Raw genomic sequence first — 72,089 nt, 5'->3', positions numbered from 1 at the left:
TCCCCCACTGGCAGGGCTGGTCCAGTGGACAGTCGGTGACGGAGATGGAGTGGAGTGGATGATTGTGTATGATTGTTTGAGTTATATTGGTTACTGTGTTGTTGGTTATGTAAATTATGTAAATAGTACTGACCCTGTTTATTGTTTTAAAACCTGCGGTGATCCATTCGGGGATGGTGAGCAGATATTGAGCGGGTATGAGTTGAGTACTGGGATAGCTGGGATGTGCCACGGTCTGATGATAGAAGTCTTCCGCTATAGCTAGTAGTTTTCATAAACATTTCAGTTAGATCAGTCGATAGTCAGTTTGAGAACATGTATTCATACTTTTGGTTTGGGTTTTGAGATTGTAACCTTTCACTAAAGTATTTCTATTTAAACGTTGTTTCATTATTGTTTATTTGATTATCATTGCCTCGGGTAACCGAGATGGTAACATCCTTATACCTGGGTGGTCCTGGTAAGGCACTTGGAGTATGGGGGTGTTACAGATAAGACCGCGAAACAATATTTCCATCTCAATGTCAATTTCAAAATCAAAATATTATTCAATAGCCATTGTCACTCTGGACCGTAAAGGACAATATGGCACAACGGCTCCATAACTCAATACCAGTAGCTAATCTGTGTTAGTGATTTTGATCACATTACATTTAAGTATATTCGGGTTTCTTATGTCAAATCGGTTTGAGCTCGTAATGGATATAATGTGAGTCGGAAATACGAACTGTATGCTCATATAATCGTATATCGAGTTCATGTATGTAATGGATAAGGGACACTATAAAAGTGTTGCCGTAGTATATTATGTACCTTATCGGGGTTATATACTTGGGGTCAAGTATATCTTATACTTAGCGAAAACTGAAAAGCAAAAATTGTGAATTAAAAGATTTATTCACATCCCCGATCGGGGTAACATGGCCCCGACATGGGTTATATTGCTCTCTCTGTTTTCGCGCGTGAAAGCAACATATTCGGCGGTTGTCATTGGCTTTCATTGGTTGGTAATATATTAACCGACATTCTTATCCCCTTTTTTGTCAGAATGTGTGTGAATTTCATTCACTAACACACACACACACACATACACACACACACACACACACACAACACACACACACACACACACACACACACACACACACACACACACACACACACACACACACACACACACACACACACACACACACACACACATAGAATGTCAGAGAAATAAGTTTGCTCTGTACATTTGCATATTTCGTTTTTTGACAAATACAAAGTAAAACCAAACTCTCTTATTGTTCTATGTTCTTTGCTCTTTGCCTTAAGACAAAGGAATCGTCTTATCCTACCGAGATTTCGTGATACCCAAAGGCTATAGAGTCGAAATATTCTAAGGGAAGTGTGTTCAACACGATTCGATTGGGTTTAATATACCGTCTTATATTGTTTTCATTTCTTTTTAGAGCCTTTGTTTGTATTAGTTACTTGTTTGTAATCTTTTATAATACAAAAATTACAACATTCTTAGAGTATTTTCTGCATTTGGAAATGGATTTGATCAAGGATATAACTACCAAGTTTGGAAAGTTGGAGAAATTCGAGGGTGTCGATATCCGTCGTTGGCAAAAGAAGATGCATGCACTTCCTTCTCACTGCTTTGAAGGTTGTGTATGTGTTGAGTACTCCTCAGGGGCGTCTTAAAACAAATGGAGGCCCAGTGCGACACAGAAAAATGAGACCCTAAATATGAATGCACAAGTCTATTATAGTTCGATGTTTGTATTGAATTTCATTAATATAAGCTTGTAATCCGGTGACTAAAAGCAGAAGCCCGGTTCCCACGCCCGTGGTCACACGTGGCCTTAGACATCCCTGGTACTCCTATGCCGGAGATTGTGAGGGATGAAACTCTTGCGGAAATTCAACGAAAGAGAAGCAAGTGGGAGAATGATGACTACATTTGTCGTGGTCACATCTTGAATGGTATGTCCGACTCTCTTTTTGACATTTATCAAAATGTTGAGTCCGTTAAAGATTTATGGGATCAACTTAAGTTTAAATATATGAATGAGGATGCTTCTAGTAAGAAGTTCCTTGTTGGAAATTTCATGAATTATAAAATGGTTGATTCTAGACCGGTAATGGAACAATATAATGAATTGCTCCGGATTTTAGGGCAATTTGCACAACATAAGATGGAGATGGATGAATCTATCTTGGTGTCTAGTATAATAGACAAATTGCCTCCCTCTTGGAAGGATTTTAAACATATGCTTAAACACAGAAAGGAAGAGTTGAGTCTTGTTCAACTTGGTAGTCACTTGCGCATAGAGGAATCTCTAAGGGTGCAAGATGGTGGTAAAGGAAAAGGTAAGGATGTCATGGGATCCTCTTCCGTCAATATGATGGAAAGGGAGAGGGTTTCAAGAACAAATTTAAGGGGAAGAAACGCCCTTTTAACAACACCAATGACGAGTCTAACAAGACACCGAAAGGTGCTTGTTGGATTTGTGGAAAGACCGGGCATTTGAAAGCAAATTGCAAGGTTGGAAAGCACAAAAAGAAAAAGGGTGCAAGTACTAGCCAAGGAGGACAAGGGTCTAATGACCAAGGTCCACCCACTAATCAAGGTCATATTTTAGACATTGGTTTTAATTGGGTTGTGAATTATGTACCATTAATTTCTGAGGCATTTTATGTGCAGGATGATGTAGTGGCATGGTAGATAGACTCGGGAGCAACCAATCATGTTTGCAAGGATCGACATTGGTTCAAGGATTATGAACTAGTGAAGGATGGATCCATTCTATTTATGGGCAACGAGTCTACCGCTCCTATTGTTGGTCGTGGCATGGTGGTGTTGGAATTTAGTTCCGGAAATGTTGTAAAATTTAATAATGTATTACATGTTCCCGGAATTAGAAAGAACCTTGTATCCGGTAGTTGTTTAAGTAAACTTGGTTATAAATAAGTGTATGAATCTAATAAGTATGTTTTATCTAAACATGGTGTATTTATTGGATTTGGTTATTATTGTAATAGAATGTTTATGTTGAATGTTGTTCCAAATGTAAGTTCCATATTTATTGCCTCCTCTATGAATAATATTTCATATCTTTGGCATGTGAGACTAGGACATGTACATTATAAAAGATTGGAAACTATGTCTAAAGATGGTCTAATTCCATCATTTAACATGAACATAAATAAGTGTAATACTTGTATGTTGACAAAAATCACAAGGCAATCATTTGGTAATGTGTCATCTCACATGTGCTTGAACTTATTCATAGTGATTTATGTGATTTTCGCAATTATCCGTCTTTAGGTGGTAAAAAATATGTAGTGACTTTTATTGATGATTTTAGTCTGTTTTGTTACATATATTTACTTCACTCTAAAGATGAGGCAATTGATAAGTTTAAGGTCTTTAAAAATGAAGTGGAATTGCAACAATCGGTTTTGATTAAAAGGTTGCGTTCCGATAGAGGTGGTGAATATTATGATCCATTTTACTTTGAGTCAAGTGGTATTATCATGAAGTATCTCCTCCCTTTACACCACAATTAAATGGTGTAGCGGAAAGGAAAAATAGAGTCCTAAAAGAAATGGTTAATTCCATGTTGTCTTACTCGGGTTTGAGTGACGGATTTTGGGGTGAAGCCATGTTGACGGCTTGCTATTAATTAAATAAGATTCCTAACAAAAGGAATAAAGACACTCCATATGAACTTTGGTACAAAAAGAAACCAAGCTTGAATTATCTTTGAGTTTGGGGTCGTCGGGCTGTTGTAAGACTACCCGATCCCAAGATTAAAACCTTGGGGGAAAGGGGCATCGATTGTATATTCATTGGATATGCTGCGCATTCAAAAGCTTATAGGTTCTATGTAATTGAACCTAATGATTCTGTTTCGGTTCACTGTAATTTAGTCAAGGGATACGATATTTGATGAGAGTCGTTTCTCATCAATGCCGAAGCCAAAAGATCTTGTACCTAGTTCCAGTAGAGCTATTGAGGGAAGTGACAATGTCACAACTCAAAAAGCAACGCCTGAAATTCGTAGGAGTAAGAGAAAAAGGATTGCTAAATCCTTTGGTCCCGATTTTCATACCTATTTGGTTGAAGGTTCAAGGAATGGATGTGAAAACTATTATCCATATTGTTTTCACATTGATGAGGACCCTAAGACATTTGATGAGGCAATGAGGTCTCATGACTCTGCTTTTTGGAAAGAGGCAGTGAATGATGAAATGGATTCCATAATGGGCAATAACACTTGGGTGCTTGCGGATTTACCTCGTGTTTGTAAACCATTAGGTTGCAAGTGGATATTCAAAAATAAGATGAAAGTTGATGGTTCTATCGACAAGTTTAAAGCTAGATTGGTTATTCAAGGCTTTAGACAAAAGGAAGGGGTTGATTATTTCGATACCTATGCTCCCATAGCTCGCATTACTACTATTAGATTGTTGATTGCACTTGCTGCAATTAATAATCTAGTAATCCATCAAATGGATGTCAATACGGCGTTCTTGAATGGTGAACTTAAAGAGGAGGTGTATATGAAACAACCGGAAGGATTTATTATGCCCGGTAATGAGCATAAGGTTTGTAAATTAATTAAATCATTGTATGGACTTAAACAAGCTCCCAAACAATGGCATCACAAGTTTGATGAGGTTGTTCTATCTAATGGGTTTGGTACCGACCAAAGTCAAGCAGACCTTACTAAGGCCTTTTTGTCATCAAGTTTTGCCATGAAAGACATGGGTGAGGCAGATGCGATACTTGGTATAAAGATCAAGCATGAGAACAAGGGATTCTCTTTGACACAATCTCATTACATTGAGAAAGTGCTAAAGAAATTCAATCATGGAAATTGTTCTCCGGTTAACACTCCAATGGATCCTAGTGTTAAGCTTATGTCTAATAAAGGTGAAGCTATTTCACGACTTGAGTACTCTCAAGTGATTGGGTGTTTGATGTATGCTATGACAAGCACAAGACCAGATATCGCCTTTGCCGTTGGCAAGTTGAGTAGATACACAAGTAATCCTAGCCTTGAGCATTGGGTTGCGGTAAAATGTGTATTGAGATACTTGAAGCAAACCATGGATTATGGTTTGAACTATGTCGGATTTCCTTCGGTCTTAGAAGGGTATTCCGATGCTAGTTGGATCACCAACATGGAGGATCATTCATCTACTAATGGATGGGTCTTCTTGCTTGGTGGAGGAGCTATCTCATGGGCTTCGAAGAAGAAAACTTGTATAACAAGTTCGACCATGGAGTCGGAATTCATTGCTTTAGCTGCGGCCGGTAAAGAGGCGGAATGGTTAAGGAATTTGGTTTATGAAATTCCGGTTTGGCCAAGACCTATTCAACCTATCTCTATCCATTGTGATAGTTCGGCAACTTTGGCTAAGGCCTATAGTGAAGTTTACAAGGGAAAGTCTAGACACCTTGGTGTTAGACATAGCGCGGTTCGTGAGTTGATTACTCAAGGAGTTATTTCCGTTGATTTCGTGAGGACACATCATAATTTGGCTGATCACTTGACAAAGGGATTAACTAAGGACTTGGTTATGAAGTCGGTAATCGAGATGGGTTTAAAGTCCGTCTAGATCTTTATGATAAGATACCCAACTTCCCTCTAACAAATTTTAGAGGCTAAGTTCAATATGGAAGGCTTATAGTGTAAGATTGAAGCACATGTTATAATCCTGAAAGGTATGTGCATGACCTGCATGACAAGAGGTTGAAGTTTAATACTTCTTAATGAAATCTTTGACAAAGTGCATTATGCAGGTGCACGATGAAAGATTCACCTATGTGAGTGTGAAGTGTAGCCGCTTCAAGAGGCTCGGACTTGGCTTCCTATACTCTCATGAAAGGATATGGACACAAGGCGGACAATAGTGTCAAGTTTGTAACTTTAAGAGTTTATTTGAGTCTATGTGTATGTTATCTTCATGTATTCAATGTGGGTTGAAAGGTTCAATCCGTGGGACACCTTGATTCTCGAATATTTGGAATGTGTAATATACTAATGTGGAAGTTCAATCCTTGGGACACTTTAATTTATGCCTAGACTTGTTTGCTTTGATGTTTTATTTTGAAACAAGGGATACACTTAAATGGGGGAGGAATGTTAGTGATTTTGATCATATTACATTTAAGTGTATTTGGGTTTCTTATATCAAATCGGTTTGAGCTCGTAATGGATATAATGTGAGTCGGGAATACGGAGTGTATGCTCATATAATCGTATATCGAGTTCATGTATATAATAGATAAGGGACACTATAAAAGTGTTGTCGTAGTATATTATATACCCTATCGGGGTTATATACTTGGGGTCAAGTATATCTTATACTTAGCGAAAATTGAAAAGCAAAAATTGTGAATTAAAGGATTTATTCACATCCCCGATCGGGGTAACATGGCCCCGACATGGGTTATATTGCTCTCTCTGTTTTCGCGCGTGAAAGCAACATATTCGGCGGTTGTCATTGGCTTTCATTGGTTGGTAATATATTAACCGACATTCTTATCCCCTTTTTTGTCAGAATATGTGTGAATTTCATTCACACACACACACACACACACACACACACACACACACACACACACACACACACACACACACACACACACACACACACACACACACACACACACACACACACACACATATATATATAATGTCAGAGAAATAAGTTTGCTCGGTACATTTGCATATTTCGTTTTTGGACAAATACAATGTAAAACCAAACTCTCTTATTGTTCTTTGTTCTTTGCTCTTTGCCTTAAGACAAATGAATCGTCTTATCCTACAGAGATTTCGTGATACCCAAAGGCTATAGGGTCGAAATACTCTAAGGAAAGTGTATTCAACACGATTCAATTGGGTGTAATATACCGTCTTATATTGTTTTCATTTATGTTTAGAGCCTTTGTTTGTATTAGTTACTTGTTTGTAATCTTTTGTAATATAAAAACTACAACAATATCAATATCAATTTCAATATCGTCAAAGGGTCCAATAATAAACCATGCTCAACACTTAGAATAAAATTCTAAACTACTCACCCACGAGTCGAGGTTAAAAGAAAACCACAATTTAAATACAATATAAAAAAAATATCTAATAACTTAATCCTCTGTAATATCCGAATTCACCTTAAAGCCGTATACCAATTCTTAAATAAGAGTAAAAGCTCATATCACATATCATAGCCATAAGCTTATCTTTAATTAATGTCAGACAAACTTTCCTTTTCTTCCTACTCCAACCGTAGTACTCCCTCAAAAATAAATAAGAGAATTCACACAATTATGCCACTCGGTCGTACTGTAAAAGTGTACTACTATACACAATCAATAAAGCACAAGAGTTCCTCGCTTATCAAATATTTCAACTCTCAAATTGTCAATCTGTAGATACCCAGTATCTGCACCTTCCAAAAACCACCCGATGATAATCGGACTATAACGTGTTTTTGATATGCGTGCGTGGATTAGCTATACATGATACGGTTTAATACACTACTCGAATATGAAAAATGATTTCAAAAATGGTTTTCTAACTTCATTTGCATTAAAATAACACTATTTAGAGTTAAAACCGTCTTCGGACCCAAAACCGACTCAGAAACTCGCAACTCGGGTCAACCTGAGTCAACCCAAATCTCAAATGTAAAAAATAATGCCATGAATGTCTTTATCATGTCATTTCCATTAAAATGACCCTAATTAGAGTCAAAACCGTATTCGGACCCAAAACCGACTCAGAAACCTGCAACTCGAGTCAACCTGAGTCAACCCAAATCTCGAATGTCAAAAATAATGCCATGAATGTTTTCATCATGTCATTTCCATTAAAATGACCTTAATTAGAGTAAAAACCGACACCGGGCCAAAAACCGACTCGAAATTCAAATCCCGACTCACACGGGTCAAACCCGAGTCAAGCACACAAATTACCTACCCCAAGTAACACCAAAATCATCTTATTAGATGCCCATATTGTTACACGACATATCATATGAATACCACAAATCATACCAACCAAACAATGGATGGAGCAAAGGCCACGTCCAAATTGAAAGGGACAGTACACCCCTTTCAATCACTAGGTGGCTCGCGCCTAAAGCAGGTGTCTGCTTAGCCTCTAAGCAAACTCAACCGACCTACCATCCCAAATTTCCCTATAAATACCCACCAACACACACCACAATACTTACGCGAGTGTCCGCCCCCTCACCTCTCTCTTAAACTTTTAGACCCGACTTCCTAAGTCACAAAACCGACACGTGTTTACGACCTACCGATCGTAAACACAAGCCTTACACATATTGTTTGGTACCATCGCCTTGCATTCGACCGACCCATTTGACCAACTCAATTCATCAATCAACATGTTTTTCAACAACAAATTTTCAACTCATTTTCAAAACAAAATCTTTTTTTAAGGCACTCTTTTAAACTTCTTTTATCGTGAGTAGTCGCTACGAGAAAACCGTCTCTAAAGCCATCTACATCGCAAACATCAATACACGTAAGTTTGAGGGTGTAAATATCTCATTTATTTCATGTCTTTACTATTTTTATGAGTTTATATGCATGAACAATGCATAACACGATTCAAATATAGGTTAGACGAGCCAAAACCGAGTTTTGCCCCGAGACAGAAGCCTTTTGCTATGCAAAGAGGCTCGCGCCTCTTGTGGGTTCTCGGGTCAGACTCAAACGTGTTTGTTCTCGTCTTTCCTCTTTATTTCATTTCTTATTTGCAATCGGTTTTTACCATTTCAAATGTTTCAAATCGTTTTTATGACAAACTTTTTAACCATAAATTATTATCACACTTGGTTCCATATACCATGACGGTTTAATCCGTGACTCGGTGATATTAATTGGTTAATTACATTTTAAAGGAAATCCTTTTCTTTTATTTACCATTTTAATTCATTTTTATGATAAACATATTTTGACCATTACAAAAATCATCTTTGGTTCCTTATACCACGACGGTTTATTCCGTGATGACTCGATGATATTATGGTTAATTACATTTTAATGGGTATTTAACGCCCTTTTCTTTATTTACCATTTTTCTCATTTATTTACATTTGCAAACATATTAGTCATGATTGATAATCATCCTTGGTTCTTTATGCCATGTCGGTTTAATCCGAGTACGGTGATAAATATCGACTAAATACAAATAAATGAACTTAACATATTTAGTTCATATCAAGCATTTTACATTTTTATTTGTAAATCGTATTTTTCAAACTTGCAAATCCGACAACGAATATTACTAACATAATAGTAATTATTCCGAGTCATGCAACTCATACTTGCAAATCATTAATTACAAAAAACGGTTTTAAACAACCTTTTTAGCAACCAGGAGACGCCCCTTGGGTCGTTGTCTGACTCGCGCCCCAAGAGGCCGTCAGTTTTCATATTTTAAAACCAGGGCAGAGCCCCTTCCCTCGCCAATAGGCTCGCGCCCCAATAGGGCTGCCTGGCACTATTCTGTTTCGTTTTAGCATTTGTCTAGGACGATCCCGATTACGGTTAATCCGAATACATGACGGATCAGATTGACAAGTTTACGTGTTTTTACACTTTGTTATTTGACACCCTTTTTCAAAAAAATGGAATCGTGTTAAGCATCGTAATCCGAATTTGGTAAATTGATGTTTAATTTCCGTCTCACATGCAAATCAATCTAAATCCAACTTTGACACCAATTTCTTGGTACATGCATAAACAACTGTAGGAAATATTCACATGTTAGGTTAAGACTTTTGGATGTGCATTCATGCATTTAAACCGTTTTATCAACTTTTGCACTTAAACAACCACGATCGATCAGTAGAGGCCGCTAACGCTGGCGGGATTTGGTGTCCGATTAAAGCGCTTCCCAATACGTACCCTCACCCCTTACTCAGAACCTTTGGATAATGGATGGCCTTATCCAGGGCGTACGAGAGTCATTTTAGGCATAGAATGCTAAAAGGGGGACGAGTCCTTATCTTTAGTACCTATGTCAAACACCGCTTTTTGCCTCGATTGACCTAGGTATAAAGTGGATTTGAATGGGTTCAAGCATCCCACAAATGCTTGGTGGCGACTCCGAAATCTCTGTATCGTTTCGAGACCTCTGCCGAGACGAAACCGACCGATCTAAAACGATTCGGTCGAAAGCATTTTTACGCCGCCGAGCGTGGCTTTCAAAAGACCGCTGCACGTCCACAGATTGGCTTGACGTGCAGGTGGCCCGTGACTACGGACCGGTAGGCGGCATTGCGCCCACAGACCGGCTTGTGGCCCATGTCCACAGATTGGCGACTCCGCTGGGGTAAACTAGGACACTTGCGTCTTTGTGATCCTTAGAGGTGAAACTCGAACGAGGTCGTGGTTAAAGTGCATTAATTGATATTACGGTCATAAGTCGGTCCTTGTCCGGGCCCATAACCTAACTTTTATCAACCAATTGGCTCATCTCGTCGGCGTGAGTTTTCTCATCCCCGCGTTTCGAATCCCGATTGAGTCAAGCATACCGTTGACGTTACACATTTCTGTTTCGTCAAAGAGCTTTCATCACCTTCGAGCACGAGGCTAGGGCACCCTCCTTACACATTTTGTTTGGATTGGTATCCCTCTCGAGAAACGGGGTTTGATTGCTTGGTGTGTGACCCACCCTATTAAGCCAAAACCCGTGTCAGCATTATGCATAATATAATGAAACTGCGCTTATGTGTTATGTGATCATAAGTCCTTCCGTGTCATTTTCAAACTTTCAAAAACACATTTCGCGCCGTTATAATGGCCATTTCAAACCTCGATCTTTCGTCGACCGTTGCTTTCCATTTCAAACACGCCTTTCTAGGCCGTCGTAATGACGATTTTTAAATCCAGTTTTCTACAACCATTTTAACACGCCTTTCTAGGTTGTCGTAATGACGATTTTCAAACTCGGCTTTTACAACCGTTTCAAAACTCCTTGTTATGCCGTTATAATGGCCGTTTCAAACCTCGGTCTTTCGTCGACCGTTGCACCTTTTCAGGCCGTCGTAATGACGATTTTCAAACTCGGTTTTTACAACCATTTCAAAAAGCACCTTTTTATGCCGTTATAATGGCTATTTCAAAACCCGGTTTTTACAACCGTTTCAAATGCACCTTTTCATGCCGTTGTAATGACGATTTCAAACTTTGATTTTCACAAACCATTTCAAAATACCATTTTACGTCGTCATAATGGCCGTTTCAAACCTCGGTCCCTCGCCGACCGTTGCATTCTCAAAGCGCCTTTTTACGCCGTCGTAATGACGAATTCTACCCTCGAATTTTCAAAAATTCGAAATCACTTTTCAAATAAAAACGTTTTTCAAACCGTCGTATTGACGATTTCAACCCATGCAACTTTCCAAATTTCAAATCTCGTTTTCGAAATCAAACTTGGCTTTTCTAAGCCGTCGTAATGACGATTTCAATTCTCACAATTTTCGATTTACATACCGTCTTTCAAAGTTTAAAACGGTTTTCTAACCCGTCGTAATGACGAATTCAATCCTCATAATTTCCAATTTCAAACCATTTGAAAACAAATTTAACCGTTTTCAAATTTCAATTCAAAATCAAATATTTGAAAACAAATTTAACCTTTTTCAAATTTCAATCCAATTTCAAATCATTTGAAAACAAATTTACCCGTTTTCAAATTTCAATTCAAAATCAAATCTTTGAAAACAAATTTAACCGTTTTCAAATTTCAATCCAATTTCAAATCATTTGAAAACAAATTTAACCGTTTTCAAATTTCAATTCAAAATCAAATCTTTGAAAACAAATTTAACCATTTTCAAATTTCAATCCAATTTTAAATCATTTGAAAAAAAATTTAACCGTTTTCAAATTTCAATTCAAAATCAAATCTTTGAAAACAAATTTAATCGTTTTCAAATTTCAATTCAAAATCAAATCTTTGAAAACAAATTTAACCGTTTTCAGATTTCAAATCAAAATCAAATCTTTGAAAACAAATTTAACAGTTTTCAAATTTCAAATTCAAAATTAAATCTTTGAAAACAAATTTAACCGTTTTCATGGCCATTGTGATGACAATTCCAAATTCTTCAATTCTCGATTTTCAAATCCGTGATTCGGAATTTCAAAAACCCGCCTTTGGAAACAACACATTGTTTTCAGAGCCGTCGCAATCTCAACTCAAACAGTCTTTTGAAAACAAACCTAAGACAACCCTTTCAACTGGCCGACCTTCTAAAGATCCCTACTCTTCGGAAGCCGACCATAAAACGACAAATGAATCTTTTTGAAAATCTCTATTTTCGAAAACTTCAGTCCACCTTTCTGATTTAGCCTCGAGTCGATTTGAGTCCAGTCAATTTCGAGACAAGCCGTCTAGACAACGTCGAATCTCCGCCGAAGTTAGTACCTACCTTCTGGTCTAGGTCGTGTCGCCTAATTGTCGAGACACCTTCAATGGCGTTAGCAGAGTCAAAACCTCTCGGGTATTAAACCCGCATTTTCCCTACATTACGGGTCAAAGGTCAAGCCTGTATACGCGTCTTATCCGACTACGTCATGCCATCGACAAACCTCCAAACTAAGTCAGAAGTCGTCTGTCTAGGCATCACTATGCCAAAGTCGACACTCGAGTCTGAATTCAACGTCATGCACTAAGAGTTCAAACACAAGAGGTCATTCACGGTCTTTAATGAACTCATAACCTAGTCACACCGTCGCGTCATCACAACATAACTGCCTTTTATACATGTGTGTCGTACTTGCCTTTGTTGGTGCAATCCCTTGCCAAGACAAGTTATAACTCTTATCATTATGTCAATTAGGAATCCCTTGGGTGCCATCGATCGCCAACCGGAAACTCAAGAAGCTGATCAACCTTCATCCGCCATGACTTCTGCCGAAACCAACAACATGGTCCTTCGACTCCTGACTACCGTGGAAAACTTGAGCACTCGTCTCTCCCAAGTTGAGGACAAAATGATAACCGGGAATTTTCCCTCTTCTGATATTGAGCAAAGGGTTAAGCTTCTTGAAAGCCGACTACTTGCCAATAACAAAAACAACCCTCCAGAAAACTCTATTGGACACAGTCAGGAACTTTCCTTGGATTGCTCCCATCTCATCCCTCCCGACGATGAGAAAATTCGTGCAATTATTGAAGATGGACTACAAAGCGATATACCCATGATCTCCATCTCCATCAACAACATACTCTCAAAGTTACGAGTGGCTATCAATGATTTGAACACTCAGGTAGCTAATTTGGGGGAAAGGATTGGTAATGCCGAAAATGAACCTGACCACCAGGGAGAAGACCAACACCCAATTCACAAACAAACAAATGCTGAAAATGAGGAACCGTCTGATGGTTCCCACACCCAAGAACCCACCAACAAAGAACATGAAATTGCCTCGCCAAAATACCCTTCAAAATATCAAGCAACATCCCCAAAACTTCCCATTGACAACAACCAAATTCTGCTTCCGCCTAGTATTGACAAAAACAAAACTCACAAAGACATCCCAAAAAACACCAATGTTGGAATCAAGGGAAAACATCAAAGGGTATTCACAAATGTGGGAATAACATATGGCACCGCTCTGGGATACTTGCTTCAGAAGGATTACTGCAACCTATTGGTCCCACTCCGGATCCAAAACCAGAAAACATAACCCAATTTTGGAATGGCTACGCATATTGTTGATATCACAGAGGCAAGGGGCATAAAACTGAAGCGTGCTACGAACTCAAGCACGCCATACAAGTTGGAATTGAGGATGGCAGGTTTTCCACCTTACTCTTAACCACTCCAGACAAAGAACATGGGCGGCCTAATAGGAAGTTCGTCGATTTGGGTGATCGAGAAGATGAGTATTCTGCCAATCATTTGGTAAAAAGGAGAAAGGAAGGCTCAACACCATCCTATCAGCAAGGAGATGGGGCTTTAGTTAAGCATATCATTGACTGCCTTCAGCCAAATTATGCATCCCGTTTGAAGGATTGTAACATCAAGAGCGTCGAGGACCTATCAACAGAAATTTCTCGCATCGATGAAATCATTAAAATAGGTTCAACATCTGCGACCCCTCCCGAAAAGCAAGTCTTCCGCATTACCGAAGTAAAATTGTTGGAGCCTTCGCCAGAAAGAGCCACACACCCGCAAAGATAATTTTCAGACTTGGGCATGCCTTATGCCATTGCTTTTAGAGTGCTTGTCTCTGAAGGACTAATCCAACCGATTGGCCCCACTCTAGATCTTACACCCAAGAAAAGAGGCCGGTTTTGGGACGGTTCCCAATATTGGCTATTCCATAGGGGTAATGGGCACAACATAGAGATGTGCTGGAAGCTCAAACATATCATCCAAAACATGCTCGATGGTAGCAGGTTGTCTTTATCAACCCTGAATCATTTGCTGGAAAAGAATGGTCCCCATGGACGCCTTACCCCTCAAAAACAGGACAACCTTCTAGGATCTTATCCTTCCGGCGTCCCAAACAACGAGAGTGAAGTGCTCAAGTGGGTCAATGCTCAAAACCAGACATTCAAGCCGCTGGATGCTGCGAAAGAGACCTTCGAGGAGGAACATGATGATTAGTAGTTCGTATCTACGATCGAGTCCGAGTCCGAGTCCGAGTCTTAGGCTTTCTCATATCTATCCCAGCGTCTGTCCTTTTATTCCTAAATGACAACTGGGGGCTGTCCCCATGAGTCACATGTATTCATCGAGTCTCTGCTAACCTTTTATTTATCTAAATAAAAGCACGATTTTCAGCTATCATATATTCTCCCCTTTACCATTTCCCGTTGACAACGAGAATTGATTTGAGAATTGATTTAAAACAAACAATATGTTCCAATTCAATGTGAGTACACTCGAATGACGTTCCGTACCGAGTAAGCGGAGGACTCGAAACTCCGTGTCCAGTATCTTTACCTATTCCATGTCTGGTAATAGAAACCTTTCATTAGCACCCGATCTAGAACGAGCTCTCAATCAAAGGGATCCTACGACGAACCTAGATAACAAACCAGAACCTCTCCTTGTTCATGGTCAATGACGGAAGGCAAGCCCATTCCCCACAAAAACATCCCATCACCAATTATCAACCTCTCACCAACGGGTACATCCCCGTCTGCACCTTTACCTGCCTCGAACGAAGGACGACAAAGAACCAATAAATCAAAAACCAAAGCCAAAGCAAAACCAGAGCCAAGGCCAAAATCAAAGGCCCAAGCCAATAGCCATTCACCAAAAGCCAAAGCGAAAGGCCAAAATCAAAGGCCCAAGCTAATATCCTTTCACCCAAAGCCAAAGCAAAACCAGAGCCAAGGCCAAAATCAAAGGCCCAAGCCAATAGCCATTCACCCGAAGCCAAAGCGAAAGGCCAAAATCAAAGGCCCAAGCCAATATCCATTCACCCAAGGCCAAAGCCAAAGCCAAAGTGAAAGTCAAAGCAAAAATCAAAGCCAAAAGCAATTCACTCAAGGCCAAAGGCAAAGCAAAAATCAAAGCAAAAACCATAGCCAAAAGCTACTCAGGCGAAGGCCAAGACCCAAGCCAAAATCAAAACAAAACAAGATTGAAACCCTTCTCTCAAAAAGGCCAAAATTCAAATAAAGCATTCAACACACAAAATCCTGGACAAGTGAGTATAAAATACCAAGTCCAAGACCAACAAAGTCCAAAGCCCAGGACCAACGAGTCCAACACACCAAATCCCAGAGCGATAAGTCCAAAACACCAAACACTAAAACCTCAACCAAAACTGCTTCACCCCTAAGTCCTTCTAGAGACTGTTACAGGGAGACCTATCTAGGATCCTGGGGATTCCCCTCAAGATCATAACCAATATCGCTTCACCCTTAAGTCCTTCTAGAGACTACTACAGGGAGACCTATCTAGGCTTCTGAGGATTCTCCTCAAGCTCGTAACATCACACCTTAACCTTTAAGGTCCAGACACGGGATTCTTATCCCAAATTATTTACCAACTATTTCGTGTTCAGGCCACATCAAGTCTGAGACTCCATTCCGTACCACATTACAAGCCGTAACCCACCGGCCTAAACACCACAAAATATAAACTCCAGATTTTTATCTGTCAAACAAACCTATTATTACGAGGCTCCACATTCCATAATGCCGAAGCCTTTTTCACCTTCACCAAGATACGGAGTCTTCAAAAAACATTGCTCCCTGGAACGGGACACGCAAATTTCATTCTTGGAGTCCACTTTTTAGTGTGCTCACATAACAAGAAACATTTTCACAAATTATTCCTATTTGATTCATGATCAAGAGGTATTTCTCTCCAATCAACTTTCGAGTCACCAAACGGAATTCACCGTCGTGACCCTCAGCTCCAGATTTTTATCTGTCAAACAAACCTGTTATTATCGAGCTCCGAATTCCATAATACCGAAGACATTTTCGCCCTGACCCAGATACGGAGTCCTCGAATGCTTTGCTACCGAAAACGGGACATACCTAATCTACCCTTAGGGTCCACTTTTTAGTGTGCTCACATGATAAGGAACATTTTCACAAATTACACCTCTTCGATTTATGATCGAGGGGAATTCTCTCAAATCAATTTTTCGAGTCACCAAACGGCATTTACCGTCGTGACCCTCACGCTTTAAGGTCCTAACAACTCGCTTAGGCACACACATTCAGAACTACGATCTGATTTGATTTCACTTCACGTGAATACGTAGGCAGTCCTTCAAGGACACAACCATACACCACAAAATCAATTATCAACACACATGTAGAACTACGATCTGGTTTGATTTCGCAAAATACGCGAATACGTAGGCAGACCTATTACAAGGGAACAATCACACCCCCACACACATTCAATTTTCACACCTTCAATTTGTAACCCATTACACACACACGCAGAACTACGATCTGATTTGATTTCGCAAACACGCGAATACGTAGGCAGTCCCCTAACAAGCACACAACCGCACATCCCTTTCAAAACAATTCCAATTTTCAACACTCGAAAAAACAGCTCAGAACTACGATCTGGTTTGATTTCGCAAACACACGAATACGTAGGCAGTCCCCCAACGAGGACACAACAGCACACCCATTTCAATCTCAACCATCAACATCAATCCTCAAAAGCAGCCCACCCAGTTGCAAAAATTAATCTTATACCTCTTTACTGGGGGCTTCTTCCTTAAGACATCGCCCATTCCCTCTTTTGTCAAATTCCCATCTTTTCACTCTGGGGGCCTCTCTTTCGAGACGCCACCCATCGTTTATCCTCAAACATCTTTTGAGTCTCAACTACAGTCCAAAATAAACCATCTTTAGCCTAGTGCTCGATTCGGACGATGACAAGGTCTTGGTTCCGCTCTCCGAATCATCATGCCTAAGGGAAGGATCTCAAACGAGCAAACAGTGGCAAAGATGTTTGGAGAAGATAATCAATTCGTGTTCCTCAACCGAGCGGACCTTATACCTCAGAGATTTGATACGCACCGTCACCCGTTCTTGGCAAAGGGTTTCACACACATAAGCAAAGTATGTCAGAGTCACCCCCGTGTCGTGTCGATACTGACTTTGTATCACGTTCACGACCGTATGTTTGTCAGTCTGTCAGTATGCGTCCGTGTGAGTCAATGTCGCAACGGTCACGTGTCTCCAATCTATCAAATCACGGATCTACGAGTAACAAGACTTAATTTTAAGCTTCACAACTTTCAAAATTTCTATCTCCCTCGCTTGAGATATTACATGCTAGTTGCTTATGTGCTAATTGCTTACATGCTTATGTGCTTACATGCTTATATGCTTGCATTCAACGTGCTTGTCTATGTGACTGCGGATTTGTGTGGTCACTAACCATGCAGGCAATAGGATTTGTGTGGTCACTAACCATGCAGGCAATCTTGAGAAGACAAACTCACTCCAACTGAGTACTGGGTTCTTCCCAACAAACGGCGACCCGTCAAATCCAAGGGCTTCAGCCGCATCAATTACATGGCATACGCTACCTTCCAACGAGCAGCAACTCATATCCCCGGCGAGTCCTGAGAAGTTTCTAACTACCCAGCGAGTGCCGATTTTCGAATGGAAGTCACACAGGATATTTCCCACAGTCGATCATTCAACCATCGATGGCTGGCGAGCCTCTACGCACCATCAACAAGGCCGGCGAACCTCGAAACGCACCTTCAACACCGGTTGGCGAGCCTTTGCGCGCAAATTATTCAAGGACATATTGATACCCGTCGTTGTGAGTACCAAAGATAAAATTTATAATCTCCTATTAAGACTAACCTAGGCTAGTGGTAACAGGGTCGAACCACAAGGAGGCAGTTGTAAATTCTAGTTGTTCTATGATCAGTCAAAGGTAACTATTATGGGGGTTGGTTGAATTGGTCTATAACTAATAACAATAAGAAGAAAATAAACTAAAGATATGGATTAAACAGATAAAAGAAAGGTACTAGGATGGTCGGGTCATTACGACTTCGGCGGAAAAAACTAAGTCGGTCTGAATTAAACACAGGTAAGGCGGGAAATAAGAGGTCCTCTCGGTCCACTCCTAACAAATAGCATCTCTCGATCTCGCTATAAGTCCCTAATGTCACTAATACTAACTTTCGTCCTGAAAAGTGACTAATGGTCCAAACTATACCTATCTTTCGATCTTAGCACAGTTTAGTCGAGTTAATTGACGGTCACATAACCTACCCTACCTTTCGGTCTAATGGGTCGGTCACAAAATAGGTATCTAACTGGTCGCATGCATTCGATTTGTTAAATACAAGTTTAAAAACAATTAAAACGAAGGATAACCTTACAAGGTCAGTCGATCGACCAACAGTGTCAGTCGATCGACTGACACGCGGGTTCAGTCCGTGTCTAATCTAATGCCGCCTAGCCATAAATCGCCTACATCCTAGCACAAGCTATTTAGCTACTCATGGCAATGATGAAAACTATAACAACGTTAAAGATTAAGACTAAAGAATTCATGCTTGAATTGATGAAGAAAACAATAAACATAAACAATAAATCGGCTTAGGGAATTAACTAACAATTCTATACTAACGAAAATAAAGAAGAACAGGAATTAGGGCAGAGGAATACCGAGATTTCAAAGGAAGATTAAGATTAAGAACTGAAAGATCCGATGCTCAATAATAACCCAAACCCTAATTATTGAACTTTGCACAAAACTAAGTATTACTTTATGAAAACTTAAGTAAAAATTGATATAAAACTTTGATTAAAACTTGATGTTCTTAGGTTACGTTATATAGAAACCAACGCAACAATTATTTCCAAAAACCTAAACTTCACGGGCCTTGAGTTTCTCAATCTTTTAATTCCGTCTGGAATCGAAAGCTGGTCGATCGACTGCTCGATCGGTCGATCGATCGCTCCTCAGCAAATATGAGCTTCGAAACCGAGCCTTGGTCGATCGATCGACTAGGTTGGTCGGTCGATCGACTGGCTAAGCTGCTACTTGACTTCTTTTAACTCGTGGACTTGTCTTTCGGGCCTTGGATTGCGCACCAAGCTCGTTCCTTAAGCAACTCCTTTACGTCATTTGCAATGCAGCTTACTCGGGGACAGATTTGGCTTGATTTCCCGTCGAATTCTTCACATTTCTGCAATAAAGTACAAAATACGGAAGTAGACGGAAATAGGGAGAAAAGCAGCAAATAGTACACAAATGAGCTCTGAAATGCGTGTAAAAAGAGATGTAAAACATCATATAAATGACACGCATCACATATCCCGAAGATGCCTCAGGTATGACTCCTTCTTATGGCTGGCGAGCCTTCATACGTAGTCTAATGGACTTTAAACGACCTGAATCGAAAGTCAACAGACTTTAAAATGTTCCCGATGGCAGGTCTTTTACTCGAATCCTCGAGTCCCCTCGACGTCGCCCTTCCCGACGGCAGGCCCTTGGCTCAAACCCTTTTGAGTCGCCTCGACGCCGCAATGGTCTTCAGGTTGTAATCTTCGATTGACCTGGAGGCCATACATTGACTTTCGCCCTGTCCAAGCCTCGGTCAAAGTGGGGGCTCTGTAGATACCCAGTATCCGCACCTTCCAAAAACCACCCGATGATGATCGGACTGTAACGTGTTTTTGATATGCGTGTGTGGATTGGCTATACATGAGATGGTTTAATGCACTACACGAATATGAAAAATGATTTCAAAAATGATTTTCTAACTTTATTTGCATTAAAATAACACTATTTAGAGTTAAAACCGTCTTTCGACCCAAAACCGACTCAGAAACCCGCAACTCGGGTCAACCTGAGTCAACCCGAGTCAACCCAAATCTCGAATGTCAAAAATAATGCCATGAATGTCTTTATCATGTCATTTCCATTAAAATGACCCTACTTAGAGTCAAAACCGTCTTCGGACCCAAAACCGACTCAGAAACCCGCAACTCGAGTCAACCTGAGTCAACCCAAATCTCGAATGTCAAAAATAATGCCATGAATGTTTTCATCATGTCATTTCCATTAAAATGACCCTAATTAGAGTAAAAACCGACACCGGGCAAAAAAACCGACTCGAAATTCAAATCCCGACTCACACGGGTCAAACCCGAGTCAAGCACACAAATTATCTACCCCAAGTAACACCAAAATCATCTTATTATATGCCCATATTGTTACACGACATCTCATATGCATACCACAAATCATACCAACCAAACAATGGATGGAGCAAAGGCCACGTCCAAATTGAAAGGGACAGTACACCCCTTTCAATCACTAGGTGGCTCGCGCCTAAAGCAGGTGTCTGCTTAGCCTATAAGCAAACTCAACCGACCTACCATCCCACATTTCCCTATAAATACCCACCATCACACACCACAATACTTACGCGAGTGTCCGCCCCCTCACCTCTCTCTTAAACTTTTAGACCCGACTTCCTAAGTCACAAATCGACACGTGTTTACGACCTACCGATCGTAAACACAAGCCTTACACATATTGTTTGGTACCGTCGCCGTGCATTCGACCGACCCATTTGACCAACTCAATTCATCAATCAACATGTTTTTCAACAACATATTTTCAACTCATTTTCAAAACAAAATCTTTTTTTAAGGCACTCTTTTAAACTTCTTTTATCGTGAGTAGTCGCTACGAGAAAACCGTCTCTAAAGTCGTCTACATCGCAAACATCAATACATGTAAGTTTGAGGGTGTAAATATCTCATTTATTTCATGTCTAGACTGTTTTTATGAGTTTATATACATGAACAATGCATAACACGATTCAAATATAGGTTAGACGAGCCAAAACCGAGTTTTGGCCCGAGACAGAAGCCCTTTGCTATGCAAAGAGGCTCGCGCCTCTTGTGCGTTCTCGGGTCAGACTCAAACGTGTTTGTTCTCGTCTTTCCTCTTTATTTCATTTCTTATTTGCAATCGGTTTTTACCATTTTAAATGTTTCAAATCGTTTTTATGACAAACTTTTTAATCATAAATTATAATCACCCTTGGTTCCATATACCATGACGGTTTAATCCGTGACTCGGTGATATTAATTGGTTAATTACATTTTAATGGAAATCCTTTTCTTTTATTTACCATTTTAATTCATTTTTATGATAAACATATTTTGACCATTACAAAAATCATCCTTGGTTCCTTATACCACGACGGTTTATTTCATGACTCGATGATATTATGGTTAATCCGAATACATGACGGATCAGATTGACAAGTTTACGTGTTTTTACACTTTGCCATTTGACACCCTTTTTCAAAACAATGGAATCGTGTTAAGCATCGTAATCCGAATTTGGTAAATGGATGCTTAATTTCCGTCTTACATGCAAATCAATCTAAATCCAACTTTGACACCAATTTCTTGGTACATGCATAAACAACTGACTTAGGAAATATTCACATGTTAGGTTAAGACTTTTGGATGCGCATTCATGCATTTAAACCGTTTTATCAACTTTTGCACTTAAACAACCACGAACGATCAGTAGAGGCCGCTAACGCGGGCGGGATTGGGTGTCCGATTAAAGGGCTTCCCAATACGTACCCTCACTCCTTACTCAGAACCTTTGGATAGTGGATGGCCTTATTCAGGGCGTACGAGAGTCATTTTAGGCATAGAATGCTAAAAGGGGGACGAGTCCTTATCTTTAGTACCTATGTTAAACACCACTTTTTACCTTGATTGACCTAGGTATAAAGTGGATTCGAATGGGTTCCAAGCATCCCACAAATGCTTGGTGGCGACTCCGAAAATCTCTGTATCGTTTCGAGACCTTTGCCGAGACGACACCGACCGATCTAAAACGATCCGGTCGAAAGCATTCTTACGCCGCCGAGCGTGGCTTTCAAAAGACCGCTGTACGTCCACAGATTGGCTTGGCGTGCAGGTGGCCCGTGACTATGGTCCGGTAGGCGGCATTGCGCCCGCAGGACGGCTTGTGGCCCATGTCCACACAATCTTACCAGCACAACCCGACTCATTCACAAAGCATTCGATAAACAACACAAGATATATGAAGACTACTATTATGCATAATAATACACACCATAACATATCATCTTATAAGCCAATTTCAGAAATTGGCCACAAAAATCAACAAAAACTACACATATACATACAACCCCGAACAATAATAATATTAATAGAATCGGTAGAATGGTGTTACCTTAAAATAAATCTCGGATGGGAGAAATAAAAGCTACAAGATCAAGGTAATTAATACAAAGAGGAAGAATAATTGGCTTATGGAGACACGGAAGTACACACGCGAAGAACAAGGCGACACCATGCAATTAGGTATTACTCCGTAGGAGATAAGGATGATTAATTGGTAATCGAGATGGAAGTTGTTCACAGCAGCAAATACGGATGAATGGCAAATAATGGTGCCCATTTTCTCTCCATTTCCTCAAAATAAAAGGAGAGGCAAGTACCTATTAATGGCCCGGATCGCATATTGACAACATCTAACAGTTTTAAATTTACACATAAAAATAAAGGAAAATGAGGGTGAAAGAGAAAATTATTATTTAAGGAGATTGTGAGAGGAAATGGAGAGAAAGGAAATGGAGAGGATCCATTTTCCAAATAATGAGCATAGGTTATGGTAAATATAGAGTAGGGTAGACAAATAAAATAATAATAAGGTAAGGCTTAGGATTAGTAATAGAAGTAATACTCCGTATTAGGCTCCGTTTGGCAAGACATTTCAGGAATCTGTTTTGACTGAAATAGCTTTTTTGATAAAAATTTCAGGTAGCTTATTTTTCTGGATGTGTTTGGTAAGTAGCTTATTTGCCCAAATAAGCTACCTGAAATGAAATGCTACCTAGAGTAGCATTTCACATTTCAGGTACCTGATTCTTGGTAATATTACTTTTTTACCCTTTCAATCTATATATATTTATAAAAGAGGCTTTTTTCGAGCGATTCTAAACCGTCCACATCATCAAAAATCAATTTAGGAAAGTATCATAAATAATATTTTTGATATAAAAAAATAAAGTAAAAAATATTTTAATTATTATAATATATATTTCCTAAATTATATTCAAGTTATTTTTCTAATTTTTATATAAAAACTTTTTACATTTCATTTGAAGAAAAAAATTATCGTTAAAAAAATTATGAAAATAGTATAATTAGATTCGTGATATATTTCGTAGTATTTTATATGTTCCACATTGAATATATATAAATACTAAAATTGTCCCACATCAAAAGATTAGCATAAGGTGGGGTGATCTTATGATTATAAATAGAATGCATCCTTGAAATTTATTTATCAACCCAAAATCTTTTGACTCTCTCAAATATTGTCTTAGAGAGTTCTTAAGAGTTTGTATCATTATCTTCACAATATGATATAAAAAATAATGTGAAATGTTTTAATTATTATAATAATATTTCCTATATTAAAATGGGTTATAATGTTTTAATTATTCAATTTAACGAGAATGAGAATTTAAAAATGAGTTGGGTATGATTTCATTACAATGGGACCAACTCACTGAATATTAGTCAAACAATTAAGCGGGACAGTTAAAGAAATCCAAGTATAGCAAAGAGCTCATGGTTCAACTACCATCTTAGTTATAGGAACTGCCAGGACACTCATAATAAAATGCTATAAAAACATTTTCCTAAAAGACTCATAGGCCATAACTACTTATGTAGTCTTAATACCAAATTTATTTGTATTTTATTATCACGAATTTTTATTTGAGACGGAATTATCGGTCTTCAATCTTTTTTTGTTTAAATAGGTACTTAACTTAAAAGACTTACCAACAAAGTTCATACATCAATTAAGGGGGAGTAGGAGGTCTGACTCCAAAGAACAAATCGTTATTAAATCAAGTTGGATGTTGAACTAGGTGCGAAAAAGATGATGTACTTCTTAGTATGTTATATGTCACACATTGAAAAATAATATAGATGTGGTGAACATACTACATATAAATAGTAGAAAAGGTGGGGTCATTCTATTATAAATAGTAGAATTGTCTCACATCGAAAGATTAACATAAGGTGTGTTGATCCTATTATTATAAATAGTACAATTGTCCCACATCGAAAGATTAACATAATGTGGGGTGATCCTATGATTATAAATATGAGTCGTCCTTGGAGCTTAAATATCAACCCAAAATCCTTTGAGTCTCTTAAGTAATGTCTTAGAAGCTCTTATAAGAGTTTGTATTATTACCTCCACAATAGTGAAATTTATTCGTATTATACTTTTGATTTTGGTGGTTTCAAATTATATCATTATATATAGTTATATCATCTCCTTTTCTACTCAAATTTAGTAGTTTAGCAATAAGTTATTTATTTTTAAATTTTTAAGCTGAATTTTTAAATAACGAACATAAATCAGTAATATACTTATTATATAAGAGACTTTAAAAGTAACGTTACATAATGTTAATTTTTCAAGTTTTAACATTTTTTTTCTCTAGAGAGTCCAATCCTGAAAAACTACTTAATAGTTATAAGAAAAAATGTTAATTTTATACGTAAGAAAAACTTTGGACTTTAGATAAGATTAGTTTGTTAGCAATAAGATAAAATTGAACAAATGTTACCTATATACGTGCGAAAAATTTTAGACTCTAGATAAGATTAATTTGTTAGTATTTGCTCATTATTAATCGGATTGGATGTTGAACGTAGGAATATTAACATATAGTGTTTGCTCATATTATTAAATATAACTACTATTAGATATAATGACTAGCAATTGTCCGTATTTCGGGATTCGGGTTAGATGTCGAGCTAGGTGTAAAAATAAAGATGGTGTATTTCTTAGTATGTTATTTGTCACACATTGAAAAATAATGGAGGTGTTGTGAATATACTACGTATAAATAGTAGAATTGTCCTACATTGAAAGATTAGCATAAGGAAGGGTGATCTTATAATTATAAATAGAAGTTATCCTTGAAACTTGGGAATCAACCCAAAATCTTTTGAGTCACTTAACTATTGTGAAAGAAAGCTCTTAAGAGTTTATATTATTAACGGTTAAAATTAAAATTCAACAAACTATAATTTTGTTGTCACTAAATTATATGTTTGCTTATAGTGGCCAAAAACATAGATAAGTTTATCTTTTACGCCTTTACGGTGGAATGATAACAATAAGATGATCCGGTTTCGTGGGTCGAATCCCCATAAACCCTCTTTCGACAAACCTTACACCACCTCAATCAACACCCCAATTAACCACCCTCAGAGGTCGTCGATGGTCCTAGCTAGGTCAGGCGAGGTCACGGTGGTCCAGAGGTGCCCTAGTGGTCAAAGTCGTGGTCAATGGTGGTCACACGGTTGATTAAAACGAATATAAGATACAAGTTGATTATTTTAACTTTCTATGAAATTCCTCTACTTTTCTTCTCTAGATCTTTCTCCCTTTGCCTCCAGTAAATTATTTGTGTTTTATGATGAATAAGGTCTATTTATATAGGTAGATTATAGGGTATAAGGAAGCAATTAGGAAACTATGTAATTATCATATTACTACTATTATACAAATACGATTACTATTAGGATTATTGTAACTATTATTATTATTATTATTATTATTATTATTATTATTATTATTATTATTATTATTACTATTACTATTATTATTATTATTACTATTTATTATTACTACTATTATTATTACTACTATTATTATTATTATTATTAGTAGTAGTAGTAGTAGTATTACTATTATTATTATTACTATTATTATTATTATTATTATTATTATTATTATTACTAGTATTATTATTATTACTAGTATTATTATTATTTATTATTATTATTATTATTATTATTATTATTATTATTATTATTATTATTATTATTATTATTATGTAAGACGGTCTTATTAATTGAACAAAAAAAATTAAAATGACTAATTTAAAAGCATGACATGTGTAAGTAAATTGTCGATGTTTGAAGGGTAGGTATATGGTTCAAACAAAATATATACGCCCTTAGTCCCAGTAAATAATTTATATTTGTTTTATTCCCCCTCACAAAATACAACAAATGTAAATTATTCATTGATTTCACACCTGTCTTTATATTAATCATAAGGGCTATCAAACCGCCTCGATTCCCTTACACTTATGATGATTAGTACTTAATAAATTTTGCTAGAATTTGAGATAACAAAGCTTTAGAGGCTACTAATGCTTAGAATCAAGTACGTATCAAGAGATCATAAAGGGATTAAGATATTTCATTGTTTTTTTAGAATTATGTGACACTCGCATTTGAACTTCGAAACACCTATTCGATAATGTTCTATAACTTAGTTTTAAAATAATCAAGGTCATTAACCCGTACGAAGTACGGGCTTTCAAACTAGTTTATAATATATTAAATAATTATGATATCTTTTTATGTCATTTTACCAAAATAAGCTACATTTTCAGTTAGTTTGCCAAACAATTTTTTATATAATCAGTCACCTTATCAGCTCATAATTTTCAGTTACCTTATCAGCTAACTTATTAGATTTCAGTTAGCTTTTCAGTTTCCAGGTACCTTTTCAGCTTTCAGCTACCTTTTCAGTTCGTTTTACCAAACAAAACCTTATACTAGGTAAAATAGAGTAGATGGGTCAACAATAAAATTGGAACGCAATGAAAAATTATTAAATTATTTATTAAACTTTTTACCATAAAATCGAGTACGATAATAAAGCTTTAAGGAAATCAATTAAAATATTACAATGACATATACAAATATTTGGGGTATTATAATCTTTCCCTCTTAAAAGGAACTTCATCCCCGAAGTTCGAGCTTAGAAAATTAAAAAATAGTTAAAATTTCAGTGGTATTATAGCATATCCGATTACTTTGGCCGGGTAAGAAGAGGGTGTTACACCTTGTTGCTCAATTATACAAAAAAAAAGTAGTTAGTTGTTCATGTACAATTTTTTCTCATATATATATATATATATATATATATATATATATATATATATATATATATATATATTAAGGAATTTAAACACTACATTTCCTTTCAATAAATAACCCCAAATTTTATCTATTCCTTTTGTCTTAAAACCTAATCAAATGCCATCCAATATTCAATTATAGATCTTAATTCTCACAAACCTAATTACATTCCTTCCAAAATTTTCAATTATAGATATTAATTCTCATATCGAACAAGTTGGTGAAAATCTTGTGCAATGGACTAGAATGTAATGGATCCCACTCAGCCAAATGTCAATGTTGTAGTATTGTACTGTTTTTGTTTCATGTCTTATCATTCATTTACATAAGCTACGGCGGTTTTGTTGTGGACGATCATCTAATTGTATACAGTGGCAGATTTGGATTACAATTTGAGGATTATTATTTTTTATAATGTTTGTGAAGCATTGCTATGAATCTTCTGTGATGGGCTGCACTGCGAGGCTGTTGGGTTGTCCTCTAAAAAGTATATGAATTCTAGTTCACATGAATTATAAAAATGACGAGTTGTTTGATTGCCACAATGACATAATTCACATGCATGTATTGAGACTTTCCATAAATTTCATTTGTTTTTATGGAGGACCTGCATTGATAGTGGAGAAAGTTGTTTACCTAACCCTTCCTTAATTAGCGCTTTAGTGGGAATTTCTACATGCAAGTTGCAACCAAACATGTTTTTCTAATTCACATAAAATGCAAAATTATGTGAAGTAAAAATCCTATGAAAGTGCATTTCCTATAGGCAACCAAACAACCCCTTAGGTGGTTATTTATTTTTTTTTAAAATGTTTTTAGTATATTACAATTATAATTTTAATACCTTTATGTATTTTTTTTAGTAGTTTTAAATATATTTTGCTAGGTGAGCAGCTGTGGTATATTATTACAAGGAGAGATACATGGAGATACTCTAGGTTATAATATCGAAATAATATAAACAAATTAACTAGGCAACAAAATAACTAACGAATATTTACATATATTCTATCACTCCCAGCAGTTGAAACGAGAGGTTTACGAACATTGAGACTGTCTCGAAAATCATTAAAAAGAACCAAAGGTAAGCCCTTAGTGAAGATGTGGGCAATTTGATAGCGCGATAGAATGTGACGAACCTAAACTTCTCCATGTTCCATCATTTCATGGACAAAATGTATATCCATTTTAATCAGTTCCTTGATTTTGCACTGGATTTCCTGAAAGATATATTACGCCAACATTGTCGAAATAAACAAGAGTAGCCTTGGAGATAGGGACTTATAATTAATCAGAAGGTTGCATAACCAACATGATTCATAAACCACATTGGCGACGCCTCGATACTCGGCTTTTGCCCTTGAGCGAGAGAGACGCCCATGAGACTAAATTTTCACCTAAGAAAACACAATATCCCGATAATGCAGATTGTCTTGTGCCGGGACATCCGCCCCAATCAACATCACTCTATGTTGTGAGAGCGGTAGAAGAGGACGGTGGGATCCATACACCACGATCACATGTACCACAGATGTAACGGATAATGCGCTAAGTCGTATCCCTATTGACAGAACCCTAAGGATACCAATTAATGTAGATAGTGAAGTTAGAGATCGAACCACAAGGAGATGAGAATCAAATTGCTTATCACCTATGAACAGATTATAGACTATTAGTCACAAGTTTTGATTTGATTAAAACTAATTGCGAATGTAAATTAAACAAATTCAAATATATTAACGAGTCTAGGGCTTCAGGTTCACGACGAATATCAATTAGGGGGATTTAGGGTCAATCAATAGACATAAACAAAGTACTTAAGGACACAAGTTCGGTTGAATCGATGCACCTTTAGATCAACAACTTAACATGTGGTTGTTATGATTAAGTCCGTCTACCAGTTATTAACCTCTAACCAATATCATTGCTCCTCTTTCAACCCTAGACAAGAAATTAGCTACTCATAATAATTGAAAGAACGATAAACATAATTGAAAAAACATAATTAACGACAAAGATTGAACAACGAAAAAGAAATCGATTACCAATAACTAAAAGATTAATAATGGAATCCGATAGAGTATCAAACTTAGACTGTTAGAAAATGCTTCAGGCTGTAAGTGTAATGTAAACGTAATTAAAAGCATAAAAGAAAACGTAAGACTTAAATGAGGTTTAAAGCACTTATACATCGTAATTATTAAACCGCAAAATTAAACCGGGTTTAAAACAAGTTAAGCTCTCTCAATCGATCCAAAATCCAATTGGTCGAGTACATTCAAGCTATGCTGGCTAGGTCGAGTAAGAGCTAAAACAACAGCTCTTTTCCTCTTTTTCAGCTCGTACTTCATCCATAAGCTCCTTCTTTCCCTAGAGTTATTAGGCATATCCTCCAATTACGCTCCGGAGATAGTTCAGGTCCACTAAATCCTATAAAATGGAAAATAAGACGGAAGTAGCGATATTCTGACATAACATGTTGCATTCAATTAAAAACAAGCATAAATGACAATACAAATGCAATATTTCGGGGGCATAAATCAAGTACAAAACACACGCTTATCAAACTCCCCCAAGCCAAACCTTCTTGTCCCCAAGCAAACTAAGCTAGACACATTACAAAGCAAGCAAACATACAAAAGGTGAGGCGAATAGCTCAGATAAAATCTAATGATGCACAAGCAAATCTCATAGCAACTCACATCTATAACAAAGTAATGACATGAATATCAATGAAACTAATTCAAGCCAAGAAGCAAGAAAGTGCAGCTTGAATTCCAAGGTGTTACATGATGCCGCAAACATGACCCATATCATAACCTTAGACCTTGCAAGACAACAAACTGTTGGACTTCCCTCACGGGTTCATTCGTCACACAATGAAATAACAGGTGACTTGTCTCATTATTGTGACACTATCTCCAAAGCAATCACACAACAAAATAGACACAACCAATTTAAGGACACTACTAGTTAAGGGAAAATGGAAAGGTAACTTACCAACAAGGTACAATAAAAAGAAGATATAAGAAAGAAACTACCAGTTGTCCAACAATCTGAAGCAACCACCCCTTCCTACCTTCGCCCTGCTATGAAATAGGTGTAATCTAAAATTCACCCTAAAAATAAGCTATTCAGCGATAATAATATTAATTATTTTTTAATTTGGGTAGGCAGATAAGAAATAGGTGTAATCTAAAATTCTAGTTAATAGATCGTACAACTAGTTGTACCCAATTGTATGCTCTAGAACCCAAGCTATATAATAAAATTTTCGAGTTTTGTTTTAACCCCAGTTGTATGATGCTATTGTACCACTATAGATATAATGTTATTTGTGCTAAAATTCACCCTCGCCCTGCTGCTCATGCATGAGGAGTATAATTTTTGTATACATCACCGCCAAAACTATACCCATACCATTCTAACTAGGGCAAATACGATACGCACTTACACCCATTCCACTTACATCGCTCTCCTTACACCTAAGAAAATCGTGAAAATAAGATATAGTGAATTTAATGAAATAGACGGAGTACCTATACAATGATATAGATAGAGACTTGTAGCTTTACTAATACGTTATATTAGTGTTGCCACCACATATAGTACATGAAAAAGGTTAATACAAAAATTGAATAATTTGTAGGCTTTTCTACAACAATATTTTATCAAAATAAATGTAATTATTTTATTTGAGCTCATGCCTGCTTATTGGGAGCTTATTTGTTTAATGAAGAGGAGACCATGAGACCAACGTGCATACCATGAAAATAAAATGTTGATTTTGTTCTCTATTGCCAGCTTTATACCAACAGCAAATAAACCTTCGTACGTGCATGCCATGAAGATACTCAAACATATAAACACCACCATTGTTTCCTCTGCAAATGCAACAAATTTTGTAAGACATTTGATATACTCATGCATAATCAAAGGTCTTAGTGTTTTTTCGCGTAAGGTAGTCTTATACGAGTTTATAAATCTAAGTTTTGATTAAATTAGAAGATAAGAGTGAAATAAAAAATGGAATTTTGGAGATGGGTTTTGATTGTAATAGCCATTTCTGCATTTGTAACAATTGATGATGATGACGACTCGTCTCTGTCTCATCCAACCCGTCGCATTCTTTCAACAGGTTAGATCATATTCTTTGATTTCATTTACATATTGTCGAGTGTCATGTTGTGTCATGTTGAACACAGATATATATTATTATAACTCGAAGATTAACTTTCCTTACAAGTCTTCTTGATTTCGGTTTAGGTGATGATTGCAATGAGTTGGAAGACGACCTAGTAGGAAAACTAAAGGTATACGTATACGAGCTTCCGAGCAAGTACAACAAAAAGATGATAGAAAAAGATGAAAGATGCCTGACACACATGTTTGCAGCAGAGATAATGATGCACCAAATACTCGAAACTAACAGTGTTCGGACCCTGGATCCCGAAGAAGCAGATTGGTTTTATACTCCTGTGTATACTACCTGTGATTTGAACCGTAGAGGCCTTCCTTTGCTTCCTAAATCTGGACGTATAATGAGAAGTGCCATTCAATATATTTCAACAAATTGGCCTTATTGGAATAGGACTCAAGGAGCTGATCACTTTTTTGTTGTGCCTCATGACTTTGGGGCTTGCTTTCATTTCAAGGTGAGAATTTAATACGTACTCGCTTCTATTTTTTTTGGAATCGCGACAATTTATGACTAGTAAAAACGTAAATTTTGCATGCTATGTTGCAAAATCTCGTTTGAGACTGTCTTAGGGTTAGACAGCCTCTTTCCATGCTATGTGGTTCATTTAATGATCTGTGGTGATTATATTACTTAAAGTTTAAGACAGTCTATAAGTAAGAGTAGCGATGATGTTAGGCTAACTGTTATCGGTATTGTTGCAGGAAAAGCAAGCAATTGATAGAGGGATACTTCACTTGCTAGAGCGTGCTACTTTAGTACAAACATTTGGGCAAAAAAATCATGTCTGTTTGAAAGACAATTCCATCGTAATTCCGGCTTATGCTCCCCCACAGAAAATTCAGGCTCAGTTGATACATCCAGACACCCCTCGATCCATCTTTGCTTACTTCCGAGGATGCATTTATGATGTGGGGAATGACCCTAATGGCGGTTATTATGCCAGGTTCGCCCTCTATCCCTTCACCATTATTGCCTCAAAACATGGGTCGTAAGTAAATTAGATTAAATGCGATAATTTTGAGAAATTCTGTAATGACGAAAGGATTCTGTTCTTGTGTGATATATAGAGGAGCAAGAGCAGCAATTTGGGAGAACTTCAAAGACAATCCCCTCTTCGACATCTCGACAGAGCATCCAACGACATACTACCAAGACATGCAAAGATCGGTGTTTTGCTTGTGTCCCCTCGGCTGGGCCCCATGGAGTCCTAGACTGGTAGAAGCAGTTGTATTCGGGTGCATTCCTGTCATTATTGCAGACGACATTGTTCTTCCCTTTACGGATGTCATCCCTTGGGAGGATATTGGAGTATTTGTCGATGAGAAGGACGTGCCTGATCTCGATTCAATTCTAACATCAATCCCTCCTGAAGTAATCTTCAGGAAACAAAGTTTGCTGGCTAACCCTTTGGTTAAGCAAGCCATGTTGTTTAATCAACCAGCACAACCCGGTGACGCTTTTCATCAGGTCCTTAACGGACTTGCACGGAAATTGCCACACGGTCCGGATGTTTTTTTAAGTCCAGGGGAGAAGGTCCTTAATTGGACTGCAGACCCTGTTGGGGACCTTAAACCTTGGTAGAGTAGTTACTTTCTAGTTAATAATCTTTCCTTTGACCAATTCTTTTATTTAGAAGTTAGAATATGGATGAGATAGTTTTACATGAGACTAAATAATTAGTTTTACAATAAATGTACTCCGTAATATACATATACAAGTACACGGGGATTTGAGTTGGCCTCGGACATGTGAAACCAACCCTATACAAATTTTGCCAAATTCCGGTACTTCGCAAGAGTTAAACGATGTTAATTGTTGTGTTGTTAATGGGGTGAGTAAAAATATACGAAACGGTTTTAATATACGGATACGATACGATATACAGTTTCAATTAAACGAATTTCCGTATATACGACACGGATTTCCGTATATACGATACGGTTTTCAAAAAGTGAAAACCGTATCGTATCCGGCTCGGGCGAAAACAAAACAAGGTATACGGTTTTTGAAAAGAAATTAAAAATCCAAAAATATCTTACAAAAACTAAATAATTTAACCAAAATCACTTTAACTTGTCCACTTTCTTTTTCCCTAATGCATTGTATAATGAATATTGAAATTTTGATTATTTTAATATGTAACCTATTATTAAATTTAAGTTAGGGTGCACCAGTTTTATCGCGTATGCAATAAACTGAACAACAACAACAACAAACAACTGAAATCCGTATCCGGGTATACGAAAACCGGATATACGGAAAAATCGGGTATACGGTTAAACCGGTTCGGATCCGGTTTTCAAAAACGGTATACCCGATACGATTTAAAAACCGTATACCCGATACGATTTTCAAAAACGGTATCGGGTATACGGTTTTGCTCATCCCTATCAATCGAAAAATTAGGTGATTATGAGTTAATTGCATTTTCCTACAAGGATAACAAAACACAAACTCTCAAATAAGACCACTGTATCATAAAACGGACTTATGAAATGTTATAATACTTCATGCACCTCATTTACTGCATGGTACCGTACAACGATCGTATAAAAGACCGGAGCCGACGTAAAAAGTCACTACCCAAGTGCTAAATAATTGTATTGGTTAAGATCTTCCACATTTTGGCCCCTCAATATAGAAGATAAGGCAAGCAAAATAAAAAGAGAAGAAAGTATCATGTGGGAAGTGAGGAGGCCACAAGTCCAAACCCAAACCAACCAACCAACCATTTGAAAGATTTACAACTTGACCGCTAGAAACTACACCTCCCTTCTCTTATCTTCTTTGTACAAGAATCTTAAAAGGGAGACACACACACACACAAAAAAAAAGAGGCAAGTAATTATAAGATCATGGCAATGTCAATACAGCAGGCAGCCAAGTCATGTGGTATTCCATCGGCCCTGGCGCCTCCTGTAGGAACCGGTATCGGTCTGAGGCGACCCATCGACCGGTTTGCGCTACGACCATCGTTCGCTTCTACTCCAATTACCCTTTCTGGAGTTAGAGTTGCCAGCGCGCCTAGATTCTCCATGCGTGTTGCCTCCAAACAAACCTATATCTGCCGCGATTGTGGGTCAGTCTTCCCAAACTTCTGATTTTTATCTATCATAATCATTATCCTATTATCTTAGGGTCACCTAGAGGGTGAAAGGGCAGGATGTACACTGTCTTTTTCACTGCAACTGAAAAAGAGCCGATTTCCAAGTCATCATTCACCGGGAGTAACCGCTGAAAAAAGGAATGACCATCTGATACCTAAATGAAAGAAGCATAGGGTGTTGAGTCTGTTAAGTAGACATTTTGATTTGATCAATTATACTTTGTATGACTGTATGATTATATCAACAAAACACAAAATAACACTGCCTCCATCCCAAATTCATTTTCCCCATTTGATTTTACTGGTCAATCGATGTCAACAATGACCATTAATTTCTCCAAACAAGCTCGTTATAAAGAAAAAGAAAGGTCGAAGTTGGCATCATGGGGTTCGGAGAAAATATAAATAAGTTGTTAAATGCTCTTATTTGTTACTGTATTTATTAGTGTAAGACTGAAGGCTAAGAAAAATGAATTAATTGGCATGCAGATACATATACAGTGATAAGAAGCCTTTCGATAAGTTACCTGACAATTATTTCTGCCCTGGTAAGTCACCCTGCTTATTTGAGAAGTTACAGCTTACAAGTCATTTACGTTGTGAGCATTGACAGTAGAATTTGTGCAGTATGTGGAGCTCCAAAGCGAAGATTCAGGGCATATGAGCCTACTGTAAGCAAGAATGCAAACGACTTAGATGTTCGGAAAGCACGTAAAGCCCAGATTAAGAGAGATGAAGCTGTCGGGTAATCACTAACCTGATACATGTTTTCCACTTTTACATTTCTACCCGAACAATTAGTAAATCTGTTTTTCTGCATCTTTCTGCAGGCAAGCATTACCTATCGCTATCATTGTTGGAATTGCGCTGCTTGGTGGTGTGTACTTTTATGTAAACAACAACTTCTAAGTTCACGAGTTGAAGCTTTTTCTGTTTTCTATGTAAGAGAAGCAACTGTCCATTATTTTTGTAATAGCATTAGCCATATGGGTTCAAACCTATAAATATATATCAAGCTATATCCTTACTTCTATTTTTCGTGATTGATGTACATACGCTTCATTCGATACACAATTCCCTTGGGGTTGAGCGAATTTAGTTAACCTAGCTAACACAAGTCTCTCGTACAAGTACCAAAGGACATTCTTCATCCAAGTTCCCTGAAAAATTAGCAAGGCAGAATATGTTATAGTTAAAAAACCTCCTACTATGAGTACGCACATGTGAATCTATATGAATACTCACATGTGAACTTATATAGGTCAGAGTTCCGAGTTGCTAAATGAGCTGTCTATCCTTTCATCCAAGGTCAATGCCTCAATGGAGTCAGTAAATTAAGAGTCGAGAACAAGTCTCGAAAGCTGGAGGTAGTTGCAGGCCTTAGTTCATAAGGACCTTCCTTGACTCCCTGGACCTGATGCATTAAAAATTACTCAGAAACAAAATATTAAAGTCTAACGCTCAAAGATGCACGCGTTTAGCTTGTTCAATAAGGGCACAGATAAATTATGGCATAGAGTGAGATGTCCAACATGCCTAAAATACGTTGACCCATCCCGAAATCCATTGACATACAAATCAAGAAAACCATTTTTTATGAGACTTCAATAGATAAAGAATTACAGGCTGTCTTTGCGAATCAAATCATCAACATTGAGCACTACCCTGCATATCAGGACATCAACTTATCAAAGGATAAAGGATATCAAATGTCGTCTGGTGCAAGACAAGCAAACTCACCCCAATAACTTCTGCCGAAAGTGGAAGCTGATTCTTTGGGCGATCACAGAAATTTTTGTACTCCATGTCTATTCTGGTATACATACTTAATTGTCACTGAAGTACATACAGGCGATACAGCATCACGAGAACAACACTTGTACAGGTGCAAACTTAATGCTGGTATTCATATCACAGATGAGAGTTTTCAAGAGGGAAAGAGATGAGCGGTGAATGCTTCCAAGAATAACACTGGTACATGTATTCAAAATTCAAATACTATATATGCCTTCACACTGAACTAAACTAGTCTGTATGTTGGTGAGCCTGGATAAGAAAGGTCTATCACAATTCATATAAACTCACGGAAACAGACAAGAAAATACAAGGCTCGCCTCAACATCACATCCTGTCATCCTTTTGACGAGGTTTCAGCAACAGAATTTACTAAAAATGCAGAATACATCGCTAGCTAAATTCCCAAGTCAAAAACCTTCATAAAAGTGCAGATTTCATTAGCGATTGTCTTGAAATGTGAGGATAACATATATTAAAAAAAAAACATGAGCAAATTAAACTGAACTAGTAGACTAAACTGAGATACTAAATTCACAAATTTGTCACATAAAGTGAACATAATCTAAGATGTACAAGTTTCACGCAAATACACACTAGATAATCCTCATGACTGAAATGTATCAGATTTTTTAAGAATAGTGTCGATTCAAAGAGCGTTGGACCTCAAATGTATGCTCTTATACAGAGATTAAAAAAGAAAGAAAGAAAGAAAGAAAGAAAGAAAGAAAGAAAGAAAGAAAGAAAGAAAGAAAGAAAGAAAGAAAGAAAGAAAGAAAGAAAGAAAGGAAGGAAGGAAGGAAGGAAGGAAGGAAGGAAGGAAGGAAGAAAAAGCATACTAGCCTAGTTAAATGTTAAGGGAACTAGGGCAGTAGAGAGCAGATGTACCGTTAGTTGTACATAATCTAAAAAGAACTGTTTGATGGCACCTAATGTTCAGAAAACTATCTTGACTAATCCCACAAACATAATAGGGGAGCCTTGAGTCTAGTTCATGCGGGTCAAAACTGAAGTAAGACAAAATGCAGATCCAGTTGAGCGGATCCAATGTTTATGAGATTTCTTGTCGAGAAAAGGCCACTCCATGACCTGAAACATTGAGCACCTTAATTACCAAAACTATATACCAATTAACTCTAATGATGTACTATTAGACATGTCAGAACTGACGCAACCTACAAATCTGGCATGACCCAACTTGCTTCTTATAGGAATATGAACCTGTTAATCTTAACACGAGACGGAAATAAACTGAACCTCGAACAACTCACTAATCAAATAATTTAATGAAAATGTATATTTAACGTATAAAAATTAATATATTTAGAAAATAAAAAATATTTGTAGTATTTTCAACTTAAGACTTGTGAATCACATATATAATTAAGATATTCCTGACCCAAACCCGTATGGCCTAATCCCATATTGACAGACCCAAACCCCGGCCTTCGAGAGGATAATCCACTATTATCAAAGCTATTCAAGATAAGTTTGAAGCCAATACCTTTGACATTCAGCAGAAGTCGTCAGAAGTTGATCTCACGTCTTTCAGCGAAAAACTTGCCGCTGGCTTGCTGTTCAGGAAGCAATGCGAGCCAAACCCCTGTGTCAGCCCCATCTTCAACCGACATATTTCCAACCCAGCCAGTCATGGCTGTCTTTACCCAACCAGGACAGAAGCAATTTATGGAGATTTTATCACCCTCAGGCCTGTCTGCCAGTTTTTTGGACATATACCTTGTGTAACAATTAAGAGCAAGCTTTGACATTGAATAGTCTGTGTAGGTCTGAGGCCAACCGCCTGATGTCCAACTCCCATCTTTTACTTGTTCAAGAAAGTTTTTCAAAGTTGTATCAATTAATTCCTCTGTAAGTGAATCATCATCAGAAAGCTGCTCTCTTAAAGAAACATCTGAAATCCTCTGTAGCAAAGAACAGCAATGAAAAATGTTCTAGATAGAAAGATGTTTTCTTAGGAATTTAAAAGACCACAAATTCTCATATGAGAAAATATCAAGTATCAAGTGTCATAAAAATTGTCATACTTTCTAAGTGCGAAAGTGTTCTAAGACCTAGTTGAATTGATTAGGTCTCAGATGTCTCAGAGTAGACCATTTGTTCTAAGCGTTGAGTTGGTATTTTCTCAGGCTTTTAAAAGCGCATCATTTTCAATATGGTAAAGACTAACTAATTTGAAGAAGAAAATTCTGCCTGATGTATTTAGTCCAGAAGAACAATGACAACAACAAAATTAGAGTTTAGAATTTACATTTCTTCTGCCACTCGATCTCCCAAGCCTTGAGCTCACATTAACGATACGAGAACCAGAGGTAGAAGGCTTCATTAAAGGAATCATAGCTTCAGTTACTTGCTTTGTGCCATAATAATTCGTGTTTATAACCTGCTCTGCATGTTCGATAGAATTCTCTGTTCCCAAATTAAAGTTAACACCTGCATTATTCACCTGTTGACAGAAAACTAATGGGTCATTGATCATAAGTGTCTCATTATATAACTTCATTTGACAACCTTATACTCCTCATCGTCTAAATTCTATAAAGCCTTAATCTGGCAGCAAATCTTAAGGCAGAAGGCCTAGTCATGTTAAATGGGAAGCACACTATGATGTAAGATCATAAATGCAATCTTGAGTAAAGAAGTGGAGTCACAAACTAGAATGAGCACAACCAACACACACAACACAAAAAAAAAAAAAAAAAAAAAAAAAAAAAAAAAAACGAATTTCAAGTGAGAAGTTTACTCACGGACACCTCTAAAAAATAAACAATGAATTTATCCATAAATGAAGAACAATAGACAATCTTACCAAAATATCCAAACCACCATAGGTATCGTTAAGCCAATCACCGAACTCCTTGATAGATGCAGGATCAACAATATCCAACTGATGGAACTCCACACTAAGGCCAACCTCCCGTAGAACCTTTACAGCCTCAATGCCAACAGTAGCGTCTCTTGATGTAAGTACCACTGTCACCCCATGACCTGCAAGTTGTCTGCTGATCTCAAAGCCAATACCTCTGTTACCTCCAGTCACTACTGCAATAGTTTCAGAGGTCCACCACCTATGACACTCAAAAGAAAAGAAACAACAGGTATTATACACTCGCGTATTAGGAGGCACACAAAACAACCAAGAGAGAAAACCGACAAACTTAAAAAGTTTTACACTTTGGTTAGATAGGATCTAGGGAAGGAATGAAGATGCGCAATTGAGCTCTCCTCTGAATCTTTCCAATGTTAAAAGGATTTTGGGTTCACTTGGACGAAGAAAAGTGTTTGCCTCTATTCCCTCCCTTCTAATCCTTTCAAACCGCGTACTATCCAAACAACGGAAAGTATCCCCCCCTCCCCTTCCTATCCCGTCAAATTCTTCCATCCAAACAAGGGGTAAATCTTTATCATACGAGGTTTGAGTAATACTTCCTCGGTCCCGATCATTTGTTTACCTTTGGTTTGGGCACAAAGACCAAGGAAAGAGGAGGGGTCAATTATTAGATGACAAGTGGACCAAATTGAGCGTGGAGGATCAAATTGTCAATCAAAGGCATTTCCAAAATAAAAAGGTAAACAATTAACTGAAATCAAGCCGGCTTCGGTAGTGGTAGTAGCTTCAAAGGAATTGGCATAAGCAAGAAGCTCAAATCAATAATGTGCCGTAGACACCCCAAAATGGAATAAGTAGACAAATGACCGAGACAAGAGGGAGTACATGTTTTTGCCGCTTTCCTCTAGTACGATGTTGTATAAAAGGCGCCAATTCACCTTTGATGACATTATGACAAACATGAAAAAATTCACCTGATCCAGACTACATTTACTTCCTGTTAAACCGTCTCACATTACGATAATTGCGAGACATAATATGTACCACTCCCTCCGTCCCAGTCATTTGTCAATTGCTTTAGGGTGTCTCAATGTCTTTGATAGGCAATTAAATCTTCCACGATCAATTTGGTCCACTTGGAATCCAGTAATTGGTTCCTTCCTTTTTCCTTAGTCTTTAAAACCAAGGGTAAACAAATGACGGGAACAGAGGGAGTAACCCAATAGAAATAAACAAAAATGAAAGAGAAAGATATGGAATAAAAAATAAACTACTCCCTCCGTCCCCGTTAGTAAACAAAAACTATTGACCAGGTGAGAGGTCTGGCAATAAGCTTATCATCATTATAACTCTGAAATCAGAGACAGTAATTCTTATTATACGAGACGGTCTCATGATAAACTTATCATGAATAAGTTAGCAGTGTACTTATAAAAGGTGAGATGAATGAAAGGGGTAAAGAGGGAGAGATAGTGAAATACCGTCGATGATCGGGGTAAGGAATGGTACGAAGATGAGATATTTCTTCAAGGCGTTTTTCACGCCGTTCTTTAGCTCGCGCTTTTGTGCCTGCTCCCATTCTTGTTGATTTTGATTGGAATTGAAGAGACTGGCAAACGTTATTGAGAAGAGCAAGTTTCACCCCGAGAGTTGAGACGGACCGTTTTGGTTTCGTGAAAGTGGTAATTAGACCCTTTAACTTTGTTCAATTGTGAAATTAAGTCCCATAAATTTTATTTGGAGCAATTAATCTTTAAGTTTCACCAAAAATGATATCCAACCCATTTTCATAATTTTCACCAAATTCATATATTAAAATTTAAAATCACTTTTAATACAATTTATCAAATATAAAATAATTTGTTTTATAATTTTAGAACTTTTATATTTATATTAAATATTGAGAATTATTTTATTTTGAATTTTATATTATATATACAATTTATTATATATATGAATATTATATAAATTATAAACAAGTTCTTCAATGATTAATAAATTATATACAAATTCGTAAACTTGTAATTAGTAATTTTTAGTTATTTAATAAGTTGTTTAATACTAATATAAAATGTTTTTAATTAAAATTATTGTGAAAATTTAAAAAAACGGGGTTGAATTTCACTTTTAGTGAAACTTAAGGGGCTTGATTGCTCCAAATAAAACTTATGGGGCCTAATTTCACAATTGAACAGAGTTAAGAGACTTAATTACCACTTTCGCGATTTTGGTTTTAAATAATAAGACGGAATTTTGAGACCACTTTACACTTAAATGTGATCAATTTTAGAAAGAAAGTTTATCATAAGTTGAAAAAATTAACTGAACATTATTGTCACAGTTTACCATAAAATGGTCTCAAAACCCGTTTTATTGTTTCAGACGAAAATGATCATTCTGAAACAAGAATTTGTGTATTGAGAAAGGTACGATTTTGTTATAGTAAACGGCATTGGCGATGGAAGCAAACAAAAGAAGAGGGGTAAAGCATATTACGGATACAATATATCAAACTCCCCCTCACTCAAACGTTACTCGTTCTCGAGTAACTTCACTAAATTAGATTATGATCCATAATACAGAATATATATGAGTAAATAGCAAAGATGTCTTATTATACCCGTAAGTGGACTATACATCTGATGGTGTAGTTCTGAGCATTGAGACATAATTTTCAAGTTTTGCTTTAAAAATCATGAGTTTTATTATAAAGTTTATGAGTTTATTTACTTGAACATTAAACTCAAAAAATACATTATAACTCAAAAAAATTACATATAAGCTCAGAAAAATTTACGTTTTGACATTAGAAAACTAAAATGTAATTTATAAAGTTTATAGAACTCAAAAAAAATACCCAAAAAACTTTAAAATTTGCTTTAAAAAAACTTTATTCCCCATGAAGTTGTGCTCTTGGAATATTAGATGCATGAATAAAGGTTTTAAGCAGCTAGAGGTTCTTAACAGGGGCGGCCAATAATATTTGGAGGCCTTGTTCTTAATTTTATTTAGAGGCCCCAAGTAATATGATTGCGGAAAAAATATTAGTTTAACTTGTTATTTATTTTTACCATCTTGATTTATTATATCTAAATTCTCCAAAAGATTTTAAAATGATGATTAATACTATGTATAAAATACTAATAGACTAATTTATATCAAATAAACTATTCTTTAGGACAGACTCCGTATGCAACAACTTTTTGTTGGTCTAGTGGCCCCTGAAGGGTTCATTAAAATCTTGGTTACTCCTTGGTGCAAGGATCGACCCCCAGTTAGAGCTACATTTTAGAACTAGTTTAGGACCCGTGCAAAGTTGCACGGGCGTGTATAGATTGTATATATAAAAATTTTCGTAAATTCTTAGATTTACAACATTGGTTTGGTTTCTTATTTTGAGGTAATTGATTTCCCATATGTTACATGGAAATTATATACTTGACAATTACAATTACAAATACAATACTTTTACAAAAGTATAATCTACATACATATTTAAATTATAGTATTAATTTTTTTTTTTTTTTCAAAATAACATTAGTATTAGGAGAGTATTAATTGTAAAAACATTAGTTACACTCTTGTTGTATATTATGCTTACACCCGTCGTATCTCATCTTTGATTAGAGCATGCATATGACGACATGTTTACACCTATGTTAAATCATGTTAATAATTTCAAATATCGGCAAATTTAACCATATAGGATAAGTTTTGAAATGTTTGCACAAAAATTAAAATTGAAATGAGGACAAAATAAAAAGTAGAATTACGAATTAAGTCAAAACAATATCAGTTAACGTATACACTTGAAAACTTGGCATAAAAGGAAAGAACGCTTATGAGTTACACATTATGATATCTCTATTAATTATTTTCTATTTGATATACTAATCAGTATATGTAAATGATCATACTAAAACCTCTCTGAGCTTTTGAAACTATTTTACGACCCGTTAATCGCGAAACATATTTGGTCTCTATGTCCCATAACATTACTCGTGTCTCATATCTTTTGATGTACACATTCAAAAGTCATAAACTAAGTTGAATTTATTTTTTAGTTTCGAGGTATTCAATATTTGACTGGTAGAAATTGGTACAAAATCAATTTGAAAATCAATTTGAGGTTCATTTTTGTTAACATGGTGGACTCATTTCATAATCAATATTAGTCGTGTATGAGTTAGTAGATGTAAATTTGATGATCATTGTGGGCCATTTGATTAGTGGGCTAATGAATTTTGGTAAAATTGTGCTTAGTATGAGGTGAGTATTTAGGCGGGAAATTAAAAAAGATATTTATGGTTTGTGTTTTATTATTTATAAGAAATAAGAAATTGATTACTTTTATCAATGTAAGTAGAATATAGAGTTATAGACTGGTAAAAGTGACCAATTTATAAGAAATAGTAAACATTATGTGTAAAAGTGATTGTTTTTTTTTAAGTAGTCACTGTTAGTAACAAAATTGTGGTAACTTTTAATATCAAAAGCTAAATTTTTACCATAAAATGATCATTTTTATGTGGTCTCACCATATTAGGGTATCATATCATAGTATAATTTGTGATTGAGAATTAGGCCATTGACACTCTAGAGGGTAAACCCCTTATTCATGTTCGCTAACGTTAAATATAAATCCAATCAAAACTCTCTAATGCATACCCTTTAATCCTTTATTAATGTTTAAACAATGTCAACCTACTCATAATCAAATTTCATTTGCATTAACTAATTTGAGGGAGATCGGAGATAGTCTCTAAAGAAGTTATTGATATAACATTGTAATCATTTATCGTTTTCATGACCATTATATAATTATATTGTTAATCATGACTTGAAACGACTCTTTAACTTCGTATATATTCTTATAATAAGTGTACTCATTTTATTTTGGGTTAATTGATAAGAATAATCCAAACTATGACTGTTCTGCTTAAAATAATCTTAACTATTTATTATCTCAGAATAATCCAGCTTATATCGTCATTTATCTTTTATTACCTTAAGTGAAGGGCAACCTGTTCAACAGGTCACTCTTTCACCTTAAATCGGTTTAAACCTTCCATTTGTGTTATTCCTTTGTGTTTCTCTGTTCAATTTCCTAATTGTTTCGATCTCCATTAGTTTTTTTTTTCTTCATCGTCATTTACCCACCCCCATTACTGATCCACCAATCTTCATCATATCCATTAATTTTTTTTATCATCGTCTTGCTTGGTCGCCATTTTAGTAATAAATGTACCGGAAAACCCAAACTTTAGAAATCACAATCAAACCCAAATCCCCAAAACAAAACTGACTAGTGACAGTAATCTCCAACAATCCTTATAGCCAAGGAGGCTCATATTATGATCGGAATTATCAAAAATAATGGACAAGGCGGCCTTGGTAATGTCAGTCCGGCCTTGCTTGTAGGCGAGTTCCTGGAGATTGGAAGCGCAAACTTGCTTCAAATTAGCAATGCCAAGAACAAAGCAGATTAGTCTAGAAGGTTGGGCTTGCCAAAACCATTTAAGCCGATAATGGCATTAAAGAAGGGGTCGAAACTGGGGATAACTATTCGGGTTGCATAGGATTTGAAACCTTCCAAACAGACCTCTTTAATGTGCATTTTGGGAGGGAATAAATTAAGGGGTTTTTTCAGATGAAACCCTAGAAATTGGGGGATTACTTTTAAGGGATTGGTAATTGGTTTCAAGTATGAAGAAATGAAGAAAAGAAGAAAAGGGGGTAGTCATTCTTGTTGGAGTGGATGTTTAAAGGCTGGAAAATGCTTTAGTAAATCTTCTTGTTCATCTATACCATCTAAACCAGAATTGAAATTTGAAGAACATGAAGAAGGCAACATAGCCTTTATCAGTGGAGGAAGAAAATGGAGAGGGTTTGGAAGAGTAGATTTGGGAAAAAAAATGAATGAAGATATAAATAGAGGAAGAAAATAGAAAATTAGTGGAGGAAGAAGAAGAAACTTACAAAATTGAATGAAGATATAAATAGAAGAAGAAACTTACAAAATAGAAAATTAGTGTAAGAAAATGAAGGTAACCTACAAAATTGTTTAATTAACCGGGGATAACAAGTCACTAATAAGACGGAAGTAATGGAAGATAAATGATGTGTAAATTCAGATTATTTTGAGTTAAACAATAGTTTGGATTATTTTGAGAAGGGCCGTTATAGTTTGGATTATTACTATCAAATAACCCTTTTATTTTTAACCATGTTTTCATCTGTTTTATTGCTCGTGGTACAGTTTTGTATTATAATTATAAAATAAGCTCATAATAAATTTATTATGAGACCTTCTCTAAAGACATTTACCCAATGCTACTCAAATTCAATTTGTTAGTTGTTAGATTATTCAATTTACTCGCGCAAGGAAAAGGGAGATGCTATAATAACATGATAATCGAAGATCGGCAACAAAACATTAAGTTCGTAGTAAAAAAAAAAAAATAATCAAGATATTATGGCAATTGTTATTGTTTTATTAATTACGGCTTGCCTAGAATCCATGTAATAATCAGGGGGCAAATTTTATTTGGGTAATAATTAATGGAGAAATTAATTACAATGGTAATGAGTTCTTTGATAATAGGTTTGACATATAAGAGTAATGATTACTGAGATGTTTTACTCCCTTAATCATTACCCGGGGGGGAGGGTGGGGAATATATTACCCCTTTATGGGAGTAATAGATTCGGGATGTGAATAGTTACTCTCATACCAAACATTAAAAATGCACCTCACATATTACTCCCCTACCCATTCCCCCCCCCCCTCCCCCCCCCCCCCTTTACACTCAATCAAAGCAAGTTCCTTAGTATAGATAGTTAGATTGAAAGTTATGAATACTTCAACATGACCACCACTTTAACAAATAGCTATTCACACCGGTTTGAAAACATAAAAGGAATGATTTTGAGACTAACAATTATCTAAATTGCATGGTTAAACAATATTGTCTAATCGTGTAAAAACATGATGCTTAAAAAATTTAAATTCATGCTTTCAAACAATTGTATATACTATATAGGATATGAAAATTATTTTTAAAAAAACCACAAAAATCTAAAACTAATTATGATATTATGGAGACCTTAAAATATAGAGAAGTTAGTAAAAACGCTAAGAGGATAGGCTTTCATCTCCAATTGGAATAACTTGAATATAAGTTATAGAACACGAGATATGACTCCTCAAATTAGGCACTAGTAATTTGAAGCTCTTATTTTGCTCGCCTAGCTTCTTTACTTCTACGCGCATCACTAAATAGTAGTTTCCAAGCTCCGACTCAACTCATCTCCTAAATGCATGCATAGGGACATGTTCTAAGCTTGATTTCACTTCTCTTTGGTTCATTCCTGCAAATAGGACAAGAGAAACCAAAGTAGACAATTCGGGGGACATTTGTAGCTTAATACTCAGACCAACACTACTTAGCCAATCCTCAGTACATCTATGTCGAACTACTACTGAACTACCTCTCATTTTCATTTGCAATGTCTCCTTCACCTGTTTTATAAAGACAACAGGGAGAGGGATTACAGACTCCACTCTACAACGATTTCTAACATTCCAAATCAAATACATCAACTGAGCAAGTGCAGCAGCCAGAACCTGTTTTATTAGAAGGGATCTAGCTCTAACAGTTAACCACCAATCAATTACTTCGTGAATAGGTAGGCACACCTGAAGCCATTCTTCCCAGAGCCTCAGACACTGCCTGCTAAAAGAACATCTGAAAAATAAATGATTGAGCTCCTCCTCAGCATCCTCACACAAGAAGCATTTGTTATGCTGTATAATATGCATTCTCATCAATCTATCCTGTGTAAGCAAACGATTCTGAGCTACCAACCAAATGAAGAACTTATGCTTAGGCAACATTATCCTGTTGTTAACCCAAGGAAACCACGCAACATCAGCTCCTTCTTCAACCAGCCAGCTATATCCCAATTTAACAGTATACTCAGGCATCCCTGCTCTCCAATTCTCATCAAAAAGCCAAGAATGCAGATGGTTCTTTACATGACAGATTCGTCTCCAAGCCCAACTAGTATTGATAGTAGGTACATAATCTCTCCAATGTACATTTTTTATGTGGACAGTATGCACCCACTTCACCCAGAGATGATCAGATTTTAATTCAACCCACCAAACATATTTCCCCAAAAGTGCTATATTCCAGAGGTGCAGGTTCTTCAGTCCCAAGCCCCCTTTCCTCTTGGATTGGCAGATTGTTTTCCAAGAGACTAGGGCAGGGGATTCATTGGAAATCTGACCATGCCATAAAAACGCTCTACGGATGGCTTCAATATTAGAGATCACTGCTTTTGGCAAGATGAAGATCCTTGCCCAATACATAGGGAGAGTACTCAAGACTGACTTAAGTAAAGTGAGTCTACCAGCATAAGAGAGCTGTTTAGCCCCTAGCCTGGTTATCCTCTCAGTAACCCTGTCCACCAGACACTGACAGTCAAGTATCCCCAGCCTTTTTGGAACAATTTTGACTCCAAGATATCTTAAGGGAATCCCCCCTCTTCTCATACCAGAAGCCTCCTCTATGCCTTTTATGATTGCCTCACTCACCCCATTGCTATAAAAATTCGATTTGCCATTATTGATCTTAAAACCAGAGGACATTGAGAAGGTCTCTAAGGCCCTTAGCATAAGTTTAACAGATTGCAAGTCTCCTCTGCTAAACATAAGCAGGTCGTCAGCAAAGCACAAGTGAGTAAGCTTCAATTTAGAACACAGTGGGTGAAATTTGAACCCCTTACACCTGTCCAGAATCCCCAAAAGCCTACTAAGATACCCAAGACAAATGGTAAAAAGTAAGGGGGAGAGAGGATCCCCCTGCCTTAACCCTCTTTGGCCTTTGAAAAATCCAAACACATCTCCATTCAGAGCCAATGAGTATGAGGGAGATGACACACACTGCATTATGAGATCAATGCTACTTGAAGGAAAATTAAGAGCACTTAACATTTCCTGTAAGAAGCTCCACTCAATAGAGTCATAGGCTTTCTGCAGGTCAATCTTCATCATAATTCTAGGTGAACATACTTTCCTATTCAACTATATGCATTGTCTAATGAGGCTCGAGTTGGTGTATAAGCTTACAAGCCTCATTGAAAAGATAGGTGATGGGTAAAAAATGCAAGGATTCAAAGGCTCGCATTTCATCAAACATAACATGTGCATAACTTGAAATCATAACAAGCAAGCAATTTAATTATGAAAACATATTAGATTAAGGATGAATCATTCCCCATGTTGGTTTCCCCTAATTCCCCATTAACCCTAGCTAAGGAAACTACTCACTCATGATCAAGTTTAACATGTTAATAAGGTTGTCAATCATACTAACAAAGCAAAACATGATGAATAAATAAAAGTAATTAACAATAATTAAACAAGGTTAATAGAGAATTATACCTATGAAGATGATTCCAAATAATAAAGTAAAGAATAATAGAAGTACTTGATGATTGATGGAAGGTTGTCAATCCTCCAAATAAACCCAAATAATCTTCTAATTACTCAAAATAAGTGAAGAACAATAGAGAAATTAAGGAAAGATTAAATGTGATTAATATTTAATTATTGTCAATATGTTAGTGGAGACTAATTTTGAGTCCTAAGAAGGTTAGGGTAATTAACTTGTACATAAATATGATTTTATGTAATTATTGTGATTTTAAAAGGTTAAATCACGCAAATCCGTAAAAACCGATTAATATACGATATTGGCTCCTTAAAGGCGATTTAGCATAAAATTGGGCATGTTCATACATATTGTAATGCTGCATTTTATTTATGATTGTCATATTTTAAGTTTATGTAATTTTTGAATTATGTAATTTTACTTAGTATGGCCTTAGTTTTAATTGGTATTACCCGAAATGTATGGGAATATCGATTCGTTTGTAATTTATTGTGATCTCGTATCACCGTTTTGTAATTTAATAGATTTATTTTATTTTAATTACAAATGTATAATAGGAAATTATGTAATTTATTTATTCCGGAGTTTCTTGGAGACGGTGCCACTCGAGAAGGCGATCCATTAAAGACGGCGTTACCTCGAAATGCGTGCCAAGACCGAAGTTCAAGGGACCAATGGAGTTGGTTTCCGAATTTGTAATAGTTTATTAGATTTACTATTCTAGGAAAGCCATACTAGGATTTAATTTATGCTTTGCATTTTTTTTATATGTTGCATGCATCGCTAAATCGCCATAACTAAACATGCATTTTATATCGAGTAAATCGACCGTGTCAATTACAATTATCGTAGTTCACCGCTTTAGTTCACTTAAAACGTGATAGATAATAAATTGACATGACCTCTCGCTAAAATAAACAATTGAGACTTAGCCTTACCAAAAAGTAGAAACCATGAAAACATATTTCGTGAGGGAGTGCACTCGGCCACACCGGGGTACAAACCTTGTTACGTAGGGGAAGTGGGTGATAAATGTCTATCCACCGAATTCATGTTGATGAGGGTTTCATTGGCTACACCGTGCCCAAGTTAATGTGGGTTTGGATCATGGACACATTTATTCGAAATTTGGATTGAGCTCAACGGAAGTATTCGTAACCGTAGTTGCATGTGTTCCGGGCTAAAGATAAATATTAATGTAATTTTATCGACCAAGAGTTCTAAAAGTAGAATCGATTAAAGAGTTAATCCACCGAGTTATATTGATAAGGGTTTCATCGGCCACACCGTGCCCAAGTTAATATGAATTTGGATCTTGGAATCATTTATCATAGTTGGGTAGAGGTCACTATGTAAATGCTTTACTTGTTATTTACAAGTATTAATAAAACGATAGATGTTGAGTTTTCCACTATTCCGTTATCATATTGTTCTATTTCTTTACTGCAATTCATATACGATATCATTTCGATTTTGATTCAAATCTCCATTAAAACATCGTAACTAAAGACAAATATGAATTTTTCTTCTAAAATCGCGTGTTATCCATTGGAAGGATCTCTTGTGAAGAGTATAGATAAAAGTTATTCATTATCAAACAGGCTTTTGATTCTTGACTAACACATCTACTTACAATGAATTGTTTTTCCATATACTTAATTGAATTAAGTACCTTGAAACGATAAATTGTTTTGGTAATTAGATTTGGTCAATTACGATTTCTAACAAATCTAGTCACCAAAATGATTTAACGTTTCAAAGTACTTAATTCGATTAAGCACATGGAAAAATAATCCATTGTAAGTAGATATGTTAGTCAAGAATCAAAAACCCTTTTGATCACAAATAACTTTTATCTATACTCTTTACAAGAGATCCTTGTAATGAATAACACGAGGTTTTTAGAAGAAAAATTCAAATTGTCTTTAGTTACGATGTTTTAATGGAGATTTGAATTAAAATCGAAATGATATCGTATAAATTGAGGTAAAGAATTAGAACAATGTGATTAACGGAATAATGAAAACAAAACATTTATCGTTATAATTATACTTGTAAATAATTTAACAAGATATGAGCATTTATATAGTGACCTCTACCCAACTATTATAAATGATACCTGATGGGGCATATTCTGCACCCGCTGACCGAGTCAACATATTGAGCAAGGTCAAAGCCAAAAGACAGCAAGTCAACGTATTAGACAGCCTAACCGACGCAACCCGTCGGCCTGTCACTTGGGTCTCGGCTAGGCAACTAGCCTGCCGGGAGGCATATCCGCGTACTCACATCCAGTCCCCTCGGCATGGAGTCAACCAGGCCAGCCGGCCTGGTATGGGTCCCTCGGCCGAGGGTAGAACAGTCTTTCCACCTGCTCTGCCACTTGGCCACTTGGCCACTACGTGACAAAAGGTGAAAGTCTATAAATACTCCTCAATCCTCATTGAGAAAACGATCCACAATTCATCCTAAAACTCACTATTAATCTGGTATAAACTCCCTTATCTCTCTACAATATACCTGGCCAAGTAACACACAACTTAATCTCTTTAAGTTTACTGACTTGAGCGTCGGAGTGAGTACGCTCGGTACCAAACCGAGCCCTCAGTTTGTTCATCTTTACAGGAGAGAGCGAAAGGAAGAGTCAAGCAAATACATCATTCAACAAGCTTACGTGGTCACAACTCTGCTCCGGAATTACACCCGGAACAATTGGCGCCGTCTGTGGGGAACTTCCTAAAAGCTGGTCACCTACCTTACAAAAAAAAAAAACAACCAAAAACCATTCAAAGAGCTAAGAAGATGTCAAAACAGCCAGAACTTGTGAGTGTAGAAACTGAATTCTACCAGGACGACACGTTCCCTAATTCTGAGATCGGGCAGTCCCCCACCGGCCGAGTGATTGAGCCGGTGAAGTACGGGATGCCAAGAGAGCCAGAAACACCGATGCCGACCGGCCAAGTCACTGTCACGGGACATGTGGTCGATGCGGCCAAATTGAAGCTATTCCTGGACCTTATGGGTGGTACGCCGGTTACCCCTGTCACGGCGACAGGAGCGGCAGCGCCTCCACAGGTGACCAGGGCCTACAAAGTGACTCCGAACAACTTGACCGGAGTAATACAAGGAGCTGGGCATGCAAGGACGCCGGCGGAGCCCGTGGTGCCAGTGGCAGACCAAAGTCCTTCCCCCACTCACGGGAGGACAGCGTCGCCGCGGCGTCAACGAGGCCACCCCCGAAGAAATGAAGAAAGAAGTCCGACTCTCCAAAGTCGGACAACAAGAAGCCCTTCCCGCCACGGGGAGAGAAGCCGGACTAGGGTTGCGAGGAGCCGATCGCCGCGTGTCATTCGGCACGTGGTCAGACAGCCCCTCAGTGCCTATGTCCTCGAAGTCCCGGTGCCGACTAAACTGAAGCTGCCGCCCCTATCATACAAAGGGGATAGCGACCCAACCGACCATGCCGAGGCTTTCGAGTCGTATATGTCGATATGGGAGCAACCCGATGAGGTGTGGTGCCGAGTCTTCCCAACGACGCTGCATGGGATGGCTCAAAGTTGGTACAAGGGGTTACCTAATGGTTCGGTATACTGCTATGCCGACCTGAGAGACAACTTCATAGCCCAGTACGCCTGCAACAAAAGAAGGGCTGTGGAGACCTCAGATCTCCTGACTATCCGACAGGGGGAGGACGAGTCCCTCCGGAGCTACGTCAAGAGATTCGATGCTAAGGTTCAGCAAATCCGTGAGCTGAACACCGAGCTGGCGGCCTTCGCACTGATGAAAGGCCTGCCGAAAGGCGAGTTCAAAAATGAGCTCATCAAGTGTGAGGACCTCAATCTAGACTCCGCCAGAAAGATGGCCGACCGAGCCATAAAGGTGAAGGACTACCACAAGACCTGGGTAGGCCACAGCGAAGCTGGGCACCCAGAAAGGAGGGGCCGCCGGGACAATGTAGATGAAGGACGCCGTGACACGAATAGGTCACGGCCTGAAAGATTTAACAGGAAACCGAACTCGGCGGGCGCCGGGGGGAGTTCGGGACCATACACCCAGAAGCGGTACAGCGGTCTCACCCCCCTGGTCAAATCACCGGCCGAGGTCTTTGCCCTAAGTAAGAATGAAGGGCGAGAGGGGCCGAGCCCCCAAGGCGAGGGGGGCCGGCGACACTAACCAGTTTTGTGATTACCACGGCCAAACCGGCCATAAGACCGACAACTGTCGGCATCTGAGAAACGCCATCGAGGAGCTGATCCGAAAGGGGGCCCTCAGCAAATATGTAGCTGGCAGCCCAGAAACAAGCTCCGACGGGGGCGAATGAGCAAAAATCGATATTCCAGCGGATGGGAGTGATCCAGGTTGTCACCGGGGGAAACGAGAACGGTGGGTCAGCTAATGGGTACAAACGGCACCTAAATGAGTTGTACCAAGCCATTAACTTTGTGCCCAAAACAGCGATCCCCGCTTCCACCGTCCCCGATATAACCATCGGAAAGAAGGACTACGAAGGAGTCATCGCTGCGCACAGCGACCCTCTCGTAGTCCACCTAGACATAGCCAACCACTTGGTCAAGAGGTGCCTGATTGACACAGGCGCCTACACAAACATCATGTTCAGGGAGTGCTTTCTCAATCTCGGTCAGAAGATTGAAGACCGAGCCCCGCACCAACCCACTATACAGACTTCTCCGGCCGGCCTGGTACCCCGGGTCAATCGATCAGGTGATGTTTGGCCAAGCATATACGGCCAAAAATGTTTGGTCTGAGTTTGTGGTTATTGATGGTTCGTCCGCCTACAATGTCCTAATAGGCCGGGTCACTTTGAGCGAGGCCGATGCAGTGATGTCCATCCGGGCCCTGACATTGATGTATGTCTCGGACCGGGAGGAAGCACAAAAGCTCGTCTCAAAGGACGAGAGAGATGAAATTGTCAATGTCCAAGTATCTGCCAGAGGGTGCAACATGCAATCCCTCAAAGTGGCGAAGAAATCAGAGAAGGGGAAGAGCCCATCCTTACAGCAGGAGGGTGATCCGATGCACACCAACGTCGGCATGGTCGAAGGAGCCGAGACCGAGGAAGTGGAAATTGACCCGGGCGCACCGTAATCGCTTCGGTGTCGGCCTGGAGCTAAAATTCGAGACGATCTCCTAGACCTGCCGAGGAAGAACAAAGATGTCTTTGCATACTCAAGCGGCTAAAATCCCGGGCGTGAGCGGGAGGTGATCGTTCACAAGTGAACGTACTCTCCACCGCTCGCCCGTCAAGCGAAGATGAGGAACTCCTCGGTCGAGAAGGATGAGGCCATCAAAGCCGAAGTAGATAAACTATTAGAGGCGGGCTTTATCATGCCTTGTACTTACCCCGAGTGGCTAGCAAATGTTGTAATGGTAAAGAAGTCATCAGGGGGTGGAGGATGTGTGTTGATTTTACAAATCTTAATAAAGCATGCCCTAAATATTGCTATCCCTTGCCTCGAATAGATAGTTTAATTGACGCAACGGCAGGCTACACTATCTTGAGCCTGCTAGACGCCTTCTCGTGGTACCATCGGTATTCATGGCCGAGGAAGACATGCCTAAGTGCGCATTCATCACCATACACGGCACATACATGTATAAAATGATGTCGTTCGGTTTGAAAAACGCTGGCGCAACTTACACTAGGCTGGTGGACAAAGTGTTTCAAGATAAAAAGGGCGAAACATCGAGGCTTACGTCGACGATGCTATTGTAAAAAGCAAGTCCGACAATGAGCACTTGGCCGACTTGAGCGAGACATTTTGTTCACTAAGGAAATATAAGATGAAGCTTAACCCAATGAAATGCAACTTCGGTGTCCGGTCGGCAAGTTCCTCGGCGTGCTTGTCGGCGCGCCGGGAATTGATGCCAATCCGAGAAAAGTCCAAGCAATACTAGACTGCCGGAGCCGAGGAATCGAAAAGAGGTTATGGTACTGACCGGGAGGATGGCGGCTCTTGCCCGCTTCATCTCTCGGTCGGCCGACAAGAGCACTCCGTTCTTTACGGTGCTAAAAGGGAATAAAGACTTTTCTTTGGGGGAGGAACAGTGCGGCTTTCAAAAATCGAAAGCCCACCTACTAACTCTCCCGACCACGTCCAGTGCCGACGCTGGGGGAGACGCTATACCTATATCTAGCAGTTACCTCGGCCACGGTCAGTGCCGTAATTGTCAGGGAAGAAAATAAGCAGCAACACCCAATCTACTTTATCAGCCATACACTGCTGGCCGCCGAAAGAAATTACCCACTGATCGAAAAAGCGGCCTTCGCCGTCGTCGTTGCCGCAAGGAAGTTAAAACCCTACTTCGACGCACATCCCGTGACGGTCTTAACCGACCAGCCATTGGAGAAAGCCTTAGAAAAATTCGAAAAATCAGCGACTTATCAAATGGGCGGTGGAGCTATCCCGCTTCGGCATTCGATACAAGCCGAGGCCTTCGATAAAGGGGCAAGCACTTGCAGACTTCCTAGCCGAGTGCACATACCAAGAAGAATCACATCCCGGTGTGTGGGAAGTATACACCGACGGGTCCTCCACGGCAAACACTCAGAAGCCGGCATCCTTATCATCAGCCCTAACGGGGACGAGTTTGAGTACGCCTTGAAGTTTACCTTCTCGGCCTCAAATAACGAATCTGAATATGAGGCGGTGATAACTGGAGTCGAGTTAGCTAGAGCTGCCGGGGCGGAGCATGTTGTGGTGAAAACAGATTCACTCTTAGTCACTAATCAAATCAGAGGAGAATATGAGGCTCGAGACGACGGGATGGTGAGATACCTGAAAAGGGTAAAAGCCGACACTGCAAAATTGAAATCTTTCCAAATACAAAGCATCCCAGTGTCGAGAACAACCGAGCCGACGCTCTCTCAAAACTTGCCGTTCAAGCATCAAGAATGTCACGAACCGTGCTGTGGATATCGAAATGCTAAAAGCATCACTGAGACCGTCGGCATGGTGGGCGACATCGAAGCCGAGACGACGTGGATGACTCCGATAATGAAATACAAACTAACAAAAGAGTTACCGGAGGACCGCAGTCTCTCTCAGAAGATAAAAAGGATCGCCGCAAGGTACTTGGTGTTCGAAGGAGAACTATACAGAAGGTCCGTGATAAGACCACTTTTGAAATGTGTCGGCCCGTACCGACGCGGAGCTCATACTGACGGAGATTCACGAAGGCATCTGCGGACATCACATGGGGGCGAGAACGTTAGCCCACAAAGCTCTCCGAGCCGGCTACTTCTGGCCGACCATGCTGAAAGATTCCAGAACTAAGACCAAGAAGTGCAAGAATTGTCAGATGCATGCTCCGGTGATACATGCACCTTCCCGAGACTTGCAACCAGTACTTAGCCCCCTACCATTTGCACAGTGGGGGATGGATTTGTTAGGGCCATTTCCGACGGCCTCCGGAGGAAGAAAGTACCTAATCGTCGCCGTTGACTACTTCACCAAATGGGTCGAGGCTGTCGCGGTACCTGCCAAGACCACGGCGGCCGTAAGAAAGGTGATTTGGGAGAACGTCATAACTCGTTTTGGGTTACCCTAAGTCATGGTATTTGACCACGGCCGAGAGTTTTGGAGTGACATGGTGATGAATTGGTTGGAGGAGCTCGGTGTCAAATTTGCATACTCCTCCGTCTGCCACCCTCAGAGCAACGGACAGGCGGAGGCAGCCAATAAAACAATCCTAAACGGCCTGAAAAAGAAGGTTGAAGATCTAAAGGGAAGGTGGGCTGATGAACTACCCGGCGTCCTGTGGTCCCTTAGAACCACGGAGAAAGAAGCAACGGGGTACAGTCCATTCCACCTTGTCTATGGTTCTGAGGCCGTCCTGCCAATTGAAGCAGCGGTGCCGACATTCAGAACACAAACCTTTGACCCAGTCGAAAATGAGGAAGGCCTGAGAGCCTCCCTAGACCTGGTCGAAGAAAGTCGAGACACGGCACGGCTCAACTTGGCAGTGTATCAAAACCGAGTAAGAAGAGCATACAACCGTAGGGTCCACAAAATGGACTTAAGAGTAGGAGATCTAGTCCTAAGAAAGTCGGCCGCAACAAACAAAGGAAACATCCATGGTAAAATGACGGCCAACTGGGAAGGACCCTACAAAGTGGTTGAAGAAATGAGGCCGGGGACATACCGGCTGACAGACATAGAGGGTGTTCCTCTAATGAGCCACTGGAACACGGACAACCTTAGGAAATATTTTGTATAGCGGCGGAGGTGTCCGAGACCGTTGTGGACACCCCAGCGTGTAATTATACCTTATGAAGAATGATCCAAATTTTCCATCAAGATGCTTGTCCCCTCCGTAGTCGTACCAAGGTAGACGCCACGGCCAAAGCCGGGCAGTCACCGCAATGGCAGTTGATACTCGCGAAAGCGACCAACATGCTTAGTAGACGCCACGACAGTCACTACAAATGCAGTTGATACTCGCGAAAGCGACCAACATGCTTAGGAACGTATAAGTACGATTGAGAAACGCAACTGATCGCCTCGGCCAATCCGGAGTGCCGAGGAAGCGATCAATATGTCTGCAGATACGAACGCTGTCGAGCCGTAACCTCGATTGCCTCAGCCAAAGCCGGGAGTGACGGGGACACAACGACCGATACGCTAACATGTTCACAACGGCGGTTGGGAAGCGCAAATCTGACCACTCCGGCTAAGACCGGGAGTGGAGGAGGAAGCGACCGACATGCCAACATGTTTAAAAACGTTTAAGTACAATTGAGATGCGCCTTCTAACTGCCTCGGCCAAGCCGAAAGTAAAAACGAAAAAGCACTCAATATGTTGAAACGTAAGAAGACAACTTAATGGAGGCAAAATAAACAAACTTTATTGAAAAATGTTTACAGGTGAGGCAAAACAAAGTCGACGGCCGTCCCCATAGGGATAGCCTAAACACAACCTACCAAAGTTTAAGAAAAAAGAAGTAAAACAAAAGGTTACAGACATAAGACTTTAAGCGCCAAAAAGATGGCAGGGAGGAAAGGCTCAATAGTTGGCCCCCGAACAGCTGAAGCTGTCTGAAGTCGACCGCCCGTCTCCCTATGCTTGTTTTTGCTCGCCACCGGCAGCAGTAGCAGCATCACCATCGGTGGGCGGCGCAGAGGAGAGCTTGGCAGCTTCACTTGCCTTGGCCCTCTCAGCTTCCTCCCTGGCCGCCTTCACCTTAGCATCCCGGGCCGCCTTCTCCGCAGCCTCCTCAGCGGCCTTCGCCGCCTTTGCCTCCGCAGCAACCGCCTTCTCATCAAGAAGCCGGTCAAAATCTTTCCACGGGAAGGAGCTTTCAGGAAGGATCTCTTTAATTACATCCCTGGTAGCATCTTCGGCCTGGTCCCGGTACTGGGCACACATGTCAGGGATGATGACATTTTTCAGCGTCTCAATGTCCTTCTCCCTCTGGGAAAGGATAGCCTTTGTGTTCTTGTGCTCCTTCGCCTCAGCCGAATGCAGAGTCTTCCATCTCTCCTTCTGATCAACCACGGCCTTATAGCCGCCCTCAAATTTGTCTTTCTCCGCCAGCAGCTTAACAGCGTCAGCCAACGCAGCCTCAACCTTGGCCCTGTCGGCTAGGACCGCCTTATCAGCTTCCTCCTTAAGCTTTCGCTCAGCAAGGAAGTCCTTCATAGCGGCCTGGAAGTCTTTCTTCGACTTCTCGGCCTCCTTCTTAGAAGCAGCAAGCTCGGTCCTAAGCCGTTCAAGCACGAGGCAGCCGAGCCATGACTTATTCTGCTCCATAATATGGTTGCCGGCTAGTTCAGTCCACTTAGCCAGCCTCTTGGACAACCTCGTGCCTTCCGCCACAAGCTGAGCGGCGGAAACCTTCTGGGATGAGGTGTCGGCGGTGACATTTTTATCGCCCGTCTTCACAGGCTGCTTCTCCAATTGCCGTTCAGTGCGAACGACAGCTGGCGGCGGCTGATCTACAAAAAATCCAGACAAAGCATCCATGTCAACATTCATTGACATGTCAGAGAGCCTGTCATCAGGAATGCCCAATGAACCTGCTAAATCCGAGTCATAGGTAAGATCCGTACCAGTCCTGGCCTTCTTGGACAGAGGGCCGGCTGGTCCCTTTCCTTTCCCGGCCTCGGTAACAGCAGCGGCGGCAGACTCGACCTCTTTTCTCTTATTTGAAGGAGGAGGACCCCCCACAACGGTGACCTCCTCTTCAACGTCAACGACCACCTGCTCCTTTTGGACAACGGGGATTGCGGATTGAGCTGGGGTTGACGCCGTTGCCGCCGTAAACGTTGTCTTTGGTCTCCGGCGTGGCACGTTACCGGCAATCTGCGCCTGAGCCGCCGCCACATCCAGTGCCTTCAACTGCTGCTCCATAAGTTCGTGAGGAGCCGGTCTGCGATCACGTGCCAGGGCCTTAGGATGCAGCTCAACAACTCTCCCGTTCTCATCAAGTCCCAGCCTATGAAGAACGGAGACAGGCAGTTCCGGGCCAAATTGGTCTGCAAAAGAAACGAAGCAGGAGTTAAGCAAAAGAAATAAATCAACGTTCAAATACAGAAACATAAAAAGCAAAGATGGGCCTCATACCGACCCCACTCACCCTGGCTGAGGGCCGGTATGAGGCCGACGTGGCAAAGCAGCTCATCCTGAAGAACGATCTGCGTCGGGGGCATCCATCCCTTCGGCGTGCCATCCTTCTCAGCCTCAAACAGCCTCATTGCCCGCGTTTCGTCCTCATTAAGATAGACCCTGCTGGCATCCATCTTAAGCTTACTCCGGGAGACATATTTGTCATGCTCCCCTTGATTCTCACACCGCAAATTGACGCGGCTATGAAAGGACCGGGGCAACGAGTAGTCCTCCGGAACCTCAACGTATACCCACCGCCCCTTCCAGTCCTTGCAAGACGTCAACTTGGAAATGGTAACATAACCCGCCTCGGTCTGTACGCTATACCACCCCGTGCCACCTAGGGTAGTCTGACGAAGATGGTGGAGCCAGCGGAATAGGTTCACCGTTGAGGCCTCCCCTTTAAAAAGACACAACCATACAAAGCCAATAATCGTCCTGATGGCCAACGGATGCAGTTGGGCCACGGCGACATTCATGGCTTTAATTATGGCAACAACGTATTCATTCAGAGGAAACCGGAGCCCATACTCCAGGTGTCTGATGTATACGCCGATACAACCCTCGGGAGGGCAACAGACGGCCTGACCCTCCTCAGGAATAATTATTTTATACCCCCTGCCGAAGGAGTAATGGTCTTCAAAAAGATCAGAATCGGAGCAACTAGCGAAATTATTCATCCAGGGACGATCAGGACTGATCGAGCAGGCATCACCGTGCCACGAAAAATGCGGCCTTTCTACGACAGAAGGGGTCGTCTCATCATCGTCATCGTCAAAACCCTCCAAAATTTGCTCATCAATTTCAGGAGAAGGCGGCTTGAAACCCCCAAACCCTATCGGGATGACAACCAGTGGCTCCTGTTCATCAGGATGCGACGGTTCGCCCCCCGGCGCAGAGGTACTGGGTTGAGCATCCGCAGAAGACATAATGACAACAAAAACTTGACAATTAAAAGTTGGAAAAATTTGTTTGTTTACCTTGGAAAAGTGCTACGCCGAGTAACGCTTTGAAGACTAGAGAGAAGTTTCTTCAAAAAACTAAGAGAGAAGAAATTTTTTGAGAAAATGAAGTTTGATGGCAAAAAAACGGGGCACACTGCTCTCTTTATAGAGCAAAGCCCATGAAGCGGAATCAATCGGGCAAAGCCCATGAAACGTCGACCAATCAATGCCAAGCCACGTGTCAAGCATGCAGCCACGGAATGTCAATCGACATACAATTACAAATCTTCTTCGACACGCTCCTTGGTATCTACTTGCTAACGGCCACCATCAACAAAGCAAAGACAAGACCGTGGGGGGCAATCAAAAGCACACGACACTCTCAACCTTGGTCTCGGCCAGCGCCATTTTCTTTTCCACATTTGATGTCCATTACACACCCATGTGGAGGGGGATACGGTGCGGCCGAACAACCAAGCCGGGAAGAAGAAGAGGCCGGGAAGAAGTTCAACTTGCGCAGAATACGCTCAACACTCATCGAAGGTCCATACCACGGCATAGACTACGCTGGGGGCAAATTGATGGGGCATATTCTGCACCCGCTGACCGAGTCAACATATTGAGCAAGGTCAAAGCCAAAAGACAAACAAGTCAACGTATTAGACAGCCTAGCCTAACCGACGCAACCTCCGTCGGCTGTCACTGGGTCTCGGCTAGGCAACTAGCCAGCCGGGAGGCATATCCGCGTACTCACATCCAGTCCCTTCGGCATGGAGTCAACCAGGCCAGCCGGCCTGGCATGGGTCCCTCGGCCGAGGGTAGAACAGTCTTTCCACCTGCTCTGCCACTTGGCCACTTGGCCACTACGTGACAAAAGGTGAAAGTTTATAAATATTCCTCAATCCTCATTGAGAAAACGATCCACAATTTATCCTAAAACTCACTATTAATCTGGTATAAACTCCCTTATCTCTCTACAATATACCTGGCCAAGTAACACACAACTTAATCTCTTTAAGTTTACTGACTTGAGCGTCGGAGTGAGTACGCTCGGTACCAAGCCGAGCCCTCAGTTTGTTCATCTTTACAGGAGAGAGCGAAGGGAAGAGTCAAGCAAAGACATAATTCAACAAGCTTACGTGGTCACAACTCTGCTCCGGAATTACACCCGGAACAATTCCGATATCCAAATTCATATTAACTTGGGCACGGTGTAGCCGATTCATTCCTTATCAATATAACTCGGTGGATTAACTCTTTAATCGATTCTACTTTTAGAACTCTCGGTCGATAAAATTACTCTAATATTTATCTTTAGCCCAAAACACATCCGGCTATGGTCGAGAATACTTTTGTTGAGTTCAACCCAAATTTCGAATAAATATGTCCATGATCCAAATCCACATTAACTTGGGCACGCTTTGGCAATACAACCCTCATCAATACGAATTCAGTGGATAGACATTTATCACCCACTTCCCTACGTAACAAGGTTTGTACCCCGGTGTGGCCGAGCGCACTCCCTCACGAAATAGATTTTCCTGATTTCTAATTTTTGGTAAGGCTAAGTCTCAATTGTTTATTTAGCGAGAGGTCATGTCAATTTATTATCTATCACGTTTTAAGTGAACTAAAGCGGTGAACTACGATAATTGTAATTGACACGGTCGATAAACTCGATTTAAAATGCATGTTTAGTTATGGCGATTTAGCGATACATGCAACATATAAATAAAATGCAAAGCATAAATATAAAGTCCTAGTATGACCTTCCTAAAATAGTAAATCTAATAAACTATTACAAATTCGCAAACCAACTCCTTTGGTCCCTTGAACTTCGGTTTTGACACGCATCTCGAGGTAACACCGTCTTTGATGGACCGTCTTCTCGAAAGGCACCGTCTTCAAGTAACTCCGGAATAATTAAATTACAAAATAAATTACATAATTTCCTATTATACATTTGAAATAAAAATAAATCTATTAAATTACAAAACGGTGATACGAGATCACAAAAACTACAACCGAATCGATATTCCCGTACATTTCGGGTAATATCAATTAAAACTAAGGCCATACTAAGTAAAATTACATAATTCAAAATTACATAAAATTAAAATATGACAATCATAAATAAAATGCAGCATTATAATATGTATGAACATGCTCAATTTTATGCTAAATCGCCTTATAAGAGCCAATATCGTATATTACATCGGTTTTTATGGATTTGCGTGATTATAACTTGTTAAAATCACAATAATTACATAAATTCATATTTATATACAAGTTAATTATCCTAACTCACTTAGGACTCAAAATTTAGTTTTCACTAACACTTTGACAATAATTCAACTTGATTTGACAACATTGTTCATTATGGACTTAAAAATACAATTTTATATCATAAACTTCAAATTAAATCAAAATAATTTCAAATAATTTCAAAATTTGAAATTCAAACTTATGAACATTCTGGAAAAATATCATGACTCTCATAATATTCAAAACTTAGGTTAAAAATTTCGAAAATTTATCGAGAAAAACAATGTTGCGGTTTATCGGTTTTAACAAATATGACCATTAAAATATGAGAAAATTTATTTTCATCAACTTTTCACTTTTAGATCTGAAATATATGATAAAATGCAACATGTGACGTTTTTCCTTTAGTCATGAAGTATGTTTTAGCATTATAAAAAATTATAGTCACTATTTATGTGATTTTTCATCAAAAATTCATAAATCATGCAAAAAGACTTCACTATAGCCAAATATTTTACACACATCTTGTAAAATTGCATGGGACAACATACTAAATTTCCATGACCAGATTCGAAATATAACTCATATTAACCTATTTACCCATTTAAATACGATTTAAACTTGTAAAATTCATATTTCGAGCAAAACAACTTATTTTAACATGAAAATTTACAGGCCATCAGTAGATAATATATGTGAAAACATATCCAAAAACCACTGAAAAATTCGAAGTTTAGATATTTTTCGTCCAAAAATGACATTTTATATACAAAAATCACATTTTTATGTCCTAAATTAACAAAATGAACAATAAAATCCATAAATGAACCAAAATGTCCTAAAAATCACTTAGGACCAGAAACGTTTAACATGCAAAGTTATTTTTAGGTTTATCTTCATAAATCCAAATTAATTAGTTTTGTATGTTAATTTTATAACTCGGAAAAACAATAAACCGATTTGCATGCAAACAACCTAAGGCTCTTGATACCGCTTGTTAGAATTTGTTAATCTCGTTAATTTACATATTCATATATGAAAAGATCAATTTAGTCATAAAATTAAAACTAGATCTTATGCATGCAAACATAAACAAGAGTAGAGAAGAAATCGTCACTTCTTAGGGCTTGCCTGGAATCCATGGAATTATTAAGGGGGTAAGTTTTATTGGGCGATAATTACTGGGGAAATTAATTAGTGGGGTAATGAGTTCCTTGATGATATGTTTGGCATAAGAGTAATGATTACTGAGTACATCTTTTACTCCCTTAATCATTACCCAGGGGGGAGGGTGGGTAATGTATTACTCCTTCACAAGGGTAATAATTCCAGGAGGTGAATAATTACCCACATACCAAACATGGGAAATACACCTCACATATTACTCCCTTATTCATTCTCCTCCTATTACCCCCAATCCAAGCAAGCCCTTACTATTGTAGTTTCGGATTTTGGGCACAAATGAGTTCTCCTTCTCACTTGTTCTTGAGCTTTCCTTAAAATGGATGAACAAAGGATCCAAAATAGAATCCCTCCCAAAAGTGAATACCTAAGGTAACCTCTTAAAGACTAATATTATTAGATCTAGAACAATATTAATCTTACTAAAATGACCCAAAATGTTAATTTTGTTCTCTTGTTTTTTGGCCAAGAGAGGTAGGATTTTGGAGATTTTATTTCTCTAATTTTTCATAAGATGTAGAGAGAATATTTCTTTTTCTTACACTAGAGAAAGAGTTTAAGAAGTGAATGAAAATTATAGAGGAAACACTCTATGTTTCCTCTTGGTAAAACCGGTGGTGAGAGGGAAGGGTGCCCTATTCATGGGCTTGTTTTTCTACCTAAGAAGATAGGCATGCAAGGCTAGTCCTTAGGGTTAATAATCATGTTCCTATTTAAAATAAAAACACAATATTAATCCTCATACTCCCTCCATTTTCGGCACTTAAAAGATAAAATGGGTTCCATTTTATCTTTGTCAATTTGTCAATTTTGTCACAATGTCACATGTAACATGTTACATGTTTATGTCTCACATTATTGTATTTTTAACACATTAAAAATCAACATACTAATAAAAATATGTCATATACAAAATCGACTAGTAATTTATAATTACTTGTACCAAAATGGTTTATTGAATTATAAATCACAACGTCTTGTATTTATAATAAATTATTCATTCAATTTCAATTGTTTCGTAAACAATAATTTTATCTAAGTAATAAAACAATTTGATTACTTAGACCGTATCTTATTTAATCGAATTACAATAAGACACGTCAATAATACTCACAAAATCGTCCGTCAATTTTAAGCAATTTAATTAACCCGTATCGACATACGATCAATTAAATAATCAATTAAGAGTGTCACCCTTTAGGTATGACCTAAGGGGATCAACTGATCACCACGTCGCACGACAGTAATGTCAAACTCTAATCAGCCAATCATTACCGATATGTGTGGACCAGTTGACTGTAAATAATTACATCCCACATGTATTCTTAAAATGAGATTTAAACATGTGATCATCATGATCAACAGTTGTGATCGCATTATTGTCGGAGGACACATATTCCAACATATTCTCAGTTGCATTCATAGTTTGCTTGGGGACAAGCAAAGGTTTGGTTTGGGGAGATTTGATGCGTGTATTTTATATAAGGTTTTTACCTCATTTTTACACGCATTTCTGTACTATTTACGTGGCATCTAGCTACAAATACCCCCCCCCCCCCCCCCGATTAGTCTACTTTGGTTCGTTTTGTGTAAATTGCAGGTATGGAACGAAAGGAAGATAAATCAAGCCCAAACTCGTCTCATTTGCATACATTTATGGAGAACAACGACTCGGAGCTTGGAATCTGTCACTTTGAAGACGCGTGAGCTGGTTTCGGAAAGTGTCTTAGTGCCTAAACGTGCCAAAATAGCTCGATCGACTACTTTTCCAGTCGATCGAGTGCTTTATATAATGAAGATTACACGATCGAGTAGTTCTAGTACTCGATCGAGAAGCCATTACAAGGGATTACTCGATCGAGTGGTTTATTTCCACTCGATCGAAGGGTTTGTCGCTTAGTTGCTCGATCGAGTGGTTTATTTCCACTCGATCGAGTGGTTTATCCTGTAATTGAGTTTTTCCGCCTATTTTCGTATGGGATTTTGTAATTAGGCTTTGGATTAGGTTTAAGGGGGAGATTTTCGTATGCTACTAAATAGAGTAGATTGCGTAACTCTTCCACATTCACTTCTTCTTTATCTTTTTCTACTGCTTCTTTCACTTTACTCTTCTTCTACCCTTTGCTACTCGGATTCGGATTTGTAATCGGTATTATTATTCCTTTTTAATTCCTTAATCATAATTTTTATTTTATTTCTATCTTTCTTTTACTGATTTCATTATTACCCTATTCAATCTTTATTAGCTTTATTAATATGTTTAATTCTCGTTATCTATATATTATTATTGTTGATTCGATAGTAGTGGTAGTTAATTCCCCTTTTGCTAAGACTAGGGAATCCATGATTATGAAAGAAGGGTAATTGAATTATTAGGTTAATGCTTGTGTAGTCCTTGTTGTTAATCGCTGCGCTTAATTGTATCTGTTTAATTGAGTCGACGCAATTAGCCATTTAATCGTAGTAAACCTTGACCTGAACCGGAAGGTTGGAAAGGGTGAGATTCGTAGCGAACATTAGGGCACCGTAGTAAGGGCGGAAGCTAAGCTATTTGTGTTCTAGGGTGAATTGAGACCGGAAGGAGATATTTACTGCTCCTTCGACCATACTTGCATTGACCTGAGACTTAGATTGCTTGACTGAATGATCATGGTGAACCGACTGTCTTAGCCGCTTTTCCTTATTTGCTTAATCCTTATTCTCTGCCTTTTTCTCTTTCTCGATCTCGTTAGTTTAGAACAATTCAATTAACCCCCCCCCCCCCCCAATTTGGTTACCGTGACGAACTTAGACAAAGTTGACATTTTCCCATCTCCCTGTGGAGATCGACCCGACTTCCCTAGCTATATTAGTTAGAGCCAGTTGGTTATTTTTGATAGGTATACGACTGCCCTGTCAAACTGGTCATAAATGACACCAGTTATAAGGCTCTAATATCTTAAAAATTATAAGTAGGTTGCCAAATTATCAGGTCAAGTCTATTTGTTCAGCTGTATTTTTAACATTAACTAGTAGATTATGCAAATGACAAAGCTAATAAGATATCAATTTGTTGCAAGGCTTAAGTGAAATGACAAATTATAGTGTAATATCATCACTAAAATCCACCGTTCCGACTCAACCTAAATGCAAAAATAAACGTGAAATATTTTTTGTAATTTTCGATTTTTTTGATTTTTTTTTTTTGAATTTTTCATTATTTTTGAAATAAAGTACAATGCAAGCAGAAATGCAATAAACGTGAATGCAAAACAAATGCAAATACAGACTCAAAGGATGCATTACCCTCCCCAAACCAAAACGGACAACTCCCTCGTTGTCCTCCAGCATACACCAGCAGAGTAAATGGGGAACGGGAAAAATACAACCAATATATAAACAAATGAAATAAATGAAATAAAAGGAGATGAAAAAGAAATAAAAGCAGAAAATACTCACAATATATACGAACTTCCCCAAACCAGCCAGAAAACTCGGGAAGTGAGTAGACCAGTAGCTACTCGTCAGCCTCCTCCTCCTCGTCACGCCTCCTCTCCTCTCCTCCTCTGACGACCTCCTGCAGCAAGGTCAGCTCGGTGCCTCTCCTCCCTCTCAGCTGTGTCCTCCTCGCTCTCTGGTTGTGGGTACCCCTCCGCCGGGTACCGGTAGAAAGAAGGGTGTGGCCAGCCGTCAGGAACAGGACGCCCTCTGATCATGTGGTACTTATATAGAGGGAACAAGGCAAGTGCTTGATCCCGCTCTATACGAGCCACTTTACTGCACATCTCCAAAAGCAAAGCGTCACGACGCCCTTGGTCCATGACATCAGGTGCCTCAAAAGTGGGAGGAGCAACAAAATTTACCGGTAAAGCCGGCTGAGGGGCAGAGGGTGTAGGTCTAGGGGTCGGGATAGGCGTGGGCATGGACAGGGATGTGGGTGTCCGCCTAGCCTGTGTCTGTGTAGACCGCTCACCGGTCTCCCTAGTAGCAGTGTCAGGTCTCTTCCGCTTCCTAGAAGCGGGAGTGAGGTCTAGAAGGTAAGAAGGTGGAGGTGGAGGTAACCTACCCGACACAATAGTCAAGGGTAAAAGACGGAGTAGGTCAGGTGAAGGTAAAGTCACGGACGTGGAACTGCCTATCTTCCACGTCCGTTGGTCCTTTGCTAACCAATACATGGCCAACATGGCCTGAATATCAATGGCATTGTCCCTGTCTAAATGTCGAAGCCCGCGGGGAAAATCGGTGAAAAGGCTACGGGCAATGCGAATCGCCAACCTGCCACAGGAAATCGTGCCCTTCACCTTCTGCCCGACAGTGTTAAAATGTTGAGCCGTCAAATAGGAAATGTTAAAAACAAAGGGGTCACCGCAGTCAATGTTCAGGTGACCCGCTAAAATAGACATCTCGACATTGTTAAAATTGTTGGGCTCGTGGCGACCAAAAATCGTCTCTCCTAGGAGACGGCGGAAGTAACGGGCCCGGGGAAGGTGGACGTGAGCAACACGTCTCAGACCAAAGGGAGTATGTGCAAGTGTGGGCCAAAGTAGAGCCAGGAGCTTCCTAGGAGACTCCCGGAGACCGTCACTAGTCAAACCCAACCGCCTCCCAAACTCAGCTAAGGTCCAGGTGAAGGTCGTGTTAAACAGGCGAAAAAAAATACAAGTACTCCCTGGGTCAGTTGCATAAGCAGCGGGTGAAAAGTTGAAAGAGCTAAAAATTTTTAAAGTCACTTGTTGATACGTGAGCTCTCTCATAGTGGTCAAACCTGATATCCCAGTCCCGTTAAGTAACTCAGCCACGGGCTCAAAAATCCCCAACTTTTCTAAAGATGGTCGACACAAGAACCTAGTCGACATAATGTCACCGTCCATCAAGTGCATAAAACGAGTGCGATGAAGCGGGTTAATAAAGCGTACCTGTGGAAACTCAGGCAGAGAATCTAGAGAAGTGTCAGCAGCTCGAAACCACGTGCCCCCCCCCCCCGTGAACCCGAAGTAGCTGCACCAGCAAGAGTAGCGGTAGCGAGGCCAGGAGCAGTAGCAGTGACCGGTTTGGGTACAAGGGCAGAGGAAGTGACAGTGACAGCTGGTGTCGACACAACAGGGGTCGACACTGGAGTAGGGACAGTAAGTGGCAGAAGTGGTGACCACTTTGTAGCGATAAGTGGTAACGATGGCGGGTGCGGCGATGTGGTGACGGTGGTGGCAGTAGGGACCACCGTCTCAGAAGTAGACGGAATAGTAGCACTAGTAGAAGCGGAAACAGTGGCACTACTATCCACCCTAATAATCAAAGCAAGTTCTAAATCAAGATATAATCAATCAATTTCGGATTTTTCCCCCAAGTTGAATAGCGAACCCCAATTTTCGAATTTAAGCGATAAAAACGCAATTAATCATGAGATAAGTGGGTAAAGAACTTACTTGACCTGATTACCCACAACAAGATCAATTAAAACCAATAAAATACGCACAAATTGATCGAAATTAATTCGATTTCCGCAAAACCCTAATCCCGCAAAAAGCTCAAAAATACTCGAAAATCAATGAGCAAAATAAGGGGATTTGATTTAACTGATGATAAGGAAAAAATTTGGGTCATTAATTTGGTAAATAATGGGAAGAAATGAGGGATTTGGGTTGAGAATTGGGATGTGTCGAAAATATTGGGGAAAATAAGGATGAACAAATGAAATAGAGTGAAGGAAGAAATTACTCCCTCGTGTTCATATCAGCCTAAGTTGCTCGATCAAGTGGTTTGACACTACTCGATCGAGGACTTCCCTCATAATTTGCTCGATCGAGAGCTTCTGGTACTCGATCGAGAAACCCCAAATTTGACCTCCTCGATCGAGAGCTTCATATTACTCAATCGAGGGCTTTGTCCTGCACAGTTGCTCGATCGAGTGCTTTCCTCTTGGCACACTTCCCAATGGTCGTAGATCTTCCCAAACCTGCATAAAAACACAGAAATACTTCCCGCAAAATTACCAAATTTACAGCAGCAGCACAGTCTATATTCGGTCTTACACTAATTAAACTAATCTAAAACTATTGTCTAAAAGCAATTAAAATGTTTAACAAAATATTAAATTACAAATTGTTTTTACAAACAGGATGGCTTCACGTTTCATCTTCCGAAACACTTCAATAGTCCAAAAGAGGGATTCTGACTGGAGTAGGTCCCTTCAGCATCGCGGACCGTCCTTTTTTACCTCTATGAATTTGAACTGATTGAAGAAGAATAATTCGCATCCACATACGCTTTCACCTTCTTCTTTCCTTTATCCTGCTTTTTTCGTTCATGGCCCTTATCTTTGGCATCATTCCCATCAGTGAGCTCAAATTTCATTGTACATTGATCGCCAGGATCTCCAATGTCCAATCTGCTTAGACCTGTATCAACAGAAATGACAGTATGGTCCTCCATATTGCTCCCAATCTGGGGCGGAGGTGTAAATATCACAGCACACGACTCAAAATTGTCAATTGGAGGTTCCATGTAAGGATCTGTAGAGGGTAGTTCATTGCATGGCTGGACTTGCATAGGAGCCCTACGAACATTAGACTGATAGAAAATCAGCTCCTCATCACCTACCTGAAAAGTTAGAGTCTTCCCCCCGACATCTATTACTGCGCGAGCGGTAAATAGAAACGGTCGTCCTAAAATGATAGGAGTGTAAGAGTCTTCGGGGATTTCTAAGATTACAAAGTCAACGGGAATAAAGAACTTCCCGATCTTAACAGGTATGTCCTCTAAGACACCTAAGGGCTGTGATAAAGTACGGCCGGCCATCTGTACGGTCATATTAGTACAATGAAATTTGGTCAAACTAAGCCTTTTAGCGAGAGACAACGGTAAGACACTCACACTAGCTCCCATATCGCATAAGGCATTATCAATTAGGTGGATCCCAATATGGCATGGTATAGAGAAACTACCCGGGTCAGACAATTTAGGTGGGGTCTTATTTTGAATTAGGGTAGTGCCTACTTCAGTCAAAGCCACCGTCTCATGGTCATTAATGTGCCTCCTACGTGTTAATATTTATTTCATAAACTTCATATAGGAGGGTACCTGGGTTAGTAACTCGGCAAAAGGTACATTAACATGATGACTTTTTAAAATTTTAGCAAACTTACTGAACTGTTGTTCAACCTTCTTGCTCTGTAGTCTTCTTGGAAATGGGGCCGTGATTGGGATAACTAGTCCTTCATTCCTCTTTGCCAAAGAATTCTCGCATTCATCATCATATTTACGCGATCGAGCATCATTACCCTTCGATCGAGTAACTTTGTCAGCAATAGTGCTCGATCATGCACTTTCATCTACTCGATCGAGAATGGGTTTTTCAGCAGTGCTCGATCGAGTACATTCAACCTCTCGATCGAGGGCTTTGTTAGCAATATTCCTCGATCGTCCTCCAGATATCAATCGATCGAGGATGTTTCTTGGATTCAGCAATACTTCGTCAGATGACGACTGTTTCTGCACAGAAACTTCAACTTCCGGGTCTGACAATTCGTCATTTTCAGTCGGCATTTTGTGTCCTTCATAAGAAAGACCACTCCTCAGATTAATCAAGTTTACCGTCTCATGTTGCTTCTTATCAGGTTGTGACGGTAAATGACCCGGCTGCCTTGAAGACTGATTAGTAGCCAGCTGAGCCATTTGTGATTCATGTGACTTAATAGCAGCATCTTTCGCTTGATCACTCTTCTGCAATTGGATTGTCAATGATTGCACCATCGAATTCAGCTCGGATATGTCCCTTATCCCACTTGAAGAGGCACCTTGTTGCGGCGGTGGGAAAGATGCTGGCTTTTGAAAGCCTTATTGAGCTTTATGAGGCGACACATATGGTTGTTGCGGTGGAGGTGTTGGATTTAGCACATTCTGACTGGTCCATCTCAAATTGGGATGAACTCCACCTTGATTATTGTAATAGGAGCCTCCTTGCCTATATTGTTGAAAGGCATAAACCTGCTCCTTCTCAGCTAAACAATCTATGGGAGTATGACCATCATTACTACCACATCTCTCACATGAGACGGTTTCTTGTCTAGACAACAAGTGAACCGTCTGTTGATTCCCCGCAGGCTGCATCTCAAATTTATCAAATCTGGCATTCATGGCTT

General features: G+C 39.1%; 3 protein-coding genes across 4 annotated transcripts; 2 read left to right on the top strand and 1 right to left on the bottom strand.

The window, feature by feature from the left end:
* The first annotated feature begins 31,174 nt into the window (after positions 1–31,174).
* Positions 31,175–33,519, top strand: LOC141652165 (putative beta-1,4-xylosyltransferase IRX10L). Of its 2 annotated transcripts, none has more exons than XM_074459781.1 (4): positions 31,175–31,452; positions 31,815–32,203; positions 32,451–32,692; positions 32,817–33,519. In XM_074459781.1, the coding sequence occupies exons 2-4, from the start codon at positions 31,901–31,903 to the stop codon at positions 33,328–33,330; spliced, it is 1,059 nt and encodes a 352-aa protein (XP_074315882.1). In that variant the 5' UTR covers positions 31,175–31,452; positions 31,815–31,900; the 3' UTR covers positions 33,331–33,519. The 2 variants fall into 2 exon arrangements, with proteins under 2 accessions (XP_074315882.1, XP_074315881.1); XM_074459780.1 differs by having other exon boundaries at positions 31,175–31,686.
* Positions 33,520–34,435: 916 nt separating this feature from the next.
* On the top strand, positions 34,436–35,888 carry LOC141653310 (uncharacterized). The gene is made up of 4 exons (XM_074461035.1): positions 34,436–34,828; positions 35,345–35,403; positions 35,483–35,600; positions 35,686–35,888. The coding sequence occupies exons 1-4, from the start codon at positions 34,605–34,607 to the stop codon at positions 35,762–35,764; spliced, it is 480 nt and encodes a 159-aa protein (XP_074317136.1). The 5' UTR covers positions 34,436–34,604; the 3' UTR covers positions 35,765–35,888.
* Positions 35,889–37,254: 1,366 nt separating this feature from the next.
* On the bottom strand, positions 37,255–41,143 carry LOC141653309 ((+)-neomenthol dehydrogenase-like). The gene is made up of 5 exons (XM_074461034.1): positions 40,979–41,143; positions 39,477–39,735; positions 38,919–39,113; positions 38,154–38,571; positions 37,255–37,738 (listed from the first exon to the last, which is right to left on the bottom strand). Exons 1-4 carry the CDS (start codon positions 41,074–41,076, stop codon positions 38,176–38,178), a joined length of 948 nt encoding a protein of 315 aa, XP_074317135.1. The 5' UTR covers positions 41,077–41,143; the 3' UTR covers positions 37,255–37,738; positions 38,154–38,175.
* Between the last annotated feature and the right edge of the window lie 30,946 nt (positions 41,144–72,089).

The sequence above is a fragment of the Silene latifolia genome, chromosome 4, assembly GCF_048544455.1.
Source record: "Silene latifolia isolate original U9 population chromosome 4, ASM4854445v1, whole genome shotgun sequence".
Lineage (NCBI taxonomy): Eukaryota > Viridiplantae > Streptophyta > Magnoliopsida > Caryophyllales > Caryophyllaceae > Silene > Silene latifolia.
This window is presented reverse-complemented; position numbering and strand designations above follow the sequence as displayed.

Coding starts and splice junctions, on each gene's coding strand:
- LOC141653309 (XM_074461034.1), bottom strand. CDS start 41,076: ATGGGAGCAGGCACAAAAGCGCGAGCTAAAGAACGGCGTGAAAAACGC. Junction 39,114..39,476: donor ATGGTGGTTTGGATATTTTG/GTAAGATTGTCT, acceptor TTCTGTCAACAG/GTGAATAATGCAGGTGTTAA. Junction 38,572..38,918: donor GATCGAGTGGCAGAAGAAAT/GTAAATTCTAAA, acceptor TCTTTGCTACAG/AGGATTTCAGATGTTTCTTT.
- LOC141652165 (XM_074459780.1), top strand. CDS start 31,575: ATGGAATTTTGGAGATGGGTTTTGATTGTAATAGCCATTTCTGCATTT. Junction 31,687..31,814: donor CCGTCGCATTCTTTCAACAG/GTTAGATCATAT, acceptor ATTTCGGTTTAG/GTGATGATTGCAATGAGTTG. Junction 32,204..32,450: donor GGGCTTGCTTTCATTTCAAG/GTGAGAATTTAA, acceptor GTATTGTTGCAG/GAAAAGCAAGCAATTGATAG.
- LOC141653310 (XM_074461035.1), top strand. CDS start 34,605: ATGGCAATGTCAATACAGCAGGCAGCCAAGTCATGTGGTATTCCATCG. Junction 34,829..35,344: donor TATATCTGCCGCGATTGTGG/GTCAGTCTTCCC, acceptor ATTGGCATGCAG/ATACATATACAGTGATAAGA. Junction 35,404..35,482: donor TGACAATTATTTCTGCCCTG/GTAAGTCACCCT, acceptor GAATTTGTGCAG/TATGTGGAGCTCCAAAGCGA.